Source organism: Solanum stenotomum, chromosome 7 (assembly GCF_019186545.1).
Source record: "Solanum stenotomum isolate F172 chromosome 7, ASM1918654v1, whole genome shotgun sequence".
Classification (NCBI taxonomy): domain Eukaryota; kingdom Viridiplantae; phylum Streptophyta; class Magnoliopsida; order Solanales; family Solanaceae; genus Solanum; species Solanum stenotomum.
The window spans coordinates 56,659,319-56,720,984 of NC_064288.1; the positions used below are offsets into that span (position 1 = coordinate 56,659,319).

Here is a 61,666-nt window from a genome sequence, read left to right on the forward strand (position 1 = left end):
CGGTATACATATACGAATCAATTGTATAAGTTGTGTTTGTATATATAATTTTATCTTGCTTTATACAAACACAAACGCAATTTATACATTTGTGTTTGTATAAAAAGTGAGAGTAGCGAGCGAAATCTGGGAGAGTGGCAAGCGAGATTCTCTGGGAGAGAGGCGAACGAAAAGATATGTATATATACAGTTTTCTCTCGTTTTATACAAACACAAACACAAACACATTTTATACATTTGTGTTTGTATGAAGTGAGAGAGTCGAGGGAGAGACTGCTGAGCGAGATCAGGAGAGTGGCGAGTGAGAAATTCATGGAGAGAGGCGAATGACAATTGTTTGCTACGGGTTACAATTAAATCAAACTGTGGTTATACCATTTAATTTGAATTAATAGTTTGCTATTTTATACAATGTTCCCTTTTTAAAAAGGGGGAAATTTCGCAAATAGCCACTAAAAATAACTTAAGTAGGCTTCATAGCTATAGTTTGATGATTACGATTTGTAGTAGCTACATGCTTGAGGGACGAGAGAGGTGAGAGAGATTGGGATAGGAAATAATAATAAATTAGTAGGATCAGAAAAATTGTTTTAATAATAGGAAAAATACTCCTAAATATGATTACTCCTTCATTGGATTTTACATAGAGGTGTTCGAAGTGTCAATATTATGTTAGGTGTGCGAACTAATTTTTACATCGGATATTAATAAGAAAAAAGAACCTATATATAAAGGTGTATGATTTTCTTAATAATGTGCGGACTTTTTAAAAAAAAGTTGTACATATTAATTTTGAGGCTATTTTGACCCAACACATAATATCGTGAGTTGTGACACATTTTTCAATGATGTTTTTTTTTTTGGAGTAATGTGATAATGATTAGAACTATTGTTACATTGAGCACTTTCACTATCTGTTGAGGGTTGAGTCATGCTAGACGATAGTTTCTTGATTCTCCTCATGTGGTAGATGGAAGAAATATATTTTATCCTTTTCAATTTATATGAAACTTTTTTTTACTTAGAGATATATACTTCATAATTTGATCCCATAGTATTAATCACATATTGTTTAAGAATTTTTTTCCTTTAAAAAAGAAAAATCCTAAATTATTGAAACATTTAAAATTTCAAATTTATAAGACACTTAAGATCGTTTTATAATCATTGCTATCATGTATAAATTAAATCGAACTAATTGAATTGTGTTCTTTTTTTTTCTTTATTCTCTGCATTTATATATTCTCAGTATTCTCACAAACAATTTTAATAAATTTTCCCTTTTGTACTTTGGGAATCTTTTCCAACTACACCATGGTCTTTATTTTTTTCATAATTTCAGCTTAAAAGATTCACAATTGAGTTGTTTTTGTTAGGGAGCGCTTTATTTTCAATGTGAGACTTTCTACGCGAATTTGAATTTAATCGGACTCAAATATAAATACCAAATATCGGGTGGAAAAAAAATTGATGTTCTCTACTTTGTCTTATATATACCTAACTAATAATATTCCTTGTACACAAAAATATAAATAAAAATACTTTGCAGATTTTATGGCTTTACACCAATTTTTTCCCTGGCAAAGAAGCTTTTTTTTGCTGTTTTCTCTCATAGCCAATGAAAAAAAAAAGTTGCCTATAATACTAGTGGAGAATCAAAATGTTTTTTTACAACTAAAATAAACAAAGATGAAAAAAAATGGTTATATTTAAGATAATTTGTTTAAATAGTCAGTTGCATTTGTTACTGCTAAAGTTTTATGTTACAAATTTTTTAATTCAAATACAAGAAAGATGAACATTACTAGTGGGGATAGTATTGTTTATCAATTATCATGGGTCTCAAATCAATAATTCCAAGGGTTAATAAGAGAACATAATGTAATTATTGATTTATTAAAATACTCAATTTGTTATAGTAGTTATAATATTTGATTTATTAAAATACTCAATTTGTTAATTACATATATATTAAGAGTTTAATAGTTTAGTTATAGCATGAGTCTATTGCTTTGTTTATGTGGCTATTTAATACCCTATGATTAATGAAATTTCAGAGATAAAATAAATTTCAATTATATTTCAAACTTTCCGTAGTTTGCATTTTTTAATTCAAACTTGGTTGAGTCCAAAAATATTTTGATAGGAGTGTTCTTCCTTAAATAAGACGTGATATAAATTTAAATTAATCAATTCATTAAATTTTTTGAAAAACATATGCTTAATATATGGAGTAACACTTCATCAAATATCAAGAAAGTCTATATCATACAGATCCTCTTGCCTAGGTTCAGCGGACAAATAAAAATCCCAACAAATACTAATTGAGATACCCTATCATAAAATACAATAACAAAATCAATATTTAATTCTTCATAATTGTTCTACTTAGTTTTATTTGTGGAGTCCCATTACACTTGAGAAAATGGTCTTCATTCACATCACTTGGGAATTATTCATGGTCCTACAATAAATTAGGAGAACAAAAATAATATACTACCTATGTGATTATGCTAGGATTTGGACATGTGTCATTCAAATAATTGTAAAGTACCAAGTTCTATTCCTACCATATAGAATATAGAATAAAGAGATCCTTAACAATTAGAACTTAAGATAACAATTCATTGAAAAAGAAATGAGTTAAGGGTGTTTATCGTTTGAGCAAAAATAGATTCAAATTAAAAAATTGAATCACATCTGAACATCAAACATCCAATTCAAATATTATAATATTCGATTTAAATTTAATCGAAGCTTCAATCTGAATTCCAAAACATCGAATATAAAATCAAAACAAAATTAGGTACCGACGCGAAAAATAGAAATGCAAATAATGAGTAAGACGCGTGGGCCAAGAACAATTGAAGAAAAATTTCATTAGTTCCATCACCGTCGCACATGTTGACTAATCTACGTATGACACGTGGACATAATTTGAAGAAAAAAAATAAATATAGTCAACAAATTATAATATTTTTTCATTCCCAACTTATAAATATAATTTAATTAATATTAAAATTATCCTTAAAAAACATATATTCTTATAAATTTTCTGTCGAATAATTGTGAAACAACATAAGAAAAATATTAACAATATCGTTAAATATTTATCAATTGATTAGAAAAAAATCATATCGCAGAAATTGAAACGAAATATATATATAAAACATTTGAACTGCAAGATGTCACACGGTTTCATGAATTATCACACCCTCCAAAATGTTCATTTAGCCGACATTCCACCAAAATTTATATTTTTATAATATACTTTTCTATGTCTTCTCGAAATTTCTTCCAATCTTTTCTTATGGTCAATTTTTTAAATATTATTTTTGAGTAGCAGCAAAATAATTGAAAGAACTTTTGAAAATATATTTGATTTTTTTTTCTTGTTAGTAGTACATGATATTATTAGAGGATTTCAAATATTAGTATAAATATATTCGAAAAGTTGACTTGTCAGAAATATTTATGATGACTCTTTTATTGAAAATTGTTAAGAACGAGCCAATTTTCAATTGGAACATCCTATAAAAAATATATATAATAAAAGAGTAAAAATAAAGATTTGAAAATTAAATTTATAATAGTGATCGGTTGTGTTTAGGATAGTAATTATCCCATGTTATACCGTTTTGGTTTATTATAAGTCAGGTCAAACAAGTAAAAATAGTCTAACCGTTGTATTAATTGATTAATTAGCAGCTTTTGATGTTAATGATAAGCTTAATTATTATTACAACGATTATAAAATTCCTTTATGGAGTTTATTATATAGTATACGGTGCATTTGTTGCCGTAGGTAATGATTAATTATAATTAAATAGTGACCTATACCATAGTGCTGATCACAAGTCATCATGAATATTAATTAATAAAATATTAGCATATGGTGTTTTTAATGTCGTAGGTAGAATTAAAGTAAAATAAAATAGTGGCAGTATATCATAGTGCTCGAAATTCAACACAAATACTAAAATATTTTACCCATTAATTGTAACAACTTCATCAGGTTAACGTTAATATTAAACGTATATAATTGATCTTCGTTTATAGTAAATATAAATTAAAACAAATGGTAATTAAACCATATATAATTGTTCTTAATTATTCTCAATTTTTCAACCTCTTCTTTCAACTTTAAAAGTAATCATGATGTAGTGTATTGTATCGTATAGTACTGTTTTGAAAAATATAATATTTGAATATATTGTATTATTCTTTGTCGTTATGTATATATGTAATGTCACACATCAGTAATAACAATTTAAATGATAAACCTACAAAAAAAAAGTAAAGTACGTATTAGAGCTACTATAAAACGTAAGGTAAAGAATAAGTAAGATTATTAAATAATAAGTAGAAGAAAATATTAAGATAATGACGCGATCACACTAAATCAATCGTTACACCTGAGACTTTTTTTCATTACATAACAATGAATTTAAAAGATATGATACAATACAATAAAAATTAAGTAACAATTAAAATAAACGTGATATTTAAACTAACAATACAATACAATAAAACAAATAGCAACCATCCAAACAAGGTGTTAAACAATTGTGATTAATTAGTTATAACTTGCTAAGGATAACATATTATTAGTGGAATGTTTATAAGTAACTGTATTAATTTTAACCAAAGAAAGCAAAAAAAAAACGTCTTAACGATATCACTAATTCTACTTAGAGTGACCAAAAAGAAATGCGTTGGTGATGTTTTTGTACGTTTGGAGTGGTAATGTTTAATAATCCAAATTTGATTTTCTTTACCAAAAATGTTTTTAGATTTTATCTCCAAATGTTATTTTTTCCCAATAATTATTAGTGTAATGCAACATTCGAAGAGTCTTTTTTCCATATTATTATAAATAGATGTTTACCCGTTTTATCTTTGATTAATTTGTATTTCGTAAGCGTAAAATAGGGGATTACTAGAATATATTTTACCATTTAAAGGTTATAATTACTAAAAAGTATACGTAAGTGAGAAGAATTATTGCCTCAATATTACCCCCCTCTCTCTCTCTATATATAGTAAGGAAAATTGATTGTAATCAGAAATAAAATATGAAGAAACAGAGATTTTATGATGAATATTTGTGAGAACAAAGTTATTTATCTCTTGATTTTTTTTATATAAATATTTTTCATAATTCGAAGATAATTAGTAGCGTATATTTCTTAAATATAATATGATGTTTGATGAAGAGGCATATTTCGAAAGAGGATAGTGTGCTATTATAAAAAAAATGAATGTTATTAAGTTAAATTTGAAGAGTCGTTTCCAAAATTATCCTAATTTTTAAGTCTACTATTCAAACACAAATTCTTACTTTCCAAACATTTTGAAAGATATTTTTTCAAAATAAATAGATTTTTAAAAATTTGATCAAATATACTATAAATAATTGGATTAATTTATGAGTGCAAAACTAAAGTTCATTAGTCAAACATGTATTATTGGTCATTATTAATGTGTGAAATCAAACAAGTGTTCACTTTTCGTGTAACCAACGATGTGTCATAAGTTCTCTATTTCCTTTTGTAGTCATAAATTGCTCCATAATTTAATAACCAAAAAATGCAACTTACTCATTCATTTTCCTTAATTTGGAGATCAGATGAGTAATATTATTCATGTGAGTTTCCACAATACGTTAACTAAATTTAAAATTTTGGTTGTTGTTAAAGTAATCTATTGTCTTAGCTCCCCTGTAAAATATTTTAGTGCAATCTCATAAGTGAAGTCGGAGAGAAGCATGTATATTTATTCTTACTCTTATTTAATGAAGATAGAAAGTTAATTCTAGTAGACTCTCATTTAGGTAAAACGAAAAATAAAAAGAAAAGAGGCACTACTAAAAGGTCATTATTTTCCTTTTCAATGGCTATTTTCATAGATTTTTTTATTAAATCTAAGGGAAAAGAAAAATTGTACTCCTCATATGAAAATTTTCCCACTATTTTAGAGAGATTTTATTTTCCACCATCCATATTTTCATTGAGCTAGTTCGATGAAATATAAATAGAAAAATTATATTCTATGGCATAAATTTATCTTTGATCAAGGTAAAAAATAATTTTTGCTTCTAATAGTGAAAACAGATTTGAAAGTGATATGCACGTAACCTTGCAAATTAATTTCTTCTCCCAGCTCTAGAAAAAAAGAAAAGAATAAACTACAATAACAACAAGGATATATTTAGCATAATCTTATGTACCAATTTATTACTCCCTCCGTAAAACGTTTAAAAACTATAATCATATGTATATATTTCTCTACTAACTGAACAATACAAATAAGTTTAGAGGAAAAAAAAGTAATACTAATAAATATCTTTTAATTATTTTTAAAACGTTATATAGTCTACATTATTTACCTGTACTTGATAAATATTTTCTTGGAGGAAATTTTTTAACTTATATATATAAAAAAAGTCACATCACTTTTCAAAATAGACCAATTTCAGAAATACCTTTTTGTGAGGATTTTAGCTTTTGATTAAAGTCTGTTAACAAGTAACAATTGAAGACAAACCGTACAAGAAAAAATCTTCACTCCAATTTATAGTTGTCTTGATATATTTAAATAGTATAATGATAATTTTACTATTTCTGGTGAATTATTATAAGTTATTTAAATACTGAAAAATCACTACTTTTCACTAAAAAAATATATTTAGTAGTCATTATATTGTATTGTTAGTTTAAATATAATATTCATTTTTACTATTATTAAAATTAGTTGTATTGAATCGTATCGTATCGTTAGACGTTAGGTAATGACAAAATTTCTCATTCTATGTAACAATCAATTTGGTGTGATTGCATTGCTAACATAACCTTTTCTTCTTATTTTGTCTTTACTTATTATTTAATAATCATATCTTACCCTTTATTACCTTTTTTATTTTTTTGGGTTTCCCACCCGGTGTCCGAAGCTCACATTGGAGCCCGACTAAATTCGTTATTATTTAATAATCATATTTTACCCTTTACCACCTTTTTATTTTTTGGGTTTCCCACTCGGTGTTAGGATCCCACATTGGAGCCGCGACTAAATTCGAATTGCGCACTTCAGAGCCTATTGTGGGACGCTCCCAACAAGATTTTCTCCTATTGGTTAAGGGTGAAACATTCTCACCAGTCCACCACATTCTTTTTATAATAACTCTACTTCACTCTCTACTTCAGTTTTCTTATATGTTTATCCTTCAAACTGTTGATTTGTGACATTATGTAATAACAAAGAATGATAAAATCTCTAAATGTTGTATCCATTAAAACAAGTTAATACAATACAATACAATACATTATGAAGCAATACATAATAACTATCCAAACAGTAACATGGATTGTTCTAAACCACAAATTTCATAAACATATCAAATCAAACAGTGTCATATAAATTGAGACAAATATAATATCCAAAGTTATACTTTTAAAACTCTATATATTCCTAATGAATTAAGGAAAAAAATACTATATAGTAAAAGTCTCAATTCCAAAAGGAACCAACCCATAATCTTCCAATTCCAATATATATATAACAATACAAACCAACGGTTCACAAATTAGAATATCTTCTCCTTTATTCTCTCTTTCATAATTTTCTCACAAAAAATTAATTTAATTTTTTTTTACTTTCTTTCAATTCTCTGTGATTACAAGTCATTCAATTTCTCCGTGAAATGTCAACCGGTGGCACCACCGCCGCCGCCAACTCTGATAGTGTTATCCCCATAACCACCACCACCCACCACCGTCGCCGTGTCGCCGACTCCGCCATCATGACGACGACCGACTCTGAGAAATTATCGAACTCCGATTACAATTTCTCCTCCGACGAGGATAATAGCAATAACCCAGAAATTAGCAATTGTGATCTTCATCATTATCACCATCATCATCACCCGTTAATTAAATACTTATTGGTACGGAAAAGGGTACCGGAAAGTATTGTTTTTAGAGCAGAAGAATGGGTTTTAAGCGTTTCTACAATTATTCACTTTTTGAGATTAAAGAAGAATATGGGTCGTACAGTTTTTGGGTTTCTGATGATTTTATTGATGGTTTCCGTCTTCCTCAAGTTTTCTTTCATGATGATGAATAACAATGTTGAAGATTTAAATGGGAATTTTTTGAAAAGGGAAAATGGTATTTTTGTTCTTCGTAATTTCAAGTATGATTCGGGTGATGCCCAAAGGATCATTTCTGAAACAGAGTCTTCGTCTTCGGGTTCGGTTTCGGCTTCTGGAGATTTTATGAGAAAACGTCAGATGAAGGAGATACCAGTAAGTGTGGATTTCCATATTTTTTTTACCATTTTTTAACTAATTTAGAATTGTTGTGAATTGATATGGAAAAAAAAGTTTAAAAGGTTGAATTTTTAATTACCAAAATTTTTAGTTTGCTGTTTATGGGTTGAAGAATGAAAAGATGGAAGCTTTATTAATGGAATTTTATGAAAAGATAGAATTTTGGTAACTTGGGAATTTACTTTTTACTTTTTTAATTTATCCGTTCACTTTTACTTGTCACTTTATCGTTAGTTAAGAAAACTTAGTAGGTAAATTTGAGAGGATGGTGGAATCTCTATTCATTGTTTGACTTGGTAAAAACCAAAGCAGTGGACGGCAACAGAAAACAGTGTTGAATATTGTGAACCATTTGCCAGTTGGCTATTGGCAAATGTTGACTATGATGGTGGCTTTCCAACTATTAGTTTTTTTTTTTCATTCGGTGTCTAGTAGTCATAGGAGAGCTCGATTAAATTTGGATTCGCGCCAGAAAGTTCCAAATTAGAGGTAAAGCGCGGCCTAATAAAGGAGATTTTGTATTCGGGGATTTGAACCCGAGATCTCTGGCTAAGGCTTTCCAATTATTAGTTGTGACCGTTATGGAGCCTTCTATATTCTTTTTCCTTTTTTTCATGGAAAACATAACGGTGGTGTTCGAGTTAACTTGTTTGAATTTTCACAACACATTTGTCACTTAATCTTCTGCTCATATACATCTATAGTTTATTGTGCATCATATGTTGTTCTCTAAATTTACCTAAATACTGACTTATTGCAGTTATTGTTGCGTATTTGTTGACTATGCTAGGCATATGAGCAAAATGAAATGAAAATAGAAGTATCTAACTTGTATATATGGATTGCTTTGACAGGTACCAGAAATATGGATGAAACCAAATAGTGATAATCATTATCAATGCATCTCTCGGCCTAGGAATCGCATAAGTATGTCGAGATTTCAGATTTCTGTATTTATATGATGTTTATTCGGAAGGTTATTTGTAATGTGTTCTGATATCTGGAGTTTTTTTTTCTTCCAGGAACTGGTTCATCGACGAATGGCTATATCTTAGTTCATGCGAATGGAGGATTAAACCAAATGAGAACAGGGGTGAGTAAAAACTCGTGTATGTTACACTCGTTAAGCTATTGTATGGATGTGTTTTAGTGAATGGCGAAGATGTTATGTTGTTGCTAATTATGTTTAGTGGATTATTGCAGATATGTGATATGGTTGCTATTGCTAAAATAATGAATGCCACTCTGGTGCTTCCTTCTCTTGACCATGAATCGTTTTGGACCGATACTAGGTACTGTTCTTTAGTTCTTGTGATCAGTCGACAATGACCCCATCTTAGTGCATCTTCATTTCCGTTCTAATAATGTGTCGCTTCTTGCAGTGATTTTAAAGATCTTTTCGAGTGGAGACACTTCATTGAAGTTCTAAAGGATGATATTGAGATTGTTGAGTCGTTGCCACCGAAATATGCAGCTGTGATACCCCTTCAAAAGGCACCTGTGTCATGGTCAAAGGTTTGTAAACAAAACTACTATGTGCTATAGCTCTAGTTTTTAGTTTTCGTGGCGGAAACTAAAGTATGATGCTTAATTGCAGGCTAGTTACTATAGAGGAGAGATACTTCCTTTACTAAAGAAGCACAAGGTGATACAATTTACCCATACAGATTCAAGGCTTGCTAACAATGGCCTAGCATCGTCCATTCAAAGGCTTCGCTGTAGAGCTAATTATCAGGCTCTGCGTTATACGAATGAGATAGAGGAGTTTGGAAAGAAGTTGGTTGATAGACTTAGAGATAATGGTGAACCATTTATCGCTCTCCATTTAAGGTAATCTATCTAAACACTTTGTGTTTCTTTGTCTATTCTTTAACCATTGATCTATGAGTAACTTGGTATATTGCTCAATCGTGCAGATACGAGAAAGACATGCTAGCGTTTACTGGCTGCAGCAACAATTTGACTATTGAAGAGGCTGAAGAACTTCGTACGATGAGGTATGAAGTGAAACATTGGAAGGAGAAAGAGATAGACAGCAAAGAAAAGCGACTCCAAGGAGGCTGCCCCATGTCCCCTAGAGAGGCTGCTTTATTTCTCAAAGCGATGGGATATCCATCCACGACCAGAATATACATTGTTGCAGGGGAAATTTATGGCAATAACAGCATGGATGAATTCCGTTCTCATTACCCGAATGTGTACTCTCACTCAACCCTTGCAACAAATGAAGAACTCGAGGCATTCAAAAATTATCAAAACCGTCTTGCTGCAGTAGACTACATGGTAGCCCTTGAAAGTGATGTTTTTGCTTACACTTACGATGGCAATATGGCGAAGGCCGTGCAAGGTCATAGACGGTTTGAAGGATTTCGAAAGACCATTAGCCCGGACAGGTATGTTTATCATCCTCAATGCTATACATCTTCCCTTTTCATCACTTAAATCAAACTAACACTAATATTAATACATTTTCTTCATTTCAGGTTCAATTTTGTAAGATTAATCGACTCGTTAGATAAAAGTGAAATCTCTTGGGAAGAGTTTGCTTCAAAAGTTAAGGCCTTACAATCCAACAGATTAGGAGCACCTTACCTAAGACAAGCCGGTGAATCACCACGATTAGAGGAGAACTTTTACGCGAATCCTTTACCAGGTTGCTTATGTAATAGATCACATGAAGAAGCCAGTAAACAGCAACTCAACAAGAGACCAAGATTGAGGGTTGCTTCACAAAGATAGGTACTTTCAATGATCATAATTTGGTAGATTAGTCCAATATCAATACTTGTTCTACAAATGGCCTATAAGGGGTTGCTAGAAGTCGGGTTTTTCATCGCCCTTCACACTGCGCGGCGAGCAAAAACAAAGAGAGATTGTTGTAACAAGAAAAGCAGTACTTGGAAGCAGAGATGATGGTTTATAAGATGGACAAAAGAAAAGCATAAACACAAAGCAGAGAGATATACTCAAAAATCATTCTTTAGGGTGGAATATAAAAAAATTCATTCATTTATTTATTTTTATTTTTGTTCTAAGTTAGTTTTGTGATTTAGGTTCAACACGGATTGATCATATATGTATTACCAATTCATGAAAATGATATACAGATCTTTACACAGATGCAGATTTGCTCTTCCTAGACAAATGTTTGTGTTAGTCTTTCATTTTTAGCTTAAAAAACTAAGTAATGTGTGTATTAGACGCATGTCAGGTGTTTNTTATTTTTGTTCTGAGTTAGTTTTGTGATTTAGGTTCAACACGGATTTGATCATATATGTATTACCAATCATGAAAATGATATACAGATCTTTACACAGATGCAGATTTGCTCTTCCTAGACAAATGTTTGTGTTAGTCTTTCATTTTTAGCTTAAAAAACTAAGTAATGTGTGTATTAGACGCATGTCAGGTGTTTAAATCTTGGTATTTGAGCAGAGAAGGTAATACGATGAGTCTATTATCCACCGAGTTTTGGATGTGTGTAACTGATCCAAGAGATTTTTCGATTATAAAAAAAAAAGTACTAAATGGATCATTCCACCCTTGGGAAGATTGTGGTTCAGTTTGAACTGCTCCCCTGATAAATTGATCTAAATATATAGTCTGATATACTCTTTAATTTTGTAATTTGGAGCTAATATATTTTTTGTTACAAAAATGATTCACATATATCTTTTTCATCTAACGAAAGTGAAAATAAATTTATTTTTTGAAAAATCATATAGGAATATATATAATCCCTCTTAAAAAAAAGTCTTGCAATACCTAGTAACTGCTCCACTAGACCACTACCACTAGCATTCAAAGAGAGGTTGTAACTTGTAAGACTCATTTTATTAAAGAGTTTAAGTAATATTTGTCGTCGTATAAATAATTTTTACATTATCAGATTACTTGTTATAGCATTTAAACTCTTTATTAAATAGGTGGTTATTCTTTATTTTATTTTTTTGCATTCATAAAAATATAAGTATATGTTTGTATTCCTCATGTCAAAGCTCCAGCTAGAAGCATGAATTGTGGTCCTACCTATTTTTGCAAGTAAAAGCTAAGCACCTTGACATTAAAGTTGTTGCCACTTTATTCAATTCCAAGCTGTCTAGGACAAAATATTTAATAGGATTCACAATGGACATGGAAAATTAGGAGGAATTATACTTTCTTGGCTATTTATAAGAGAGGAAAATAATTTTTTCAGATCTGTTACGTGTGAAAATGAATTTCTTATAAGAAAAATGTGAAATTAAAAAAATTTGTAATTGATACAAAATCAATTCTCCATTAGCCTATGGCATGTTGTGAAAGAAGCTAGCACACTAGATGTATGCGCTTCGGTCATGTCTTTGAACAGTTAGATGATATTATGAACACAAGGGGCGAGATATATACTAAGTTGAGGAATTCAGGTAATCATTTTCCTATGTAGAAAGTAGAAACTAGTAGCTAAGGATATTAATGAGACGATTTTGTCGATTATTTACTAAAATTTATATCATCTTAATTTTTCGATTATTTATTTTGTATGATTTAAATTAGATTTATTCAAATCGTCCCATCATCTTAGTTTCTCTTCGATATTATTTGTAATGTCATGTCAAACCATGTTAGACTTTGACAAAAACTCTCTAGATATTTTTACGATTTGAATGAATTAGAGAACATGAATAGAAATTCGATTCATTCCTTAATCCCTACTGTAAAAATTAAGCAAAGATGAAAACTTAAATCAGTGGAAATAAATTAATCAAGATGAAATTGAAGAATTAAGTCAATTAAGATTAAGTATTCAATAATTGAAATTTAAATTATACGAGAAGAAAGAAATCTAATACCTTGTAGCTTGCTACTAAAGATCATCGGAATACTAAGCTTACAACAAGATACCAGAAATAATTTAATTTCAATAGGAGTAGCATAATAGGTTTCGGAGTTGAGACTTTAAAGTTTAATCTAATAGTCATTTTCGCACTAGATTCAAGATGAAAAATCTAATATTTTATTATTTATAAACTCAGTGTAAATAAAATATTTTTACACATTTATTTATAAGGTACAATTAGATTTTTTTTCAATTTATTTTTATAAAATTCAATGCCTATCTAATAACTCGGTATAATTATAAGTTTATATAAAAAAAAATCTCCGGTTTTAATTTAGAAAACCTAATAATCGATTTGGTTCGATACAATTTGATTACTTAAATTGGTTGTTAAAAAATCATTAACACCCTTAACTGGCATATCGCCCAACTTAGTTGAAGAGGCCTAACCTAAAACCATAAGTGATAATTTGAGACGGATTTAAAATTTTAAGTCGATCAATTATACATCATAAGTAGTATTGTCACCATAATTTTCATGTGACAATCATTGACAACTGAATTAGTGAAGAATCTTTAATACGTACTCCCTCCGTCCCTATTTACTTGTCCATATTTTCTTTTTTGGTTGTCCCTATTTAGTTGTCAATTTTGACAAATCAAGAAAGGACAACAATTTTTTTCCTATTATACCCTTATTTACACTTCTTGAAAATTGTAAAAGTGTATGTTGTTTCCCTCCAATTTATTTCACTTTAATTCAAATAAGTGGTTGTAATTTTGAAGTGAAAAGTTGTCATAAGGATAAAATTGTAACTTCACTGTGCTAATCATTGTTGCCTTAATCTGTGTGCCATTTCTAAAGTGGACAACTAAAAAGGGACGGAGGGAGTAGTAAATAAGAAGAGCAAAAAATTGAAATGTCACATGAAAATTGCTTCAAAAAGTTGTACTGCTCTTCTCTCTGTAAAAAAAAAACTAATTTTCATAGAATAAAATTAGTTTGATCATTGATGGAAAATATACCAGAAAAGCATGAACATACATGGAAAGGCTAGATCTCGAGTTCGAACCATGGGTATTGAGAAAATCATGTTAGGACCGTCATTTCTGAATGGACACTGCAGTGCGAGATCCGAATTTAGTCGGAGCTCCCATGTAAGCTTCGGACACCAGTGGTGGAGACGCGGAGTTAGGATTTTTAATAAAGGGGTTCAAAATCTGAAGAAATGAACACGCAAACTAATTGAATATACATAAAAAAAAAAAAATTTAACCATATATAAATAGTAATATATTCCACCGATGAGGTTCGTTTTAATAACATGGCCATGTGAGATAATTTAATGCTGAGAGAATGAAATCACGCCACAATGAAATGTAATTAGGCAAAGATCTGTCCATATGCCACCATATTTCCACTTTTGTGCTATGATCACCGGTTACGAATTCAGGATTTTCATTAAAGAGGTTCGAAAAATAAAAATGTAGTGCTTGTTCAGATTAGAACTATGAGAATTAGGCAGCAAGAACCTTTAACAGTAAGTGTGAGTGTTTTTTCCTTCTTGGAAAGTCCTCATAAAACAACAACCTGGAATAGCCCCTTTCCGACGATTAGGGCTGATGTAACAATCAACAACGTACCAAGTGTAATCCCACAAGTGGGATTTGAAAGGGCAAAATGTACGCAGACCTTACTCCTATCTCTTAGAAAGATAGAGGTTGTTTCTAATGGATCTTTGGCTTAAATAAAACAGTTCGATGTACACAACATACAAAAGAAAGAACAACAATGAAATGCACAATCAAATGTACCTCCCAGCTGATCTGAGTTACAAATGGAACTGGTTTTCAAAGATCATGCACTTACAAAAACATTATGGATCTTTCCTCAAGAACCTATTATTTGTGAAGTGTCGGATTAATTACAACAAAATCTACGTTTAAGTAGTAACTTCTGCAGAAAACAATGTCCTGAGAATTGGCATTATGGCACTACTACCACATCGATGGTACATAAACCTGCTCTTTGAGATTCTGTGTGGCGCTTTCAGTAGGAAAACCCCTAACAGCACCAATTGTCCACTGGGATATTATGCCCGCTGCAATTGCAAAGCGAAGCTGTCTCTCTAGGACATCTTGATCGTGGTACATCTCTGGTTGTGTTGTCAACTTTCTCATTATTCCAGCGACAACAGCATCACCAGAACCAGTTCTATCACAAGTAAACGGTGTTATGAGCACATCTTCTGTACCTACAACCACCCCATCAAAAGAAGGGGAGTAGTAATGAATCCTAAGTGTCCCATCTGTAACAAACAAAAGTTTCAGTCCGTCGTGCCACAAGGGAGCAATTTCCTCAGGAGTATAGTGATAATAATTTCTTCGTTGTTTGGTTTGTTCATAATTCTCTGCAAAGTATTGAGGTCTATAATTCCTTTTCCTCTCGTAATGCTCTTCGTCAAGAAGAAATTCAAGCTCTTGCCTTGAAACCTCAATGATGTTAGCTTGCTGCCAGGCTTTCTTGATCAAATCCCTTGTTTCATCACGTGATCTCCACAGGGGCAATGGCAGATTTAAGTCAAAAAATATAAGACCACCAAACTTCTTTGACAATGTAATTGCTTTAAAAAGAGTAGAACGCATAGATGAAGATGTCAAGACTTCAGAATTAAAGTGGAACATCCTAGCCTGCAAAAGAGAAAGCAAAAGCCCCACGAAATTTGTTAATAATAGTTTCCCAACATCACCCTGACACAATTTGTTGAAGCATGTAAGTTCCGGAAAGGATGAAACTGATAGAAGGCATATTCTTCTCCATAGTGGAGGTTCAAGCACTGTATTAAAAATATCCATCATGAATTCAACATCTTACTTCTGGTTCATAACAATCGAAAAAACAACTTCCCTACCGAACAAGAGAATGAAAACTGATAATATATTGAATCACTTTTCAGCTTTCACTATTGAAGGATCAGCCAGTCTGAAGCTAAAAGACTGATGGTTTCAGGAAGACGAGTAACTAGTCAAGTATGAAACAACAAAGCAATATTACTACTCCAAAAGATAACTAGTTGTCAGGACACTAGATTTTTTTAATGATAGGTAACTACACTTTCACTACCTCGCAACTAAAAGGAGTATATACGATTAGCACAAGTCAAACTCAAATAAATAAATTGATGAGAATTATGCATCTTTAGTCAATTGGTTCTACAAAACAAACGTGTCATTGCAAAGAAATGTCATCAGAGTGAAGAGATCAAGCAAACTTCAGAACTGGAGAGAGCAATAAAACTGTTAACGACTGCACAATAGTGTCTACTGATAAATAGTGAGCTTCTCCAGCAGTCTGACTTCAATATACCTACTAATAATCATTTATGGGAAATTTTAGTGTTACTCTCTACATTCCTATGTGCGATGATGGAGATAGAGTACTTGGAATCAGCAGAATTCCAAAACTAACAACTACGAAACGAACTGGTTTCACACTGGGAGAACAAGACCAAGAGCAACGACTCCAACGGTTCAGAAGATATCTTAAGAAAAGCAGCCATGGGGTTCTTTCATAAGCCATTTTGCACAACATAGTTTAATACCAATACGGTTCGTTCACGTAGCAAATTAGATTCATGCATCCTCTATTAACATTTAAAGCAAAACACCACTACACAAATAGAAACAACAACATGCTTAATCTATCCATAAAAAAAAAAAATCTATCTTTACTTTTAATAACAGCTTGTCTTTCACTTCCACATACCTCTTTCAGAACATCAAGATTCAATTCGGAGCTAAGCAGTGAATCCTCAGCAGAGTCTTTAACTTTCTCCACCCTCATTTTCCCATCTTTAAACTTAATTTTCATATAACTACATCCAGTCCTCATACTATCACTAAATTTGACAGACCTTGTTTGCACATTTTCTTTATTCATTAACAAAACCATTTCTTGTCCAAACTCATCATTCCCAACTTTCCCCATAAATGCAGCTCTACCACCAAGCCTAACATGAGATATAGCAACATTAGATGGAGGTCCACCAGGAGCTCTAACAAACTCAGGTGGATTCCACTGCAACATTTTCCACTCTGAATACTTATCTTTATCCATTTGCTCAGGTGATACTCTCACTGTTGGCACAAACTCCTTCTGTGCTGCACCAAAACAGCAGACCAAAGGTGGGTTTGGGTATGGAAAATCAACCCCATCATCATAATCATCAATTTCTTCCATTTGGGTGTTGGATTCTGCAATATTGATATCAAAGTTTGAATCTTGTGGAGTTCTTGATTTTCTTGAAGTTGTGGGGGTGGATGATTTTTTACGGCCACGGCGAGAGTGGGTAGGGGGTTCTTGGGTGGTGGTGGGGTGGTCATTGGTGGTGGACTTGGGTGGATTTGTTCTACAGGGAAATTTGGAGGAGAAGAAAATGGTGGGGTTTAGTGAATTGTGAGAATGATGATGAGGAAGAGATTGTGGAAGAAAATGGATTGTTGCCATGGTGTTCTTGGTATGTGTTAGGGTTTATCCCTATCTTCTCCATGCCACTGTTCAAAGAGAATTTGAGGTTTTGACTTCCATTCGGGTTTGGATAACTTGACCCGATTGTTTTGACGGGTAGTGATAGTCGGGTCGGGTTCATAAATTTTAGTTTGGGCCTAGTTAAAGCAATATATTTTGGAAAAAATATAGAAATCTCTACTCTCTCCTATTCTCGGATACATCACTTTACGTAATGTAACGAACGGATACATCACTATATGTGATGTATCAGGACGTAATACATCACTTTACGCTATGTATCGGTCGGATACATCATTTTACGCGATGAATCGATCAGACATATCACTATACACAATGTATCAGGACGCAATACATCACTTTATGCGATATACATCACTCTACGCAATGTACCGAAACATACGCGAGGTATCGGGACGACTTATGTTTGAAAAAGAAAGGAAAAAGGGTCAAAAACAAATTTGGTTTATTAGTTGACTATGCCCTTACTGCAAAAATGAAGTTATTCTTCCCCCTATCGTCTACAAACTTGTCACCGTACCCCTCAATTTGATGAAAAACCCCAAATTAACAAAAATAACCTAATTTTACTTAAATTACTCAATTTAAACCCGACCCGACCCAGGTTAAAATTAGGTAATTTAAGTAAAATTAGATTATTTTTGTTGATTTGGAGTTTTCCATCCAATTGAGGGGTACATGTGATAAGTTTGTAGACGACCTGTGTAATAATAACTTCATTTTAATGATAAGGACATAGTCAACTAATAAAACAAAATTGAGGAATATTTTTAAACCTTTGTTAATCAACAATTTAAATTGAACAAATATTTTTTTTCTGACTATCTGGTAAAATAGGTTTCAATAAATAATTAATTAATTTTCAATGACATACAATGTCAACATCATTAACTAACTGCAACAATTTTTACTATACTAACTACAATATTCCTTTCAATTTAAAGTATAGTATTCAGTCAAATTACTTCATATAAATTGGAACAAAATGTATGAAGTAGTTTTAATTAATTAAATTTTGTAACACTCTTAGAATTTAAGAACTAATAGTGTGATATAAATTTTGATTTATCTCAAATAAAGATATTTGAGAAAAATCATGATATATTTAATCTAACAACCAATTTAACAGTCAAAGTCAATTAATTTCGTATTCTTAGAATTAAGAAATAATATTGTGATGTAAATTTTGATTTATCTCAAATAAAGATATTTGAGAAAAATCTTGATGTATTTAATCTAACAATCAGTTTAACAGTCAAGATCAATTAATTTCGTATTAGGATCAAGATCATATCAAAATCATGACACCACAATAAATTATTACAATCTAATATAATAATTTCTCCACTATAATTAATTCTATATGTACAATATTTACTTAACAAGACCCCTCAAATTTCTAGTTTTTTAATTTATTCAATCAATTTTCAAATTTACAATTTATGACATGTTAAATTTTTTCTTATATAAAGGTTTGTGATTTGCCTCTATGTATCTCACCTCATTCTTTCACATTTTTTCTACACTTCTAATCTATAAGATTTTGTTTGTTTATTTTGATTTTAATCAAACTCGTAAACTCTTAATTCACCATGTATGATTCTTATTCACCTCCAATGCTTATATATAATAATTGTTTTTCAATTGATAACTTGAATTCTTCTAAGCTTGGAGGATGTTACCAACAATAACGACAGGTCAATCACCAAAAGGACACCTTTTTCATCTAGGTATACAACTTAAATTTCATTTTTTTGTTATTTCAACATATATATAATATATATATCGTGAAAAATCAAATCACTCTCTCTCCAATATTACAATTTGTATTGCTCTCTTTGTTTTTATATTCAACTAACTCTAAAATTTTCACTCTCTAATATATTTCATGGATTCTAGCGCTGAGAAGAAATCAAAGGGTTGGAAAGAATTTTTGAAAAAAGGATGGGATAGATGAGAAGAAAAGAAGGCCAAGAAAAATATCGAAGTCTATAAGATTATGAACGATTATTTTTTAAGAACTGACTCAGAAATTGTCTAGACATGGTTGAAATCTCGTGTTTTTGTAAGAAAAAGAAGATCATGAATTATTTAACGAAGGATGCAGATGAAAAATTTAATTATTTAGGATCAATTTTACTGTTTTTCATTAGTAGTAGAAGTTTTCATTATGTATTGTATGAAATGGATATATAATATGGTATGTTCACCTTTTTGAATATTTAACTATTTGTACTATGAAACTGAGGCATACCAAATGGTCTTTTTTTTATATGTATGGAATGTGTTTACAAATTGATATACATAGCCTTTTTTGTACCAGTTATATACAAACTGGTGTATGTTTCAAAGAAATGGATCTTAAATTTAATCCTATTTCAAAAGTTAGTTCAAGAAGTAAGAATTACTTAAGTGATATACGGAGGGCGGAGTGATCTCGATGTAAGGCTCTTCGGAAGTTACAAATCTTACCAGGCTCATTTCACTTATAAATATTCTTTAAATGATCGGCTAGTGTAAATACGAATGAATAGATGGAGTTTTTTTGTAATGGGGAGGGGGTTGCTATCGCTAAACTTTGAATTTAGACTCAAAGTCATTTCTTCACTTGAAATCGTAGTAATCCAACATGTTTATAATATTGATGCAATTTTGATCCACCCTACTAAACATAGCGAAACTTAACATTCCATACACTAAATTGTGGATAAAACCGATGTTAAAAAAAATACAAAGATACTAGAAAGAAAGAAAAAATACATAGAAATTTGATAACATCAAAATCAATAGACTATTATGAACTACCAACACTTGTGTCTACCAATCTGAAGCTGTATTTTAATGACCATACCATTGAGCAATTAGTTAGCAGAATTACACTTTGGATAGTAAATCATTAAATTACAGCTACACAACATAACAAGAACAAAAAGCACAAAACTTAACAAAGATGATTTACATAACCAACAAAACTAAATTCCCACTTCAATCAAGTTTACCTAATTCTTAACCTTACCATCTTCCATAGCTTTATCTACAACTACTATGAACTTTTTGTACTCGTCGAATTCCTTGTTATGAAGTTCCATTACTGCAGGATGATCCTCTGGTGCCACAGGCCTTCTACTCCCTAACACAGTCCACACAATCACAACAAGTAATGCCCCTAATGCTCCACATCCCGTACCGAAAAGCAATGCACCAAGAATCCTCAAAGCACAATCACTTCTGCTGTGAACTTTCATCTCTTCTTTTTTCTCAACAAATGCTTGTGGATCTAATGGTTCAGAGTGCATCCAATGAGGTGCAGTCCTTGTGTTAAAGCTCAATGAATAGATGTTGCATTTCTGAGTAGAATTCCCACTTGAAGAACTTAACCCCACAAACAATTCATCCTCTTTCCACATTTGTGACATGTCAATAGGGCAAGAAAGCAATGTATCAACTGGCTTAATGTCACCTAATTTGCTCAACCTGATTTCCAATCTCTTTGAACTTGCTTCATAATCAATCCAAGATTGCATCTTTTCACCACTATTCATTAGCCCCAATTTAACAGAACTAACATTTCTCACTTTCACAGATATAAAGCTGCTTAAATCAACACCAACATGGTTTTCATTCACATCACCATATTTCTCATCCATAAATGTATCAAATTCTACAGCAAGAAACTTCATTTTTCTATCACCCAATAGCCCAAATGAGCCACCATCAAACACATCAAAAGGATATCCAATAGGTACCATCACAAAAGCAAATCCATCCCCATTTTCTCTTGACAATGAAAACACAAAATGTAATGAAAAAGACACCATTTTTCTTGGATTTCCTTCAATTAACTTAAAGGGTTTCTTGTTCAACATTCTTCCAGCACTAAAACCCATTGAACCACTCATTTGTATACCACCATTAACAACCTTAGCATCACCATAAAGTGCAATCTGAGACTCAAAGTTTGAATCTTTACCAAAATCCCCAAAACCAAATGACATTTTTTCCTCAGATTGGATAGTTCTGAAGTAAAAACAGAAGATAAATAACACCATAAGATACCTGGAAGCTGACAAAGTACCCATTCTTGATCTTGGCTTAACTTGAGCTTGAAAAGCTGTAAACTTTATATTCTTTTTTTCAGCTGGGACTTACCAAGATTTCTTCTTAAATGAACCCATGTAGAGATTTTCAAGAAAGATGTAATTTTTATATGATTTTGAGGTATTTATCTTAAAGAATTTCTAGGGTTTGAGATGAGTATTGAGAAAGGAGGAGAGGGGAATTGCTTGGGAAAATGGGTAAGAGAGGTTGGTGAGTGTGTGGGGGACTGGGGGTGGTGGGTGATGGGGAGTGGTGGATTTGGCTTTGAAGATTGTGAAAATTGAATAAGTTTTTACTCTTTTCTGCAACTATACTGATACACTTTCCTTCAATTGATTGCTTATTTGAGGGAATATAAAATGAGATTCTTTATGATAATTGTCCTCCTTTCTTCTCATATTGTCATATCTAGTCCTCCTATGTTGTAAGATTTTACTTTGTTAATCACAAAACAATACAATAACAAAACATGCTCGGTATGATCTCATAAGTATACCAAGTTAATTTATCGGCAATCTCTAGTTAATTTGTCGCTAAAATGCTTCTAGTTAAATAATTTTTCTTATAATCTATCGTTAATTCGTAGCTAAATGAAATTAGTATGAGAATTTTATTGTTTAGCTATGAAATTTCTTCCTTCGCTAATTTCTCATTTTCTAGTAATTATATATGCAAACCTATCCTTATTTATTTTCGATAAATCCAAACAATTCTTTTATATAATAATGTGCAAGTTTGCCCATTATGTAATAGAAGAATTGAGCTTACTAATGAACTAGTTATTCAAGCGTTAGTAATTGTTTGTTTGGATTTCATCCTGCAATTGGAAGAAGATTGATTTAGAGCAGTTTGTCTTATAACATTTGATCAGTAAATTACGTAGAACTTCACATAAATTTTGACTTTAGTGGCCAAAATAAGTGGATAAAAACCATCTGAGACTTGAGTTTAAAAGTCAAGTGAGATGTTAAAAAGAAAACATATATTTTGACCTTTTTTTTCCTGCATAAAAAAACTTAGAGTGTAATTATGTAATTTAAGAGAATTAGATGACCCACATAAACACTGGATTTAAGTAAATCAATTTACAATTATTAGTTTTTGACACAAGCATCTATTTTGTCCATAAACTTTTTCCTTCTAAGCATTATGTATTTTTTATAAAATATCATAAACACAATGATTGCATAAAGATATATGAAGGGCATGTTAAGTAGTGCAAACAAAAACACAGAAAAAGAGGTAGTAAAATTACAAAAGTACAAAGTACAAGGGTGATTTGAGTAAATATGGAGAAAATATGTAATTGCTAAAAAGACCCACATACTTTACAGCCATAGAATAAGAAACATAGCTGGCACTGAAATACCAAGAGGTCACAAGTTTTATGCTTCTACATTTTTTTTATTGTGTTTAAAAAAATTATTTAAGGTGTAATAAGAAATTTATTAATTTTTTTTTTTTTACTTATAATTATCTTATTTTACTTCTACTCAATTTATCTGACACACTTTTTTTTAAAGTTAGTTTTAAGAAAATATCATACTTTTACATTTAGAAATAATTTAGTTTTACTCCTAATAAAATAACTTACATCAAACAAATGTCGAAATGTAAGAAAAATAAATCTTGAGTCTAACCGTTAAGATATGAGGATTGATAAATTAAGAAGGTATTTGATAAATATTTTTACATCCACTAATTTATATTTCTTCTGTTTCAAAGATGTTTTTAGTTTTTCATTTTTGTTTTAAAATAAGTGATATTTCACAAAATTAATAAAATATTTTTGTTCTTTCAATTTCACCCTAATTTTAATAAATAAAATTATACATAACTAAGAAATACTTTTTCTCAAGGCATTTGATTAAAGATAAGTTAGTAAAATTGCTCTTTACTTTTTAAGGGTGAATAATTTTTTTTAAATAACAACCATAACATGCTAATGAAATATAATAAAATGTATGCAAATTTTATTACTTTCTTGTGAAAATATATTTAAACGAAAAATATTACTTATTATGAAATGGAGAGAGCGGAACTTTGTCTTTCTTGGTTCTTTGTTTTTTGTTTTTTTTAGTTGTGTTAATTAATGAGTTGAAGCTTTTTAAGTAAATAATTTATTTTTTGAGGGGAAAAAAAAAAGGTTTTTGGGTGGCTAAAAAGCAAGAGATTCTTTTCGTTTTTATGTTGGCCAAAAGTGTTTTACTGTATTGTGGACTGTGCCAACTTTGTATAAACCTTTTTCTTTTCTGACCCAAAAAATAAATTCTATAGTATATGTGAGCATGCCTTGTCTTCTCCTTCATCTATAAACAACGGTCTATTTCTATACATATTTGGACTATATAGTATACTATATAATACCATGCAATATATTTATTATAAAAACTTATTTTTAGAACATCAAAATCACATAACTATCATAGAATATATGTGTATTACTTGTTAATATTATAAAGTTTAAATGTCTATTTATGCATATATAAAATTGAAACACATAAATATTAGTTAAAATCAAGTCAAAAGACACATTTATGTAGGGGTGTTCAAAATCGAACTGTAATCGATAAGTCAACCGCAAAATTGGCTTATTAGCCAATTAATATTGGGTTATCGAATAAACGGCTGGTGAATGGATTCAAATTTTATAATTAACGGCTTATTGGTGTGGAGGTAGATTATTTAATTTCTTTATCAGATAAATTGTTAACCCGTTAAGAGTTACCATACTTACACTTTTAACTTAAGTATATTAACATCATTTAATATTTCTTCATAATATATAATTATATATTATTAGTCCGAAGGCCGTAAAGCCAAAAACTTGAAAATTTATACTTTAAATTAGGACAGAAGAAATAACATATAATATTATTAAAAAATTATGCAAAAAATATTAGAAATGATTATTAGTAACAATTTTAAATACCTATAAATCATATTAAAATTTAATCGATTCTTAAATTTTTTAACCGCATTACATAAATTAAGATAAAAATTAACATATATTAAGCCCGTGGAAGCGGTGACAGTGAGAGTAGACAGCTAAGCAAAGTGGACCTCTGCCGTGAAAGAGACGATTGACTGTCGATATTTAACGAACTTCGCTTTGGCTTAAGCTCATTTTTGTGGTTTTCTTCATGTCACAACTCCTTGTCATTATGGAATATATTTTTTTATATAATTTTTCTCATTATGAATTTATTTTTTATTTTTCTCATAATTTTTTACAAATGTTATATTTATAAAATGTTAAAATAGAGTTTTTGTACATTTTCGTTAATTCATGAAAATGATTATTTAAAAAATAAGTGATTCTTACTTAATTTCAGATATTTCGTAAGTAATTAAGCATAAAGTATTGTCTCAAGATCTATCTTTTATATATAGTTCATGCACAAATATTATTTATTTTTTATTTACACCTCCCTAGGAGCTCCCGTCTTCTTTATTTTTTGCTTTCTTGATAACTCGGACCCATAATTTTTAAGTTAAAGGTGAGGGGTACGTATTGATTACTATTCGACCAACTCCATCTTGTCTAGGCACAAATACTATTAGTGTGGGGTTGGATAGACTACAGAATGAGAAAGAAGACTTATTTTTCTAAAGAAAATATATACTATGTTTTTCAAAACATATTAACCAATTGAATTATGAAAAAGTTATATAGATTATAAACTTATTGTTTACATTCTAAATTCTCTGGAAATTTTATGTACATTATTAATTACTAGTACTCAATTTATAGCAGGTTGTACAATAATTTATTACATTTGTACGTACCATAATAAATTAGATTCTTTGTAATTATATATAGGAGTTACGTTGTTCATGTGACATTATTTATTGACAAACCATGAGAGACATTTATTTATTTTGATGTGATAACTCAACTACCCAATCGATTAACTCTATTGCAACGTAAATGCATCAAATTATACTATGCATTTAAGGTGCCATACTTGTTACGATAGGTAAATCCTACAATCCCTTTGACTAGGGGCGGATGTACATGTATAGTATAAGTTTATAACGTAGTTTCAATTTAGATTATGTATATATATGTTATAACTATAGTAAATAGATACAAAAAATATGTTTTCAATAAAAAAAAAATTTAATGTATTTTGAGTTTAGAAATTTTTAATATCATAAATTTAAATCTTAAGTATGACTATGTACGTTGCTGATAGTTACTCCATGTGGTCCATTTGTATATGAGTTTTTTTTAGCTTGAGCACACACCCTTAAGAAATTCACTTATCTCCAAAAAAAAAAAGAAGGTAATAGATCAAACAAATTGAAACGAAAAAAGTACCTATTAGTATGGTTTTTTATTGCACAAAAGATCAACTTATCTAAATAAAATACTTCTCAAATTTTTTGATGTTTTAAAAGGAAATAGAGTAATTTGATCAAATGCTCATAGCTATTAATAATATCTAAACCTTTGATTACAAATATTTACTCCATATAGACCCAAAAAAAGTATTTTCAAATCGATAACCTCAGATTAATCAATTATATATTAATTAATACACAATCGATCAAATACTACTCTGAAATGGCTTATCAAGGTAGAATAAAGTCAAAAAATGTAAATATTAAACGACAATTATAATTATTTGTCTTCTTTTGGTTGCATGTAATAACACGTTAGTTATTATATAGAGAAAGGGTCACAAAATTGTTAATGGGACAATAAGTGGAGGTCTCTTTGGGTCCCTCTACCATTGGTCTAATTTAGAAATAACACAAAGCCTGTGACTGTGGGTCAACTCCGAAGGGCGGAGCCAACTTAGTCGAAGGGTGGTTAGCTATATATATTTTATCAAAAAATTATGTAATATGTTAAGGTTACATATTAGGTATTATATGAATGTAAATTTAATTTTACATATTCTTAATACAATTGAGAAAAAAATTACATAATTTTTATTCAATTTGTAATTTAATTCCGAAATTTTATTGTCAAACGCCCACTCAGACACGCAGTAGACAGTACTAGTTGTATTTACTTTCACTTTAGCAATATTTATCTTTAAAAGATTTCTCTTTTTACAGAAAGCATCCAAAAATAAATTCCTTTTGTTGTCCAGTTGTCCTAATAACTTCACATTGGCATTACATGAAAACATTATTTTAGGTTCACATGATCCACTAAGTAATGTCACTTTCTTTATTTATGTCTACTGTTGTTACCATTGCCCATCTTATAAGTTATAAATAATTATTATTGGGAAAAAAACAACTTGGGTTATAGTTTTTTCAACCCATATAATTTTTACTTAGATATTGTTTTTTTGACTTCTCCAATATGGCCAATTCTTAATCATTTGTATATCATTGTGAATCAAATGTTAAAAAGGAAAAAAGTTTTCAAACATAGTAAAGCAAGCAAAGGTCCAGAATTTGAGTGTTTTATCACCACTTATTAACAGTGGAGGTATTAGGAGATTCAGTTAAAATATTGGCGTTGTTCAACTCTTTGAGGTTCTTGTTTACCAAGATTAGAGATTATATGAACACACACATACAATAAAAAGAGATACTTGTCGTATTTTACGATCATGTGATGTGAATATCGGGCGTGGCTGAATTTATCCATCCTACAATTGTATAAAAGGAACAAAAACCTATTAATTCCGAATTTTAAAGGAAAAATTTTTTTTGTACTCGATGTTTATACCGTTTTACATCCAGCACGGGTTGAACCCTTGACTTCACCTATTGATCTCAATCCTTTTTTTCTAAAAAGCTATTACTAATAAATAATAATGTATACTCCTTTTTAAGATTTTAGTTCCATCCATTTGTCAAACACAGATTTGGATTCAGGATTGAAGTTTATGATTTCCTATAACAACCTCGCAAGCTAACAATTAGGTTCACCATCAAATATTTATAAAAGTGAAACAAACACTACTGAGTTCACGTGAACCATCGAGCAAAAATATACAACTATAGTTTGGCATAAATGATGTCATAGCATAGAAAACTAGTACTTTGTACTTGTATTAATTTACCAAAACAAAGTAAACAAAAGTGGGGATGGAAAAAGAAGAATATATTGTATGTATCAAATGGGATAACCTACATTTTAGGCTAGCACTAGTTAAGTTGTCTCTTTCTCTTGCTACTCTTATGAAAATGATAAAAACCAACCACTCCTATCCTATATGCACTATTAAAAACATGGAATTACCAACTAAATTTGTTAGTAATTCCCAGCTAATCCGTCGCTAAATAGATCTTGTGTTTTCTTATAATACATCGCTATCTGTAGCTAAATGGATTAACATGAAATTTTTGTTGTTTAGTAGTTTCTCTATTATATATTATATAAGAGCGGCACATAATATTCTCTTGATATATAAGTTTCTCACAAGACAGACATTTCTAGAGAACATTAAACCTAAAACATTCTGCTAAATAAGGCTAAATCTTAACCTCAACTAGTTAGTATTTCTAGAAACTTTGTCCATCTAGGGCTAGCGTTTGTACCTTTTTTTCATAAAGTTATTCGATATTCATTTTAAGACCTGATTAAATTTTCTTACACCAAAAAATCTCACTTTGAAGGGTAAATTGTATCCTATCGTAAAGTGATTTCGTATTCAAAGTAACTTGCTATTTCATCAGAAATTTTGATAGTTAAGTTCTCTCATTAGACTTGATAATCCATTTTAACTCTTATTTCATTACTAGTGTAACAAAAGGATTGGCTAGATTTTTAGTGGATGAAAAATTTAAAAAGAATATTGAAAAGCAAAAACTTTTCTGTGAACTTTGAAATTTCATGATATGGACAAATCATAGGTGGCCTATTAATTGTTTTTTAAACAGGTGGAGAGTGGACCAGCAGTATCTCTTTTTGGTTATACTTCAAAATAGGATAAATTATTTAAGTAAATAACTTATTTATATTTTTAAAATTTTCTATTATTTGAAAAAATTACAAAAATTCCTACTCTCTCATATTTTTGGATACATTACTTTACGCAATGTATCGATAAGATACATCACTTTACGCGATGTATCTAGACATTAATTGATGTATCCAGATTCGAGACGCATTGTATCAGGACGTTGAGACATGTAATTGTAACCGGGACATGATGTATCGGAACATTTTGGGATGTATCCGAATTTCACAAACGGATTTTTGTAATTTTCAAAAAATTAGGAATAGGATATAATAAGCTCTAAACACTATTGTGTAAAATTCTCAAATAAAATACTACTGTGCCCTAAAATTATAAAGTGGTGCCACTTCTTATCCTTTCTTTTGCTTTCCCCCATTCTTTTGGTCAATCACAAAACTCCACTAACAAGGCAATGACACTACCTTTGAGATGAAAAAATGAATTACTTTTTACAAACTTCAATCAAGCTTTACGATAACAATAACATACTTAATATAATCTCATAGGTAAAATCTTAAGAGGGCGGTGTATACACAACTTTACTACTACCTTATAAAGATCAAGATATTGTTTTCTATAGATCCTTGGGTCAAGTGAAACATATCAAAATCAGTAAGGACAAAAAAAATACTTAATAAACCAACTCAATAAATATAGTTAAACATAGTTAATTGATTCTTATTCTAACTTCAGTTTCATTGCTAACCATGGTAAAGTAAGATATTCCGATATAAACATCAAGTGCAGATAAGTTTTTCTAATTCAAAGTAAGTCAAATATTAGTTTTACCCTTCTAGACTTCATATCTTTGTACATAGAATATGAAGTTTGATATTGTTCCTTTGTTCTTTATTGGAACTTACTTAAACCAGAATTGACTGTAATATACCTTGAACATAAATTAAATGAGATGATTAAACCAACTTTTCCAGATTTATTGAATCTTGGAACACCAATTACAATTGTGTCACACTTGAGATCAAACCATACCTTGCTATATAAACCCTGCATTAAATTCCATACTTCCAACTTGAGATCAGAACATACCTTGCAATTAGGATCATAACAATCCACAACACTACACAACCGTAGACGTTCTGATACCAATTGATATGAACTGAAGGATATATTGAGGTACGAGGGAAAAAGCTATATAAACACGGTTCAAGTAGTCCCATACTTAGGATGATGGACTAAACTCCGATAACTTGCAACTAATTTCATAACAGATTGACAGGCTTCAAATACAGCCTACAGAGATCTTGGAAAAAACACGAGTTTGTTCATCCACAAGGAAAAATAATGCAAGACAACTTCCATTAATGAAAGCTGCGAAGAAGATTTCTCACCATCTTTTATTTGACACATTCATGCATAACTTCAAGTAGCTTCACACAGACATTTGATCTGCAAACGAATGTTCATTCTTCAGCAACAGTACACTCATCAGAATTGCAGCAGTTTGATACCCAAGATAACTCTGGAATCCCTTAGGCAAATCAGCTTAATCCATGGCTTAGCTTTAATCCCTTGCAGACCTTTGCACAAATATCACGCTGCCTACTGTTGACTCATCATAAAATTTTGCTTGTCCCTGAAGTCAAAATTCAATTGTAGTAATCCAATAGAAATCATCATGAAGCAACAAAACATATATGATGGAAGATAGGTAAATATACTGCACTAAAGAATATATGCCCTTTGTATATGTTGTATGGCAAGATGGAGAAATCTTCAAAAGTTAGAGAGCTCTAAAGCAACATCGGAGGACTATTACAGTCTTATAAGTAGTTTTTTGGTAGGTCTACTATTTATTTTACCATTTGGAAGTTCAACCAGCTTGTATGTATCATTTTTCTATAGAGATTCATCTCTTTTTCTAAGAAAAACTGGTAGGTTGTATTTCTCAACATACAGACCTCAAAAAAGTTATCAACAGAGAGCTATGAACCAAGGGCTACTTATAGAGAGCCTAGAAGATGGCATCCTCTACAATTGCTTCTTTACACCAAAAATGAAAATTTACAATACAATTCCACTTAATTTTCTGCAAAGTATTAAATCTATCCTCAAAACACCTCCCATTTCTTTCCTTCCTTCCTAACTAAGTGAAACACTTGGTTTGGATGGCACAAGACATTTCCAAAGCTTTGTCCATGGACCTGTTCTGTCTCCTGGTTTCCCCAAAACTTCCAACCTCCCATCATTGTTATGTTTCTACTTGATTGCATTTGGGGCTGGGAAGTGCCTCTTAACTTATCAACTTCCTTCAAAAGATCAACCACCCTATCAGTTTTCCAGTCATTTAGGTTCCTTTTGAAGCATATATTCGACCCTCGAGGAGTCCAAGAGTCTGCCACAGCAGCGAAGCGCTTCAGGGTTGCTGCATATGGAAAATAAATCAGGGAAAAAAATCATCAAAGGCACTTGCTCATTCCAGGATTCCTTCCCCAACATAGTCTTTGTGCCATCACCCACCTTATAGACAACATGTTTGTTAAGACTAGACCATAAATTCCTGATAGTCCTCCAAACTGATACATTATAAGTGTTGACCACTTCATCAGTGCACTATTGGCTTGTCTGTCCATATTTGTTCAGGATCACCTCCTTCCATAACCACTTCACCAATAGACAACTATTGTGTAATTTCAGATTTCTGATACCAAGACCCCCTGATTCTTATCAAGTTGAAATCATCCCATTTCACAAAATGAAAACCCCCATCCTCGTTATTTCCATTCCATAGAAAGTCCCTTCTGAGCTTGTCAAGTTTATCTACCAGCCCAACTGGAATGGAATAGGAAACATAGACATCACAAGCATGTAAGGAATCTAATACTGCATTTATCAAAAACAATCTAATTCCTATTTCCACTTTGAAAGTTCCATGTCTGTCTTCTCTATAATCTCATCCTAGATAATTAACTCCTACTGTTTGTTGCCCAGAGGCATGCCTAAGTAGGTTGTGGGAAGCTATTCAATCTTGCACCCCAAAATCCCAGCCAGCTCCTTCATTTGGACCACTTCTTTAATAGGGAAAATATTGATCCTCCTCCAATTGACACTTCACTCCAAAATAACCTAAAAAATGAGTAAGATCATCCTTATAAAGCTGACTTGTCCTGCTTCTGGATCACATAAAATCAGTGTTATCAGAGGTGTGCTTAAGCCCTGAAGCAAGGCTCAAAACATGTTGAGCGTTTCACCTCGTTTAATGTGCGCTTCAGTGTCGTCATCAAGATTAATACATACTTTTCCTTGCCAATGAACCTCTTCTGAATAGACGACACTAAACAATTGATATTTCACTTTATCGGAATTATTTTTCTATATTTCTTTGTTCATATATTTGTCATCCATGTTAATAAATTATTAGTCTTGGACTAAACATATAATCTCCATCACACATTGCATTCTTTGGCCAAAGAAAGAATGCCAGTCAATCTTTTTGGCACATGGCCATTTTATCACATGAGGAAGGACGCCACGAATATGAAATATTAAAGCAGACAGTGTAAAATATATCAGCATGGGGCCAAAAGAATATTTGGAGAAGAATTAGAAAAGAAGAAATCACGCGAACACTAGGATAACAACTACTTATTTCAAACTAGCCTGGTATTCCCTAGGTACACCATTATCCTGGTAAGACATCACATCTTTTTTCAGTAAGCAGATGCATCTTCTACATACATACAATGTGAACCTTCAGTGAGGACACCAGTATTTTTTAAAATAGTGATCACTCAGAGCAAGACTTACCATCTCAGACAAAAAGGTATCCACAGCCTAAACAGGTCAGCCAACCTCTGCTACAATTTCTTTGACATCTATATCAGCTAGAGTCTCCTTGCCAAACAGAGAAAATCCAACAGTTGCCTGCAAGAAAAATTCCACATTCAATGTCAAGAACAAACTTTGCTTTTTCGGTTGGCTTGGGTGAAGTAACAGAAGAACAGTCTCATACAGAAAATGGAAGATACAGTGTAGCGAGAGCAATTAGCACCAATAAGCTTTCAAACTGTACAGGAGAATGGAGATAACCAATTTGAAAACGTTCTCTATTAAATATATTATTATCTTTTTTGCATTGCAAGGGTGGAAGAGGCCCAAGAGGGCGGGGGAGCATGATGTTAGGAACAATTGAAGACATAAGCTGTTATTAACTCAAATTTTCTCCTTTTTTGACTGAACTCCAGGATTTTTATAACTATGCTTTCCCTTGCCCACTATCCCCTACCCCGAAATAACACAAGGATAGTGTTCTAGGCATACCAATCCTGCCTTGCTATCAACCTTCTTGAGAATCCCTGAAAATCCTGCAAAGGCTCCGGACACAACTTCAATAGTTGACCCTGGTATTAAAGATTTATCATCTGATCCTCTCAACGCATCAACTGCAAGCAGGTCTAAAGCTTTTTTAGATTGCCTTCCTCGTGTTTTGGGCACAACTTTGTCATCAAGGGGAGCTATACTAGAGTTTTTTGTCAGCTGGGAATCTAAACCTCCTTCTCCTTGTTCCTCTTCTTCAAAAGCTTGATCAGCTTTCTCTTGCTCTTCCTTCGCTTGTTTGAATATGGCCTCCAGGTCATCCTCATCAACAGGTCTGGGTTTATTGATCGTCCGTTTTCTGCAAATGTTCTACACTTTAAGTAACTGAGAAAAATAAAAAATGACCTCGGGTATGTTGTAAGTTAGCCCTTTAACTAATAAAATGGGAATGTAGACACAAGTAACATAAAAGTCATATCAAGGGAGACCAAATGGTAGATATCAACTAAAGGCAGTTAGTAAATAGATATCCTTGCAAAATTCACTTGACCTATTGGCATAAAATTTGGTAAGTATTCTGAAATTTTGTCAAGCAGAAATAGCATTCATCACTAATCTTGCAGAAAGACCTTATAGTAGCTGACTGAATAAACACATTTACAAGCTACACAAAATTAGATTGGGAGTGATTTTTAAGTAAAAATTTCTGAACTTAGGCCAACACATTTTATAAGCTACGCACAATTAGAGTGTAACTGATTTTTAAATAAAAAATTCCAATCTTAGGCCAAGTTAGCTTAGGATATTTTTCCACTCATCTTATGTTAATATTTTAATTGACATATGTTCCATTGGGTCAGACACATACACCATGGGTCTTTGTTTGTATAAAAGACAGAGTTCCCAGAGGTCAAAGAAAATCGCATTGACATATCAAACAAATCAAAGACCTCCTCTTTCTTGACTGAGTAAAAATTGTAATCTTTCTTTATAACCATGTTATCCAGGCCAACTTATACACACCTCGACTATTTCCAGGGGTACCTGCTACCTCTCACCAACACATGTATTGGGTAACGCTGTCCAACACAGATGATAAGAAGTAATACTTGTAAACTTGTGATTTGTGATAGGGGCAACAATGAATGCTTACGTATTTCCAACCTTGGATCCAACAAAGCCTCCAATTCCAGTACATTCTCGAATGAAATCATGTATTTCCTTGTTCAGTACGCATCTCAGAAACACACATCCTGGGAAAAGGGGTTTAGGCTTAATTGAAAGTGTTCCATTTTTTAATTTCCTTTTGACTTGTACAGATGGATTGTATACCTGCAAAAACTTTTACAGTCAGTCAAAACTCAAAAGATATTGAAAAACCAATTCCTACATTAGTTAAATACACTTTATACCCTTGCAGTTTGAGGTAATCCAACCTCCAACTGTCCTAAAATTAACTTATAGGAAAGACCTCATTGGTTGGAGCAGAATCAACCACCACACACACACACACACACAAACAAACCAAAGACTATGATTTCAAGCAAAGAAAATCAACAGTGAAAACTGAGACGAGTATTGGGGCAAAAATTTTCTCTAAAGAAAATTTCTACAGCAATAGAAAAACTGATAGACGCCTGTTTATAATTTATAATATGGTTATCTTCAGGTCCATGGCTTCCATTCCAATACAACAGAAAAGATCTAGAAGTTCCATGGAAACTGGAAATTACGCAAGCTCTGCAACTATATAGTATATATATACTGCTATAAAGGCTTCACAAACTTCTCTTATGCTCTCTTCTACTGATAAAAATGAATACTGTAATAGGGGAAAAAATGGTAGGTGACACCGGTATCTGTGTTGGTTGGAAGTTATAGGTAATGGTAGATGGATTAACTGAGGTGCTCACAAGCTGGCTCGAGCACCACAATAATCCAAATAAAAAATGAATACTGCTACAAAGGCCGATAGTTCACTTGCCTTGCTAGTTCCTACTCTCTTACCCCAAACTATATTTTTCCACAACTGTCCTCTAAACGCATCATATGATGAAGGCATGAGTTAGAGCTTAAATGGAGAAACATACTCAGTGAGGATTCAATAGCGAACTCTAACTTGTATGGAACAGAGACGTAGTTGTTGAATACTCTAAATGCCTTCTTGCTGGAAACCTATAACATCCCTATTTTCATGAACATCCATAACTCATAATGCTTGAACACTTTACATTCTTCATATTCATGTTAATGGAATGAATGCTTTTCATGATTGAACTAAGCCAGTTTGCTTGTTGGAGCTAAATTATGTGCAAACTAAACTCTAATGGTCCCTATTAAATGGTGGAAACTAAATAGACGGCTTGACCTTTTCGATATTGACATCAAATTCGAATGCAGTCAGGAGTTGATTTTCTAATTTCAGGAGTAATGCACAAAAGTAATTACCCAAACCACCAAATTAAGAACTTCACCATCAAACCAAACAATAAAGCACAAATCTTTATTACCTGAAAATCAATATCAGGAAAGTTCCTAGCAAGAGCACGAGCCATACGTTCAGCAGTTTCATGACCATTAACTCTAGAAACTCTAACAACCCACCATTGAGGACCCAATTTAGCAAGGTTATCAAGATTAAGCTCTTCAGTCCAAGACTTATATTGCTTCTTAGGTTTCTTAATAAGTTTTTCCTCTACTTCTTCTCTCCAATTGTAACCTGTTTTACTCTCTCTTCTCTCATTTCTCATTTGCCTTCTCTCTTTAGCAGTAAGCATATTCTCTTCAGGTGACTCCACAGTTGCATAAACCCTTAAAAGGGTTTTCTGGGTTTTCGGTATAATGGAGGTTGGTGAAAATTTGGGAAGAAATGGAGGAGAATGACTCCATGAAAGTATAGCTTGCTTCATCTTCTTCAAGAAAAAGTGAAGAAAATTTCTTGTGGTGGTTATAAACATATCCAGTTTTAATTCATGGGCCGGGTTAATGGGCTATGGGAATTACGGCCAATTCTCACTATTGATTCCTAAAATTTGGGAGATTTGCACAAATAGGATTTGCAACTTTTCCAAATAGTTGTAATATTTCCGATAAGACACAATAAATATTTGTTCACACTACCCTTTGTTATCTATAAATAGAGAGATTTTCTCTCATTTTAAATCAACGAAAATTCTGAACCTACTCTTTTTTTTTCTTCACAATTAAATATTTGTGTACTTTGCTCCTGTTGAGTGGTTTACTGACACCATTGCTTATGTTACAGATCCTGGTATGTATTTTTACAGTCATTAATTTATGCTTATGTTATTAAGTATAAATGATAAGATGTAATAATTTTCATTTTCCTTTACATTATTAATGTTTGTTACTACTTAATCTTGTATGTAAGATAATATAGTGTTTTAGTTTTAATGACTGGTAGGTTTTAAGTATTATTTTCTGAATTCTGTGGTATTAAATTCCCGCGCAAAGTAATTATTCTAGTTGTCTAAAATAGCAAACTATTAATTCAAATTAGATGTTATAACCGCAATTTCATTTAATTGTAAGTCATAGCAAACAGTTGTCATTCGCCTCTCTCCCCAGCGAATCTTACTCGCCACTCTCCCTCGCCTCTCTCACTTTATACAAACAGAAATGTATAAATTGCTTTTGTGTTTGTATAAGACGAGAGAAAACTGTATATACAAATACATATATTTTCGTCTTATACACTTATAATTATACAAATATAAATCTTCCCCTACCAGTTCTCTTTTGTCTTTCTTTCTTTCTTGCTTTATACAAATATAAATTATACAAATTACAATGTATAATTTGTGTTGTATAAAGCGAGAGAGAGGTTTGATATACAAATATTTTATTTCGATTCAATTGCATATAAATTCAATTTTTATACGGGTATACAAACACAATCATTGATACATATACATAGTAGTTACATATATAGCATTGAATTGAGAGACTGCCAGCGATTTATACAAACAAGAGGCTGACAACGATTTATACAAATGAGAGACTGTCAGTGATTTATACAAATCTAATGTTCCATAGCAAACATAAAGTTTGTTATGGAGCGCAATTATACAAAATATTACTATAACATACAAATATGATTTTTATGTTTGTTAAACCTAAAATTTTCTTTTTTTTTTATTAATGAATGGTAATGCAAGATTAAAAAATTATCAAAGGTCATTTTACATTACTATCGAGGCGAATCAATTTGAAAAAGTAACACACTTCGGGGTCGTTTGGTAGAGTGTATAAGAATAATGCAAAATAGGGTGTATTAGTAATGCTTGCATTAGTAGTGCTTGCATTAGTAATGCTTGCTTTAGTAATGCTTGCATTAGTTATGTCTGCATTATTACTTATACATTGTTTGGTTTGATGTATTAAAAATAACAAATCTTGCATAATGTCTATTAAAAAGATGTATGTTTACAAAAATACCCTTCACACTTTATTTCTTTGTATACTTCCTTTGCAACAAGGTTCTTTGCTAAAACATTATTTACTCCTATTCTTTTTTTTTTTCAAATATAAAATTAAATAGTTGTTACTATATTGAAATAAGATTAAAAAAAAAAAAAAAAAGATGCCAGCTCCATTATTAGTAGATTTCCAAAATGAATTTCATCAATGAGGTCAATTTTATTTTTTTTGGTAACCAATGTAAAATATTACCATTACCACAAAATACCAATACAAATAAAAAGCACCCATTTCTGATATCAGAAACTAGGCCTCCAACAAACAAGAAAACTAACTACTAAGTAATCGAATAAACCGTTTACATTTTTGTGCTTTCCTTGAACTACTGAAGAACTGTACTCTCTCTATAATCTCTTTTTTTATCTGAGCTACTGCCTCCTCTGTATGTACATGCTTCCCTTTAAATTTTTTCCAGTTTCTTGCACGCCATGTGTGGAAGAGAATAGCCCCACATATAGCTGCAAATGTCTCTTTCTGAAACTGTTTCCAATGCTTCCTTTTTGTTCTCTCCAAAACCTGTTTAATCCCATTGTTTGTCATTGTTATGCCTGTCCACTGTGTTATCCCCTGCCATACATCTTTTATCCATTTAAATTCACATATCACAACAATAATAATTGCAAATCTCTTTTTGTAACTAAACACTCGTAACATTTTCACATAAATTGGGACATAGTAAATATTTGAGACGTACGAACAAGATCATCTACATCTTATTAAAAAACGAAAAATTACAAATGACAATTCGAATTTGTACAGCAGAATTGTCATAGAGCCTTGGCGACAAAAGCACCAAATTGATTCTGCTTATTTTCTAGTGGAACAACCCATTTACAATCAGCATGATGATGCCTGCACCTAAACGAGCCTGGATGGATTGTTGGTGAACAAATACACTGCTTTCCCATTCCAGCACCAGCAACTACTCATCTGCTTCTAGTTGATGATTCTGCAGTTGCCTGTAGAGGAACATGTTCCCTTGCAATACCAGCCATGTATATGTTCCTTTCTTGCATTAAGTTTCCTCCAATACCAACTACTATCAATAGGTGCCCTGTGACTCCATATCGAGGTTTCCTCTCTAAGATGAATTCCATGTACCCATTTTACCCACAAGGTTTCCTTATTCATTACAATTTGCCATATTAATTATCCCACTGATGCAATGTTCCAGCTGCTACTGCCAGAATCATTTACTTTTTTTTCTTAAATTTAGAAGGAGGTGGCGAGAAGAGAGAGCTCGTAACTCCCTTCCCCCAAAACAAAACAAAAAACAAAAGAGGATCAACAATCAATGATCAGCTGGATCTCAATACCAAACTAGTGTGATAGGCTATATGAATCCTCTATATCCTTCATCGGCTGTTTGAACCAGTTTCATTTTGACACAAACAATTTGTCATATAACAGAAACTAGTTGTTCTCTAGATCTTATACATACGCCTTTTTTCTTCTATTCAGCCTCATGATTTTGTTTTTCCTCTTACAAATTCACTAATTACATGTGAGCATCACAACAGCTATGAACCATCAACTCATAGAGAAATTAACAAAGAAAAATAGAAACAAGACAGAGAAATACAAGACAGATTAAAGAATTGTCATATCAGCTATATAATTGCATTTCAGAATCTCAAAATTAAATGGCTACAGGAGAATTTGAAGAGCTGTAACGACAACTATATAATTACATCTGCACTTAGCATTGACACAAGAGTTGAGATATTTTGATAAAACTTAGTTACACAAAAAGATTTAACATGCTCATGCGCACATTAATAATCGGAGATGTCAAAATATGCCACTGATGTCACACTTCGAAGTGATTTCAAGCAAAAATTACTAAACTAGTGTAGCCACTTATATCACAAGTTCACCGTACTTCAAAGTTTATCATGGACAACCATCCACATCATTGTCTGACAATCATGTTCACCCATACGTAAAAATAATTCCATCTTTTTGGCGTCTTTACAGAGAATCATTGCAGCTTTTATACGTTGCTCTGTGGTGTACAACTCAAATACATGTGATTCAAGGATAGAATAAACTTGACCACGAACATCAGATCGATCACGATCCTCCATCTTTTCAATCAAGGAACAAATTCTTTTGTCTTGACTTTCAGTAAAGTTTTTTCATAACTTTCATCATACCCTTAAGAAATGTCTCACTAACATTAGAAGATGATCTTTTAGAATACTCACCTTGTTTATGACTTTTTCGGGATCCAGTATGTTCATTTTCAAAACCAACAACATTTTCTCTTTCATTAAATACGCTAGGTCCAGCGACATTTTCAGCTCCAGTAAATGAACTAGGTTCGGTGAAATCTTCAGCTGTAGCAAATTCACCTTGTCCAGTGGCATTTTCAGTTTCTTCAATACCAACTTTAGAGCTATGGTAAGCATTTTCTTTTTCTTCTTCATCATCATCAAGATCAACATCAATAGGAAATCCTAAACTCATGTCATTAGAATGTTGTGGAGCTTGACTCTTTTGAATTTCTTCAGTAGCATCTAGCGGCCCTTCAGCGAACTCTCCTGTTGCTCTATCCTTACCAAAGATTTCTTCCCAATCCTCAAATAGTGGCCATTTCTTAGTATTCATTTTCTTGGCTTGTGGATCAATCTAGAAAATTAAAAAATAAAATAGAAAAATATGATATTAATTAACTGTAAAAGAATCTAAAGAGAGGCTAGATGTTACTGTATATGTGATGATAACAATTTACTTGATCACTAGTTTAAAGGCACATCAACTATGAATAATTAAAGGAATTAATAAGGAAAGTACCATATAAAATAACAAAAATATATTAATTACCTTTATAAAGTCAATCCAATGTTTTGGATCGTCAACTATTATAGTTCCATCACTATATTGAAATCTCAAACCACTTCGAGTCTTCAACAAAGCTATAATTCCATAGCATCTTTTCCAATATCTCATTTTATTTTTGATGTGTGGTTCACCTTTCAATCCAGTTGTAGGATGATATTTGTGTATATAACGTTCTAACTCCATCAAGTGTCCTGGTCTAAAGGTTCCATTATCACCTCTCCAACCATTAGCACACAACTCTTTAAGCCCGTCTAAAAGAGTTTGTTCTTCTTCTGGAATCCATGTCCTTCGTGTTGAAGATGTTGTGTTGCTTGATTTTTTTGATTTCTTATTTGATGATGTTTGACTATTCATTTCGCCTGTAAGAACTTGTGCGACAAATTATCAAAAAAATCAGGAAGAACCAAATATCATAAGATTCACTATAAACTAAAGCATACAACAAAAGAAATGTGAAGAGTACATAAGGGTGTGCAATGAAGGTCACAAAAAAATAGAAGTTTCTGGCAGTTAAACAATTTATACTAGGCCAGTTCTAAAGAGCAAATGAAGTCCAAAAAGGTTCTATAGCTAACAAGTAGCAATATGTCAATTGTTAAATCTTGCATTCCACATTGATTGAGCCAGCTCATCCCTCCAAGTGGTCCACTCCTCCGACGATTCAACAACATCAATATTTTCGTGTTGATACTCCATTTGTTCTTTTATATCAATGTCTAAGGGATCCACTTCCATCTCTCTACGAATGAAATTATGAATCAAACAACAAGCACTAATGATCCTATTATGAACCTTAACCAAGTACCATGAAGAACTTCTAAGAATTCCCCAATGTCCTTTTAACAAACCAAATGCCCTTTCAATTACATTACGAGCTCTAGCATGCCTCACGTTGAAAAGCTCTTCTTTACATCGAGGCGATGGATTATCGCCTCGCCAATCCTTTAACCAATATCTATAACCTCGATAAGGTGAAAGAAATCATTTTCCATTCGTATATCCTCCGTCACACAAATAATAGTTACCTATAATATAAACATATAATTAAGTTACTAGTACCATTATTTCTATGATGTAACTTGAAAGCATATATAAGGCCTACCCTCATGAATTTTCAAACCATTCCTTCGTACTATAGCATCTCGTAATACACAACCATCGGCAGCTGAACTTTCCCATCCAGGTAACACATAAGTAAAATTGAGATTTATATCACAAACTCCCAAAACATTAGTTGTTATCTCTCCTTTTCTTGTTTTATATCTTGGTTTGTGTTGGATTGGAACTCTAATGGGAATGTAAGTACCGTCTAGTGCACCTAAACAACCCTTTAAGATAAATTATAGTGTTATCTCAAAATATATAATATTTTCCTAAAACTGTTAAAACTGCATATTTTGTATACAAGTTAAAAGATAATAAACGACAATTTCACCTACCTCAAACCATTTCCATCGATCTTCAATCTCATCCTGAAGTACTGGTTTAGGATTAACAAGTAGCAATGGAGTTAGTTTGAGAATAACACTCAAGCATTCATTGAAAGCCTGACTTACGCTCCATCCCGATCTAATATAATCAACCTTGATTGATCTATTTTTCTCATGGTGAGCCAAGATATTTAAAAACATTGCTAATTTTTTGCTGCTTGACATACTTTTACTGTCAGTCAAACCTCCAATATCCTTAGTTAAGAGAACTAAAGTGTGAAAGGCATTTCTATCCATTCTTAACTTATCGATACATACACTACCATTATCATTTATGATATAGTGTAAGTGAGAAATGATTTTCAGAACTCAAACACTCATACGATACCTAACCTCACGTCTGTTTCGACATTGTCTTCTTAGAGAATGACCATGACTAGCCATGAAAAGACAAATAAGGAGAACAAGAACTTGCTGAAAACAATATCTCCACAAGAATAATATATCCAATACCTGATAATGGTTGAAGATCCATAATAACACCTATATTTGCCATAAAAATAAGAATGAATACATATAAAGCTTTTAAATAAGTATCTATGTGCATAAATTCCTAATTTTCGACCATATAAAGAGTGGAATAGATGAGCTCAAAGCATATTAAAAAAACAAGCTAAGCCTAAATTTCATCTTAAATTGTGAAAGAGATGTTGAAAAATATAGATTTTAATGAAAGATAAGAGTACTAACCTTGTAAAGATGAGCAAACAATGTTCGATTGAGCAAAGGGAAGAAGAAACCTACTCTTGAATTTCCATTGTCAAAGTACAGAGATGAAAGGTTTCTGAAGCAAGTACTATGGAAAATGTTTTTTTTAAAAGGCTTTGAGGGTACTTTTGTAATTATATAATATAATGCAAGTGTTAAAATGCTATGTATTACTAATACCTAGAATTTCTTGGTATTAGTAATACACAACTTAATACACAATATAGTGTATAATTAATGCTTGCATTAGTTATACATGACATAAAAAAGTGTACCAAACAAGGTATTACTAATACACACACCTAATGCATGCGTTGTTTTTCCTAATACACTCTACCAAACGACCCCTTAAATTAATACAAATAAAACACCTTTTATATATCTATAATACAATATTAACATATTATATATCGAATTACATTGCATAATATTTTATGTTGGGCGGTATATTTTCGATTTCTTTTTGTTTGCTCCTAAAATTTTCGAATACTCCCGCGCATTTTCTCATTTTACACATTCTTCATTATTTTTTTAACCTTTCCCTCCATATTTCTCAGTTCTTACAAATATGCTTCTCTTCCCTCCAAAATCTTCTTGCATTTTTCCCTCTGTTTTCTTCTTTCAGATGCAGAAACTGAAAATGGGGAGACAAAGCAAATCGCGAAAAACCGAAAACATCGGTAAAGGAAAGGTTACTCCGGTGCAGATTGCGTTCATCGTCGATCGATACCTCTCCGACAACAGTTTCACTGAAACTCGAACAACTTTTCGATCCGAAGCTTCGCATCTTCTCGCTAAGTCTCCTGTTAATGAGGTGTATATATGTTAAAATTTTGTTGATTTGTTTTAGTTTAGGATTTCAATTTGTGTATATTAATGTTGTGATGAATTAGGAGTGGGTTAGTATGATGTATGGGTAATGAATTGATGTTATGTTAGTTACGGAGATGGATTTAGGATTTGAAATTAGTAGGTGTGAATGTTTTAAATATGTTCGTATTTTTAATTTATTTATTTTTGATAAATTATGAGTGTTTGTAGTGTTTCTAATCGATTCGAGTTAGAATCTAGGGTTTATGTTCATTGAGTGCATCATATAATATGTATGTATATATTAAAGAAAATTAATAAATTTAAAGGGGGGCGTTTTGTCATGAAATTTTGTTACTTTCTTTCGGAGTAGAATTTAGGAAGACATGTTTGACTATGAAATTCTTGAAAATTTTGGAATTCAATTGCTTTCACGTTTCTTTTACTCCAAATTACTTCAAAAAATTCAAGAAATATAATCTGTAATTGGTATTCATTGCCAAACCTGACTTAATCTTTGAATACCATTTTTCACTTTATAAAAAAAGGCTACTTTTTTTGAATACTTGCAATTTTCATGGCCAAATGCCCCTTAATTCCTTGTTTCTTAAATTAATCCTTGTTTTTTTTTGTGTGTGATAATGAATAGGCGCCAAGGAGTTTATTGAGTTTAGGAGATATGTTGGATGAGTACATAAGTTTGAAAGAGCAGAAAGTGTTTATGGATCAAGAGAAGTGTAGATTGGATCATGAAAAAACACGGGTTCAGAACTTACTAAATGGGATGCAACATGTTATGAATGCTTACAATGCTAGCACGAATCTGACCCTGCCTTCCTCAATTGGTGCTTCTTCTTCAATACCCAAAACAGGTGCTTTGCCAAGTATTGTTAACGGGTCTTCCCCGGTAACCTCAGGTATGCATTCTACCTTTTGTTTAGTTTTTTTTTTCTGAATTATTTTCTTAGTTTATATCAATGCTTTTCAGTTTAAGTAGCTTTAAGTTGCTAAATATGTTGTTGTATGTGAAACTATCTTGTTTGGTACATGGCAGGTTCAAACAAGTTAGACGTATTACTTCAAGTTTTTATCGTCAACCCTGCTTGTATGTTTAAATGAGTTAGATGTATTACTTCAAGTTTATTGTCAACTCCGCTTGTATTTTCTCCTGGATGAAATGATAATCTGTTTTTATATGCTTTGTCCTTGCATGATACACTGGAGTAGCTGCTATCTGAAGGACAGTCTTTCTATCACTTTAAGGAGCAATAGCTAGTTCAATAGCAGATCCCATACTCTTTGAATAAACCAATAAGCTATATTAGCTCAGACACCACTGAAACTATGCTCATGTATTTTGCTCTGCTGAGCTCTTTGACACTGTATTATGTTTCTTGCACTTCCATGAAATGAGTGAGACTTCATGATTCACAACAAATCCTGTCACTGTTATCTTTGTCAATATACATTCTACTTATTCATCTTCCGAATGAGATTGTTTTGGCTCATGTAACAGGATTGACATCCAACTGAAACAACTTCCTATCAAACTTCTTAATACTAATTTGCAGAGGTTGATTTAGGATCTTATAATAGCTGGTCTGGAGTGCTATTACACTCATTACTATATATGATAGTAGGTTCTGAGTGATATTTCAAAAAAAAGAAAATAAGAAGATATATAGAAGTGCATATAACTCCCCAGGAATTTCAATTGCGCTCATATTCATTACTGTAGGAATGTATCTGCAGAAGCTACATTCCTAGATACTAGAGTGAGATTTGATCCTTGCACATTCTCTAATATGTGGAAGCAACAGAGGATCTTGGATCCTAATTCTCCTTCAATAAACCATAATAGGCAAAGAACTTAATATTTTTACATATTCCTCCTGAATTATTCTTGCATTTGTGTGACCACCATTACTTGCATGCAATGGGATGTACAATGTCTATTTTTCTAGACTGCATTTAGCTCCTAACTGAAGACATGCAGCATATAGTTTTGGCCTTAAAGCAACACTATCTTCATCCCTAAAAGGAAAAGCCTCCAAAATAAAGATTGGATCGTAGAGCTGTCACTGATTGCTCATGATCACATTCAAGAAACAGTACATCATTTGTTCATAGAAAGATAGTGCTGTGTTATGTGTTGGATGTCCTTGTTAACTAGTCTATTGATTTGTGCCAGATTTTGGATAACTACTTTACTATTTACTTGAAGATTTATACTATACTACTTTTATCAGGTTATTATTCTGCATACACAAGTGGAGCTCTGATGTCAGCATCAATGCCTTCAAACACTGCTCTAGATACCATGAAATTTTCTAGTCCAAATTCCATTCCATCAACCTCAAAAAGAAAAGGCTTCAAAGATGTTTCTGCAGCTCCCATAACTGCCAAGAGATCTCGTAAACACTTGATCACTAACCAGTTGCCACTTAAAGGTAAATCCATTTGAAGTTGGTCTTTTGTCACTTCATGTCAAATGTCCTTTTATCTGACATCATATGATCGTACTTTCCTGCAGATCCTAGTACAGATGCACAACCAACCAGCTCTGTTAAACAAAACAACATTGTGAATAATTTTGCAGTTCAATTATCAGATCCTGGTACTGCATCTGATAAGACACCTGTTCAAGGATCTAATGTTGCCAAGTCTTTGTTCAGCCAGCGCATTCAGTCCCCTCCAACTAATTCTTCTGGCCCTAAAACACCGCCAAGAGCATCTTCATCCCAAACTGACAAATCTATCTCTCCAGTGGAAGTTTGTTCAACTGCTACTTCCAGCAAAATTTTTACACCGTCTCTTGTAACAGCCACAAATCGCACAATCATCTCGTCAGAAACAATTCGAGTGAGCCCTTCCAAACAAATATTTTACTCCATAGAAACAAATCATTGCATTTCAACAACTTCACCAGTAAAGACCAACATGAAGAGGTCTATTAGGCGAGATCAAGTGAAAAGTAGGTTGGATTTTGGTGCCTCAGATAACATCCCATGTAATTCAGAAATGGCAGCTGGCCCAGACATGACTTCGACGTCTGAATCTGAGAAAGAAGGCGATATTTTTGACATAGATTTGCCTAGTTTAGATGCTTTAGGGGTGGGTTTTAATCTTTCTGAACTACTATATGATTTTGACCTTGATGGAGAGGGGATTGGTCATTCTTGTCAGCCAACATTGCATTCTTCCCCAGATTCTTTTTCAGGGTACAGTTACCTGCCTCGCCCAGATTTGTTTTTAGTTTCCTTGATCTAATGCTAGTTTAGGAATGGTTTCTGAGTCCCCATTTGATGTTTAATGCACAGGTCACCTGGTGAATCAGGAAATGTCAATACTGATGCAAACCAGATGACTTCTCATATTTCTTCGACAGTTACTGAAGTCTTTTCAGAGCAAGGCATGAATTTACTAGGTAAAAGGAGATTCTTGACTATGAATTAGACTGGATTGGTTTCATTGAAATCATTGAAAGAGTTTTGAATTTTTCACTTTGATCATTCAGGTTCAGATTCTCTGACCACTACAAAATCAGTTACCAAATGCATCCAAATTGTAAGCCCAGGTAATTTTTCAACTGTTTATTTTCTCCTTTTCAATTTGCAAAAAGCACAAACTGAAGATATGATTCCACCCCTTCATTTTTGCAGTTAAAAATATCAGAAGCTTGAAGGATTAAGGATTAGAAGAACTTTGTGCAAGAAATTGATGAATACTTACACAGATGACTATGACAGTTGACTGGATTTATGCAAATGCAACTGAATTTATCAAATTAGTTTTACATATTAACTGTCCATTCATTAGCAAAAAAGTGTAAGTGCACTGGATTAGGATTTGTTTCCATAGGATTAACAGCTGCAGGCCTAGCCAGTATATTGATTATATATAGCTTATGTCTAAGCATATTAGGAATTTGTATAAATATATTTGACATGACCAAGCTTATTGCAAATTTGATTATGAGAAATATCTGATTATTGTTATGGTCTGCTATTGAATCATTATTTGACATCCACCTTTGAGTACTTTCTAAGTTGAAGGATGGATTATTTGAACTTGAATGGAACATGGCATGATAACAAAAAATTCAACAGAGAGGATAACTGTTAGTAGTATGATGAATTTTGTCATGGTTTTACTTGTTAAAATGGGCTTCAATATGACATTTATGCAAAAAAAGAAAAGTTTGGCATGCTTAGTTACTGTGGCTTCTTGGTCTAAGCTCCTCAGGATTACCCCTTCTTTTGTAAGTTTTCTAAGTTACACTGTTTTATAGTATGAAGTTAGTACCCTACATGAGTTTCTGGTACTCTGTGTCGGTCTATGTATCCTTTTTATACCTAAACAGAAATAACAAAAAGTGAACAAACACTTTAAGAAAGAGGATGACATATTTTAGATATGGAAAAACCTTTACATTGTTTTATGAATTGAATCACCGCAAAGCTTTGAACCGATAATGACTTTAGCAATTGGTTCCTAGACTTGTGAAAAGAATTTCTTTCGAGTATTACAAATTCACAGTCTTGTCTTGATTTCGGAATTAAGACAAGTACTTCTCCAATTTTTCAACTTCTTCTGTGCTTCCAATGTACAATGGAACTCGTTGATGTATCTGAAAAGTAAGAAACACCAAATTAAATGACTGATATATTTGCTTATTGCATACAGATTTAGCTTAGTTTTGGTTTCTTACCTCAGTTGGTTGGATATCGAGAACTCTTTGGTGACCATCGGATCCTTTACCACCAGCTTGTTCCACAATGAAGCTCATGGGAGCACACTCGTACAAAAGCCTCAACTTTCCATTCTTGCTCTTTTGGTCTCTAGGATAACCATAAATGCCACCATATAGAAGAGTTCTATGGAAGTCACCAACTAAACTACCAATGTACCTTGCAGAGTAAGGCTTGCCACTAGGGCCAGGGTCCTTCAAGTCATCGATATATTTCTTCAACTTGTCATCCCAGAGCTGGTAGTTTCCTTCATTGAATGAATAGATCTTTCCAGACTTTGGTATTTGGACATTTTCTTGAGTCAGAACGAATTCTCCGTACATCGGATCCAAGTTAAAGGAAAAAACGCCATTTCCCAAGGTCAGTACAAATATCACAGAGCTTGAGTACATGCAGTATCCTGCTGCAAGAAGGTTTGTCCCTGGTTGACATACATTCACAATGCACTTCTGCTCTATATTGTCAAGCTGCAATATTGGACAGACATTTGTTGAATCGGTGGTTAAACTATTTATGTATAATGAATGATTTTGGCTTATGCCAAAGCTCACAACCACACCGGAAAAGTTCATGCAGCAGAGGTCCAATTGACTATTGAAAGCATCAAACAGATATAAGAAGCATTGAAGTAAATGATCCTACTTCTCTGTGCATTATGTATCAAAGATGCCACATTGTCACAAGTCAGAACACTACATTAGCTATTTAGAGTTCTATTTTGGAGGCAAAAGGAAGGTAATCTTGTTTGGTAATTACCGTGGAATCATCTCCATGATCAGCGAGGCACTCATCATTTGGGCTGTATATTCCAAAGATAGAACCGGTAGACACAGCAGCATCAATGTTTGATGATCCATCAAGAGGATCAAACACCACAATGTAGTTGCCTGAGTAACTCTCTTCCACTGCCACAGGTACATCCTCTTCTTCTGATGCTATAATCCCAGTCCTTCCACTTGACCTTAGACAATTCGAGAAAACCTGCTCAATCCATCAAACATCAACCTTCAGAAACCAAGATCATTAGTGTATTAATGTTCTACGAATGTCTACGTTATGCACATTAACAATCCATAGATATTTTACACAAGCACGTTAAACTAACTCTTTGCAGTAAGCCTGATATGGTAACCTTAAAAAAAGAAATGAATAAGGACCTTCCATTACCGGTAGTGTAAATATTCTTCACATCATCAACGTATATAACTTAAATCCAACAGGAGGTAACTTATATACACTGACAGTGAACACAATTTGTACACTATGGGGTCATTTGATAGGTTGTATTAGAGAAAATAACACATGTATTATCTGTAGTATCACTTAATCCTTTGTTTGGTAGGATTTTCAACTTATGTATGATTAACCTATTTAGTATTATAGGGTGTATAACTAATATATAGTAAACCACGATATTAGCGATACAAGAGCTATTAATACATGGATAAGCATGGCTCTAGACAAAACTACCCTTAATACACCAAACCAAACAGTCGATAAGAAATAATGAAAGCATAACTAATACACCTTATTCAGTACTATTCTTATTACATTCTACCAAGCAACCCCTATGAGTATACATTCAGATTACTAAGTCCACTACTTATAAACCAATAGTTATATTTAAGTGCTCGGATCGTTAGTATATAGAAGTTAAACTCATCTAAATAACTTCACTTGGTAAGGGACAGAGTACTAATGTTTCTATTGAGCTATTATAAGAAGAATTGTAACAAACAAACCTCATTAGAGACAACATCAAGTTTCTTCTGATCTTCTCCTTGAATATTGACAGCACCTTGAACTCCAGTAAGGTTAGAAATTCCAGCTCTTTGGACTAAGGAAGCAATCTGTTTACAAGCCATTGAAATACTTGAAATAACTATGGTAAGTTCAGCATCAATCACTCCAGCTTGTTCTTGTCTTAATAGCCAACTTGTTAAAGTTTGCAGCTCATACCCACTCCTTTTCTTGGTTTCTGTATAACCTGAAGTTGTCTCTATTGCCATGCACTTAACTCCTCCATTAAATGACCTTCTCTTTGTGCTGTTTTTTGGGCATAAAAATGGAGTCTTTTTGTCTAAAGCAAATAAAAATGGAGTCTTTTTGTCTAGAGCACATAAATATGACGTTGTTGCTGTTGCTGTGGCTGCTGATGCTGCCATTGTGATTTTCTTGGAATTCTTGAAATCACTAAAATTTCTCAGTTAGAAGTTCATTGTGTTATATTTATTCCAAAGATTTGTTTTTTGAGGCTCATTGGTAGTTTTCTTGGGGGGTAAGGGTGGGGGGGTGGGAGTGAGTGGGGTGGTCTTTAGAAAGTGTAAGGCTGGTAGAAGATTTGTGTTAAGTGGGTCCCACTTATCCTTCTCCATGGAAATCTTTTCCTTTCATTTGTGGTTAAGCTTTGAAAATCTACAAATGACATCATCATGGCTCTCAGAATTTTGAGTATATTCTTACAGAGGAAGTTTCAACAACTTGGAGGTGTTGGCCCATTAAAAGGATAATTGTGACACATTAGTTTGGGCTTTGGAACTTTTATCTTATTATTTGCACACATATACTTGATTTTGGTGTCATTATTTAAGTTATGTCATAAATTTGTAATTTTTTTTTAGCTATAGGTTAGGTATTTACTGTTCATAACAAGAGAGAAACACGATCGAGATTGGGAGAGAGGCGATCGAGATTTGAAAGAGAGATGTTAAATACAGATTGTATTCGACGAATACAAATTGTACTAACGATTAAAGTTTGATACTAAAAGTTGTATCACTTGCATTCATTCACTCGTTTATCACTTGTATTCATTTGAAATACAGAAATACAACATGATACATATTGTATCGCTTGTATTCATTCGCGATACAAAAGTATAGAAATACATGATGTACTCAATAAATACATGCTCTCTTATATTACTTTTATTCATTCACAATGCATAAATACAAAAATATAGGCTAATACAGACAATATTCAATACAACAGACTAATATATACTTGTTGATACATACTGTATTTACTTGTATTAATTCACTCTTGTATTATTTGTATTCACCTGCAATATATAAATACATGTTGTATTTGATACATACCAATTTATACAAGATTGTATGTTGATACAATCTTTAAAGTGATACAAATATTTTAGTTCATTCTATTTATGATGTTAAATATGCTAAAAAAAAGTATTTAATTTGTCAAAGTGAAAATGTGAGTTCAAAATTTGTTATAAAAGTTGAAAAAAACCCATCAAATATTTAAAATAATCCCCACCAAAGAAAAACTAAAAAGAAAAGTAAACTAATTAAGCTGATGACCAAACATTTGTGTGATTTCTATGTCATAATACATCTTAAATTATGCCTCTCTTCCTAAACTCCCTATATAAACTCAAGAAAATCCTTTATTCAAACTCACCTCACAAACCCAAGAAAACATTTCTTTCTCCATTTTTTTTCCAACAAAATAAAAAATAAAAAAATCAAAATCACAACAAAATAAAAGAGAAAACAACAACAAGAAATGGCCTCATCAATGAAATCATCTTTGATCCTTTTCTTTACATATTCCCTTTTCCTTCAGGTCACTTATGCTGTGTATAAAAGTAAGATTTCTAAGTTAATCTTTGTGAAAATAATGTGTTCAGTTGAATCCCATCTTAGTTCACGCGTATTAATTTTAATGTGCATAAACAAAGAATTAAGAAACAATGATTTCCTTAATTAATCATCGTGAAAATAATGTATTTAGTTAAATTTCGTGTTTGTTCATGCACATTTAATATGCATGAACTCAGAATTATTGATTTCTTAATAATAATTATGAAAATATTGAGCTCAATTGAACCGCTCTTGATCAATCCCCATTATGCTTATATTCCGCTCTTGATCAATCTCCTTTCATGCATAATTCATATGATATACTTTCCTTTTTAATCTGTCTTAAAAAATATGTCATATTTTTTTTATAATTTGAAATGATTTATCTTTTACATTTCATTTTTAACCTTACTGAAATGATTTATAGTCACACAAATTTCAAGACTTGTTTTATAGCAGACTTCTATTTTTTTTCCTCAAAATTTTATATGTTCAGTTAAACTGTAGTACCACGTAAATTGAAACAGAGCGAGTATCTAATTATTCTCTTTCTTTTTGTAGCTGAGGTGAAATGTGAGAGTTTACCAAATGGTGATTGTGCATTTGCAATTTCATCAACAGGAAAAAGGTGTGTATTAGAAAAAGCAACAACACCAAAAGATGACTTAATAAGTAGTGAGTATGAATGCAAGACATCAGAAGTGATAGTTGAAAACATGAAGGAACACATTGAAACAGATGAATGTATTGAATCCTGTGGTCTTAGTAGAAATTTCTTTGGAATTTCTTCTGATGATTTGCTTGAGCCTCAATTTGTCTCCAAATTGTGTGCCCCTGCTTGTTATCAAGAATGTCCCAATATTGTTGACCTTTACTTCAACTTGGCTGCTGGTGAAGGTAAATCAAACAACATTATTAACTTTGCGATTCAGTGCAGATATATCACTCGTTAAAAAATATGATGCATATATACTTCTGTTGTCTAATAAATGATGCATATTACAAAACTATGCACAATTTGTTAGACTGTGAATATATATATATATGCATCATTTTTTTTATCGAGGTGTATATAACCGTCTTATTTCGAGGTTTTAAATTTATTTATGTGGTGAAATGTGTAGGAGCATACTTGCCAGACCTATGCAACAAGAACAATAAGTTGAAGAGTAGTGGTGCTGCTGAAGATGGTGTTGATGCTCCTGCTCCATCTCCTTCTTCATTCTAAATATTTTTGCACCTTTTAAAAAAATAATAATAAAAAAAATATATATATATATATATAAAAATAATTGTTTTTTTACAAACAATTTTATTGTTGTTTATGAAGATATTGCACTCAATGTTTAATTCTTTGGGTTTGCTGAAATTTTTCTTTGTACCAATTCTTTTGTCACTGAGAATTTAATAAATATTCTTCTTCTTTTACATGGAATTTGTTGTTTAATTATTCTTGTTTGATTTTTTATTTTATTTTATCAAATGACAATTTCTATGAGAAAATTAAATGGGTGAATATAGATTTTATGGAAATAATATAATTGACTTAACAAGTTTCAAATTAAATCTTAATATTATTACACAACCAAAAAAATGCCATAAGTAATTATGTACATGGCTAGACTTCTCACAACAATATGAAAGATAGAAAGAATAACAAATTAACAATTAATTATGATGATTGAGAGAACCACAATTCACATTGTGCATCACATGAAGTTTCTTTTAACGGATAAGGCACAATAGTTTTCTCATTTATGTTGAAATTGTCAATTACACATTTAAACTATGCGAGAGTTTTATTACTCAATATAACTTATTTTTTCTATATAATTTACACCTCAAAACTATGTAAGGCTCTTATTACCTCCCCCCTCCAAATTGTATTTTTTATTATTTAAATGCCTGAATTATTTTGATCCAAATTTTGGTGTGGTTTTTTCTGGAGTTTTGATCCAATTTTGATTCAATAACATAATAAAAATAACAACTTACAAGTTTTATACACCAAATAAATGAAAATATCAACTTAACAAGTATGACAACTTCATAAATGTAGAAAATCTGTGCAAAATATCAAGAATAATTTTATAGATATCTCAAAACTAGTGATGTGTCTTCACAGATAGAAAATCAGTGCAAGAGTGCACTTAACTATGCAATACATCATCTTAATAGAGACAACATGTTAGACACGAAAATCAGTGCAATCTTAATAATTAAGTTTAGGGGGTGATAAAATTCTCGATAGTTCAAGAAGGCAATGTGACTCTTGCATAGTTTAGGGGTGTTAATAATAAAAGAACATTAAGTTCAAGAGGTAATACGATTTAGGTGTGTAACTGACAAATTTGTTATAGTTAGAAAGTTCTTATTCTTATTCCTTCTTTTTATCACTTTTCACTAATTGAATTTATGAACTACTCCTTCCCGTCTTTATGGGGAAGCGAATGGTGAAAGAATTGGGCCATAATTTTTTTGGGTAATGATTTAAAAATTCTAGGCTAGGCCAATCTCAGACGGAATCTGAGTGACATGAGGTCTAGGGCAATCCGAAAATGAAACGAAGGGAGTATGTCCATAGATCAATCAACATGCAATACAACTCACATTACGTATCAACAACTAAGCAAAATCTAACTCAATGTAAATCGTGTCCATATTAATAAGATTTTAGTACTTGTTTTCTATTTGTCACATGTCTCTAAGAGAATAAACACACTCTTTGTACCACCTAAGTACCAAGTGATATTTTTATTATATTTTAAAATATTTTAGGACGCTGAGATTTTGCTTATAGTTCAAGTTCACATTCAGAATTAAACTATTAAGCTCCTAATGATTTTTTTTTTCTTCAGAAAATGAGATACTTTTCCATTGGCAAAGAATATAAATTGAATTAAATTAAAGAGAAAAATAATTTCAGTTCATTTTATTTATTTACGATGTAAATGATGCTAAAAAATAATCTATCAAAATTTAGAATGTGAGTTAAAACTTTGACCTTGTAAAAAAATCATCAAATATATTTAAAATAGTCCTCACCAAAGAAAACTTAAAACCGAAAAGTAACTAATTAAGCTAGTGATCAAACATTTGTATGATTTTTATTGGTCATTATACACAAAACAACTCCCTATATAAACATAAGAAATCCCTTCATTCAAACTCATCTCACAAACCTAAAAAAAATAAAAGAAATTCTTTCTCCATTTCTTCTTTCCAACAACAACAAAAAAAATACAAAAAAATAATCAAAATCCCAACTAAACAAAAGAGAAAAAACAAGAAAAATAAATGGGTTCATCAATGAAATCATCTTTGATCCTTTTTTTTACATGTTCCCTTTTCCTCCAAGTCGCTTATGCCGTATATAAAAGTGAGTTATTGATTTCTTAATTAATCGTGAAAATAATATATTCAGTTGAATCTCGTCTTAAATAATTATTGATTTCTTAATCAATATTGTGAAAAAACAGTTTGTTGAATTGAATCTCGTCTTTGTTCATGCACATTCAACGTACTGTGCATGGACATATAATTTAGAATTATTGATTTCTTAATAATAATTCTGAAAATACTAAACTCAGTTGAATCGCTCTCTATCAATCTCTGGTAATTCACATTATTCTTGTATCCCACTCTCAATCAATCTTCCTTCATACACAATTCATATGACACACTTTTTTTAGTTCGTCTCAAAAAAAAAAAATATCACATTTCTTTATTCAGAAATAACTTAACTTTAGAATTTTAATTTATTATGTTTACTGAAATGATTCATAACCACACATATTCTAAGATTTGTTTTAGACAACAAATTTTTTTATTTTTTCTTTAACTTGATATGTTCAATTAACCTTAAACTGTGTCACATAAATTGAAACAACGCGATTATCTAATCATTCTCTTTCTTTTTGTAGCTGAGGTGAAATGTGAGAGTTTACCAAATGGTGATTGTGCATTTGCAATTTCATCAACAGGAAAAAGGTGTGTATTAGAAAAAGCAACAACACCAAAAGATGACTTAATAAGTAGTGAGTATGAATGCAAGACATCAGAAGTGATAGTTGAAAACATGAAGGAACACATTGAAACAGATGAATGTATTGAATCTTGTGGTCTTAATAGAAATTTCTTTGGAATTTCTTCTGATGATTTGCTTGAGCCTCAATTTGTCTCCAAATTATGTGCCCCTGCTTGTTATCAAGAATGTCCCAATATTGTTGACCTTTACTTCAACTTGGCTGCTGGTGAAGGTAAATCTAACAACATTACTAACTTTGCGATTCAGTGCAGATATATCACTCGTTAAAAAAACATGATGCATATATACTTATGTTGTCTAATAAATAATAATGCATATTACAAAACTATATTAAATATGCACAATTTGTTAAGACTATGAAAATATATACGCATCATTTTTTTTATCGAGCTGTATATAATCGTCTTATTTCGATCTTTTAAATTTGTAGGAGCATACTTGCCAGACCTATGCAACAAGAACAAGAAGTTGCAAAGCAGTGGTGCTGCTGAAGATGGTGTTGATGCTCCTGCTCCATCTCCTTCTATTTTCTAAATTATTTTTGCACCTTATTATAAAAAAAAAAATATGAATAATTTCTTTTTACAAGAAGATATTAATGTTTAATTCTTTGGGTTTGCTGAAATTTTTTCCTGTGACATTTTAATTTTCTGTACCAATTATTTTTTCAGTGAAAATTTAATAAAGATTCTCCTTTTTTTAACATGCGATTTATTGTTTAATTATATATCTATGTTTGGTAGTTGAGAAACAAGAATTCAAAGAATTGTCTGTGAACTTTGCAAAATAAAAGAAAGAAAAATCATACTATCAAGATTTTAATGAGACAATGATATAACAATAATAATTATGCGTTATTATCAAATAAATTAAAATCGGTTATACGAATTCTCGTGAGATTATAGGTAAATTTAAGCTTAGCTAATAAAATACTATAATTAATGGGTGGAACGTAACTTACAATTTTTTTGAGAGTATAACGTATTATGTTTTTGCACCATCTCCTTTAGTAATAATTTAAACCAAGTTTAGAGTGAAAGTACTTTTTAAAAAAATTGTTTTTCATAGTGAGGTATTATTATATATGCATACTGATATTTGATAGTAGATTATAAAGCTTTAATTATTTATTTTCAAATAAATACATGTTCAAATATAACTTTAATTTAAAATTTACAAATTTAAAAATATTCGAATTTCAAAATTTTAACTCCAAAATTTATGATAAAATGGAAACTTTACATCATTTTTGTAGATCCACTATAATGACGGATATAACTTGACAGATAAAGATACGTGGAAGACTCTAAAAAGAATATCAAAATTGGATAAAATGGTCCACACGACCAATTTTTTTTTATAAATAGGCTACAATTCCAATACAAGATTCATCAATTAAAATAACACAAAAACATAAAATGTCAATTTTACCCCTTTGAACAATAAGCACACATATTAACGAAGCGTTGCTTCTTATTCGCTTTTATTAGATAGTAAAAAAATGAAAAATACTCGATATATCAAAACATTTTTCCATATTAATAAAAATAATTTGAGTAGTTTGATGTAAATAATAAAAATTCAAACTTTGCTTTATCTGAATTGATGAATTTAGATTAATCGAAGTAAAAAAGATATTTCCTTTAATTTTTCATTCGATATTCAGAGTCTAGATTGGAACTCCGATTAAATTTGGATCTCGTATTGTAGGATCGATTTGAGGGTGACACTCCTAATATGATTTTCTCCATACCAAAACTCAAACACGAGACCTCTAATTAAGGATGAAACAATTTGACTATCGCACCCGTAAAAAAGAAAAACCTTTTAGGAATGTGTTGTATATTTTGAACGTAGTTCTTTTTGAAAAATACAGACAATATTTTTGAAGAGTTCGAGCAACGTAGGTTACGAGGGTAAAAATGGTAAAGGAAACAAATTTCGAAGTAAGGAGCTGTCTTCACTCTCTCTATATACCTACCTTCATGTATTTTGCAGTTGCACTTAGGCGGGTACCCAAAACTACACAAAATCAAAACTTTAAAACAAAAAAAAAATGGAAAACGATACACCGGAAGTTCAAGAAGTGACCGTCGCCGTTGACGGTTTTCACGGCGGAGGAATTGGGGCTGCCTCCGTCGGCGGCGGCGGCGGTGGTGGTGGTGTTGATGGCGGTGATGAAGAGGAAGTGTTGATGCTAGAGGATGGAAGTGGAAGCAGTGACCAAGTGAGAAAGAAAACGGCAGACCGTGTTAAAGGACCATGGTCACCTGAAGAAGACGCTATACTTAGTCGTTTGGTAAGCAATTTTGGGGCGAGGAATTGGAGTTTGATCGCCCGTGGAATTCCCGGTAGATCGGGGAAATCGTGCCGGTTGCGGTGGTGTAATCAGCTTGACCCTGCCGTTAAACGCAAACCCTTTACCGGTAACTTTCGAAAACCATGTGTGTTTTTTTTGTGCGGCCATTTGGTGAAAAGGGGTTTTATTGAAATTTAGTTTCTACTTGTGATTTGATCCTGCATTGATGTTTACTTTTGAGTAAAGTTTGGATTTTGAATTTGGGGTTGATAAGATCTTGATAGTAAAGTATTGAGTATTGACCATTGTTGAATATCTGTTGAAAATAAAGTTTCTACTTGTGATTTTGTAGTTTGTATTGTTTAGCTCAGGTAAAGTTTGGATTTTGAACTTGGTGTCAAGAAAAACTTTGCAGTTAAGGTATTGACCAAAGTTGAATATTTCTGGTGAAATGTAGTTTCTACTTGTGAGTTTGAAGTGTATTTGGATTTTGAACCTGAGGTCAAGAAAATCTTGGCAGTAAGGTATTGACCAAAGTTGAATACTCCCGGTGAAATGTAGTTTCTACTTGTGAATTTGTAGTGCGTTGATGTTTAACTTAAGCAAAGTTTGGATTACCTGTGGTCAAGATTAAAGTCTGGATTTTACCAATCAAAAAAATGATTAATGTCTGGATTTTCAACCAAAGCAGAAGGTATTTGATCATAGTTCTATATTTAGGTGAAATATAGTTTCCGCTTGTGATATTGAAGTGTATTGATGTTTAGATCCAGCAAAGTCTGGATTTTTAAACTGTCAAAATTTGATTTTGAATTTTCAACTTAAGGTCAACGGAATTCTGAACCGAAGCTATTGACCACACTTGAGAGTTTTGATGATCTTAAGGTTTGGGGAATTACGTAGTGATAAAGATTGGATCAGGGCTTGCTAAAGGGCACAGATGTACAGATGCATTCAGGTTTAAGTCATGGATCATTCAAGTGAATAGGTGATCTCACGTGTGCCACATACATTTATGACATGTAAAAGAGACCGTTACTTTCATTCTTTTGGACTTGCACTTGTATTTTCATTTGAGCTGAAAATACAGCTAGGGGTTTTAGCAGATCTGACCATGCTCGAGCTATGTAGCTCATACTCTTCCAAAAAGCCTAAAGCCACTGGGTGTGCCAGATCCATCAAAGTAGTGCATTTTTGGAGGATACGACACGGGTGCGGCTGCAGTTTTAGAGAGTCCTAGCAACATATCATTCAAGTCCAAATCTTTACCACTGATCACTGGCCAAGCGACCATGTCACCCCCATTCTCGAGAAGTAGCCAACGGATCGTCAAGAGTAGCTCACCTTTAGGTTGCTTGTTGTACCATGAGAGGAAGAGTTTAAGTTAGTACTAGTATATAATAGTAGGTCTCTAAACTAGTCTTGAAACTCAAAGTTAGTGAATGATGGAACGGTCTAGGTCTTATAAAAGTTGAAGTGTAAATACATGACAGTATGGTATAACTCTTGAGTAGAGACAAAAAAGAACATGGCCTTGAATTAAGCCAGTGGCTTTAAAAGTGAAAATTCCAACTACAAGAAGAAGGCTCCGCACACAGTAGAAGGGAAAGAAGAGTAAGTTTTCTGAAAAAGAGAAACAATACTAGAGAGGCCAATCAAGAAAAGAAAGGAATAGTAGAAGAAGAAGAAGTCAATGAAGAGAAGACTAAAGTATATCTGAAGAGAAATCCTAGTACTGAGATTGCAGAAGGCCCTTGTATTCAATTAAACCCACCGTTTCTTTTTGTATCGATTTGCGCTTTACTTTATGAAGTGTACACTTCTTCGAAGTTGCTTTTCTTCATCCATGAAAGCAAGGACCCCCTCACTTCACATCTCTTTATTGCTCTAAGCGTCCAAACCACACATGTAATAATATAGACTACTGACTACAGATAGGTTGCTGCAAATTAATGAACTAGGTTATGCATAGTAGTGTTGTGCCTTTGATGGCTCTTCTCAGCCTCTTATTACGCTCGACAGCATTCCTTGTTGATGCTCTTATTCTGTGCAAATTTAACAAATTCTAAGATTCTAATTTAACTGAGCTATTCAAATTTTAACTTTTATGACTATGGTTTTCAGCAAACTAACTTATCAACAATCATTTTAATGTTTTCTACTTCCGTCCCAGCAAAATGGGACGAAAGAAGTATTTTTGTTTCTTTTGACTCTTCAACTTTAAAGCATAATCTGTGAAACACCAGATTATTTTGCAGTTTAGAAGATTATATGTGGGGTTAACTAAAAGCTAATAATACCCACCAAGTACCAACCGAGATGCTGGTTATTGACCACTTCTCCTAGGCTAAGTTGGGTTGGGAAGTAAAAAGGGAGTGCACAGGCTACTTTCCTATTTGTTTGAGAATTAGAGGGGAAGCGAAAGTATTGAGGTTGTATCTTCTCAACGGTGGGGACTTAGGCCCTTCCCCTTGATTAACAATTAAACCTCTTTGCATCTAAAAAGGATGGTACCTCTGGTTGGCATTCAGGAGCAATTTGAATGATTGAGAGATAGAAGAATTTTGTCAGTTGCTTAAACAATTGAGATCAATTTAAATTGATCTAGTAAGAGATGGATACCATGATTTGGTTGGCAAGTAAAGACAAGAAATTTTCAGTTAAGAATTTGAGGTACTTCTGATAAAGCAGTTGGGTCAGTGGGTTACTTCTTGGCATTGGAGGGTGATACGGAAGACAAAAGCTCCTGCTAAGTAGCATGTATTTGGGGGGGGGGATGGCAACATGGGGGGTGTGCTTAACTCAAAATAACTTGCAGAGGAAAGGTTTTGACCTATGTAGTAGATGTTACTTGTGTCAAGAAGATCAGGAAACAGTTGAGTACCTATTTCTCTGTTGCAGATTTTCTAGAGAATGTTGGGAGTCATTCCTAGACATTTGTGGTATTACACGGGTGATGCCTCAGAAAGTGAAAGTGAAAGGTTTACTGGAAGGTTGGAAGCAGTAGGTGATACCAAAAGAGATAAAGCATATGTGGAGAACTATTCTATTGTGCATCTTATGGACAATATGGCTGGAGAGGAACAAGGCTTGCATTGACGGGCAGGGAACTCACTTTTCTAGAATTAGGAATATATGTTTACAAACTCTGTACTTATGGTGTAAAAGTGGCTCACTAGATAGTTTGAACCAGTAAATGGATTTATTGGACATGTTAGGAAGAAGAGTGTAGTAGGCTTCTTTCTGTTTTTTTTTTCTTGTACCATCTTGGTACCATTCAATAAAATCTATACCTTACCACCAAAAGGTAAAATAAAGCATCTACTATACATGCAGTGAAATGTGTTTTTCTGCATACATATTTGAAGATTTGGTGCTGTGCCCAGTTTCAAAAAAAGATCTGGTGCTGTGCTACATCAAACTAGATATATTTCTTAGTTTCTAGCAGAGTCACCCGTAGGTTCTTATATTAGGAAACAATTATTGCTATTCATGCTTATATTAACGCCCCACTTTGTGGGATTTCACGGGTATGTTGTTGTTGTTGTATGCTTATGTAAGTAGCTGTTGAATGAAACTAATAATTTCGGCACTCTTGACAGATGAAGAAGA

At 32.1% G+C, this 61,666-nt stretch overlaps 8 protein-coding genes and 1 pseudogene across 11 annotated transcripts in view; 4 read left to right on the forward strand and 5 right to left on the reverse strand.

Moving 5' to 3' along the window:
• The first annotated feature begins 7,593 nt into the window (after positions 1-7,593).
• Positions 7,594-11,444, forward strand: LOC125871467 (O-fucosyltransferase 19). Its single transcript, XM_049552058.1, has 8 exons — positions 7,594-8,302; positions 9,181-9,253; positions 9,349-9,419; positions 9,530-9,618; positions 9,709-9,841; positions 9,924-10,156; positions 10,243-10,719; positions 10,810-11,444. Exons 1-8 carry the CDS (start codon positions 7,700-7,702, stop codon positions 11,063-11,065), a joined length of 1,935 nt encoding a protein of 644 aa, XP_049408015.1. The 5' UTR covers positions 7,594-7,699; the 3' UTR covers positions 11,066-11,444.
• Positions 11,445-14,936: 3,492 nt separating this feature from the next.
• LOC125871145 (fructokinase-like 1, chloroplastic) lies at positions 14,937-17,695 on the reverse strand. The gene is made up of 2 exons (XM_049551735.1): positions 16,912-17,695; positions 14,937-15,836 (listed from the first exon to the last, which is right to left on the reverse strand). Exons 1-2 carry the CDS (start codon positions 17,650-17,652, stop codon positions 15,144-15,146), a joined length of 1,434 nt encoding a protein of 477 aa, XP_049407692.1. The 5' UTR covers positions 17,653-17,695; the 3' UTR covers positions 14,937-15,143.
• A 2,874-nt stretch (positions 17,696-20,569) lies between these two features.
• Positions 20,570-22,106, reverse strand: LOC125870727 (L-type lectin-domain containing receptor kinase VIII.2-like). The gene has a single exon (XM_049551228.1). It carries the CDS (start codon positions 21,771-21,773, stop codon positions 20,694-20,696), a length of 1,080 nt encoding a protein of 359 aa, XP_049407185.1. The 5' UTR covers positions 21,774-22,106; the 3' UTR covers positions 20,570-20,693.
• Positions 22,107-29,634: 7,528 nt separating this feature from the next.
• LOC125871949 (uncharacterized) lies at positions 29,635-35,938 on the reverse strand. The gene is made up of 5 exons (XM_049552665.1): positions 35,510-35,938; positions 34,153-34,331; positions 33,003-33,357; positions 32,490-32,606; positions 29,635-30,318 (listed from the first exon to the last, which is right to left on the reverse strand). The coding sequence occupies exons 1-4, from the start codon at positions 35,906-35,908 to the stop codon at positions 32,526-32,528; spliced, it is 1,014 nt and encodes a 337-aa protein (XP_049408622.1). The 5' UTR covers positions 35,909-35,938; the 3' UTR covers positions 29,635-30,318; positions 32,490-32,525.
• A 3,444-nt stretch (positions 35,939-39,382) lies between these two features.
• LOC125870078 (uncharacterized) lies at positions 39,383-41,120 on the reverse strand (annotated as a pseudogene).
• Positions 41,121-43,115: 1,995 nt separating this feature from the next.
• On the forward strand, positions 43,116-47,324 carry LOC125871947 (uncharacterized). Of its 2 annotated transcripts, none has more exons than XM_049552661.1 (7): positions 43,116-43,355; positions 44,001-44,268; positions 45,601-45,801; positions 45,885-46,572; positions 46,672-46,778; positions 46,869-46,928; positions 47,014-47,324. In XM_049552661.1, exons 1-7 carry the CDS (start codon positions 43,167-43,169, stop codon positions 47,040-47,042), a joined length of 1,542 nt encoding a protein of 513 aa, XP_049408618.1. In that variant the 5' UTR covers positions 43,116-43,166; the 3' UTR covers positions 47,043-47,324. The 2 variants fall into 2 exon arrangements, with proteins under 2 accessions (XP_049408618.1, XP_049408619.1); XM_049552662.1 differs by having other exon boundaries at positions 44,001-44,223.
• Positions 47,325-47,738: 414 nt separating this feature from the next.
• Positions 47,739-50,359, reverse strand: LOC125871948 (fructose-1,6-bisphosphatase, chloroplastic). The gene is made up of 4 exons (XM_049552663.1): positions 49,845-50,359; positions 48,859-49,083; positions 48,063-48,569; positions 47,739-47,981 (listed from the first exon to the last, which is right to left on the reverse strand). The coding sequence occupies exons 1-4, from the start codon at positions 50,265-50,267 to the stop codon at positions 47,910-47,912; spliced, it is 1,227 nt and encodes a 408-aa protein (XP_049408620.1). The 5' UTR covers positions 50,268-50,359; the 3' UTR covers positions 47,739-47,909.
• A 1,218-nt stretch (positions 50,360-51,577) lies between these two features.
• On the forward strand, positions 51,578-56,355 carry LOC125871950 (uncharacterized). 3 transcript variants are annotated; one of them, XM_049552667.1, is made up of 3 exons: positions 51,578-51,712; positions 52,269-52,604; positions 56,186-56,299. In XM_049552667.1, exons 1-3 carry the CDS (start codon positions 51,631-51,633, stop codon positions 56,287-56,289), a joined length of 522 nt encoding a protein of 173 aa, XP_049408624.1. In that variant the 5' UTR covers positions 51,578-51,630; the 3' UTR covers positions 56,290-56,299. The 3 variants fall into 3 exon arrangements, with proteins under 3 accessions (XP_049408624.1, XP_049408623.1, XP_049408625.1); XM_049552666.1 differs by lacking the exon at positions 56,186-56,299 and adding an exon at positions 52,832-53,135; XM_049552668.1 differs by lacking the exons at positions 51,578-51,712; positions 52,269-52,604 and adding exons at positions 54,903-55,086; positions 55,631-55,966 and having other exon boundaries at positions 56,186-56,355.
• Positions 56,356-57,768: 1,413 nt separating this feature from the next.
• The window catches only part of LOC125871790 (transcription factor MYB1), a 5,143-nt gene continuing 1,245 nt past the window's right edge, over positions 57,769-61,666 (forward strand). The window contains exons 1-2 of the mRNA XM_049552459.1: positions 57,769-58,181; positions 61,657-61,666. The exon at positions 61,657-61,666 is cut by the window's right edge and continues 1,245 nt beyond it. Of these exons, the coding sequence (XP_049408416.1) occupies positions 57,812-58,181; positions 61,657-61,666 (380 nt within the window). The 5' untranslated portion in view covers positions 57,769-57,811. The remainder of the gene's footprint in view (positions 58,182-61,656) is intronic.

What these genes read in the sequence shown, in the direction of transcription:
- LOC125870727 (XM_049551228.1), bottom strand. Translation starts at nt 21,773, where the DNA reads ATGGGTACTTTGTCAGCTTCCAGGTATCTTATGGTGTTATTTATCTTC.
- LOC125871949 (XM_049552665.1), bottom strand. Translation starts at nt 35,908, where the DNA reads ATGAAGCAAGCTATACTTTCATGGAGTCATTCTCCTCCATTTCTTCCC. An exon ending in TTCCTGATATTGATTTTCAG is followed by an intron (nt 34,332 to 35,509) that starts GTAATAAAGATT and finishes AAGTTTTTGCAG; the next exon opens with GTATACAATCCATCTGTACA. An exon ending in GGATCCAAGGTTGGAAATAC is followed by an intron (nt 33,358 to 34,152) that starts GTAAGCATTCAT and finishes GAACATTTGCAG; the next exon opens with AAAACGGACGATCAATAAAC.
- LOC125871950 (XM_049552667.1), top strand. Translation starts at nt 51,631, where the DNA reads ATGGCCTCATCAATGAAATCATCTTTGATCCTTTTCTTTACATATTCC. An exon ending in CACTTATGCTGTGTATAAAA is followed by an intron (nt 51,713 to 52,268) that starts GTAAGATTTCTA and finishes TTCTTTTTGTAG; the next exon opens with CTGAGGTGAAATGTGAGAGT. An exon ending in CAACTTGGCTGCTGGTGAAG is followed by an intron (nt 52,605 to 56,185) that starts GTAAATCAAACA and finishes TTAAATTTGTAG; the next exon opens with GAGCATACTTGCCAGACCTA.
- LOC125871145 (XM_049551735.1), bottom strand. Translation starts at nt 17,652, where the DNA reads ATGGCAACAATCCATTTTCTTCCACAATCTCTTCCTCATCATCATTCT. An exon ending in ATCTTGATGTTCTGAAAGAG is followed by an intron (nt 15,837 to 16,911) that starts GTATGTGGAAGT and finishes TCTCTTTTGCAG; the next exon opens with GCTAGGATGTTCCACTTTAA.
- LOC125871467 (XM_049552058.1), top strand. Translation starts at nt 7,700, where the DNA reads ATGTCAACCGGTGGCACCACCGCCGCCGCCAACTCTGATAGTGTTATC. An exon ending in TCGTTTTGGACCGATACTAG is followed by an intron (nt 9,619 to 9,708) that starts GTACTGTTCTTT and finishes CGCTTCTTGCAG; the next exon opens with TGATTTTAAAGATCTTTTCG. An exon ending in AAGACCATTAGCCCGGACAG is followed by an intron (nt 10,720 to 10,809) that starts GTATGTTTATCA and finishes TCTTCATTTCAG; the next exon opens with GTTCAATTTTGTAAGATTAA.
- LOC125871947 (XM_049552661.1), top strand. Translation starts at nt 43,167, where the DNA reads ATGCAGAAACTGAAAATGGGGAGACAAAGCAAATCGCGAAAAACCGAA. An exon ending in TAACCAGTTGCCACTTAAAG is followed by an intron (nt 45,802 to 45,884) that starts GTAAATCCATTT and finishes ACTTTCCTGCAG; the next exon opens with ATCCTAGTACAGATGCACAA. An exon ending in CATCCAAATTGTAAGCCCAG is followed by an intron (nt 46,929 to 47,013) that starts GTAATTTTTCAA and finishes TCATTTTTGCAG; the next exon opens with TTAAAAATATCAGAAGCTTG.
- LOC125871948 (XM_049552663.1), bottom strand. Translation starts at nt 50,267, where the DNA reads ATGGCAGCATCAGCAGCCACAGCAACAGCAACAACGTCATATTTATGT. An exon ending in TTGATGTTGTCTCTAATGAG is followed by an intron (nt 49,084 to 49,844) that starts GTTTGTTTGTTA and finishes TGGATTGAGCAG; the next exon opens with GTTTTCTCGAATTGTCTAAG. An exon ending in ATCATGGAGATGATTCCACG is followed by an intron (nt 48,570 to 48,858) that starts GTAATTACCAAA and finishes CCAATATTGCAG; the next exon opens with CTTGACAATATAGAGCAGAA.